Source organism: Oncorhynchus mykiss, chromosome 23 (genome assembly GCF_057628025.1).
Source record: "Oncorhynchus mykiss isolate SJ-2025 chromosome 23, ASM5762802v1, whole genome shotgun sequence".
Lineage (NCBI taxonomy): Eukaryota > Metazoa > Chordata > Actinopteri > Salmoniformes > Salmonidae > Oncorhynchus > Oncorhynchus mykiss.
In genome coordinates this window covers 13,265,731-13,337,819 of record NC_143044.1, presented here as the reverse complement: position 1 = coordinate 13,337,819, position 72,089 = coordinate 13,265,731, and the positions used below count along the sequence as shown (strand labels likewise).

Here is a 72,089-nt window from a genome sequence, read left to right as displayed (position 1 = left end):
TGGAACGGTTGGGAGTTTACATTGTCTTGGGTGTGTGTGTGCATGCGCATGTGTGACATTGGTGCAGGTAGAGGATGTATACTTGGTAAGATGGCAGAGGAGAAATAGGAGACTGTGTGTCTGGGGCTCAAGCTGCCCAAGCTGTTTAAAGCTGGCATCCATCTTTGTTTGCTACTGCCACCCTCCCAGACGTAGCACAGAGATGTCTGCTCTCTACCATGATAGATAGGGCATTACACACACTCTCACTCTCTCGCATCTCTCCCTCTCTGAATTCCTCTCTCTGTTTTAAATAGAAGACATAATCCTACAAATTATAAATGTATGTATTATACTTTTTCAGGCAGTGCCATGGTGTACATCTTACTGCCTGGCAAATGCTGCCATGTCCCTGACAGGCTGGGTGTGTTTGTGTGTGTGTTTTAGTTGGTGTGTGTGGGTGTATCTTCACAGCTTGGAACAGTGGAGTTATTTTAGGCCCTGTAAAGCGATCTGCTCAGAGTGGTGCATCTCCCCAGAGAGATGCAGTAAGCTGGGGAACTTTCAACACACACACACATTTCCTTCCATCCAGTCTCGTGTTTCATGACTCTCCACCTCTGTGTGTGTGTGTGCCACCTTCTCACATCTAACATCACCTACATGCCTCTCTAGTGTCCTCAGCTTAAGGGGGTTTAGTACTTTGTGTGTGTGTGTGTGTGTGTGTGTGTGTGTGTGTGTGTGTGTGTGTGTGTGTGTGTGTGTGTGTGTGTGTGTGTGTGTGTGTGTGTGTGTGTGTGTGTGTGTCAATATGAAAGTAGGGAGGTTGTAATATGTTAGAGTATGTGTGTATAGCGTGGTGCATTATGGTCTATATGTGTGTGTGTATGTCTGACGTAGTGTGTGGGGGAGCTCACTTTCTCTCTCTTTCTTCCTTTCTTGTTCTCTGATAGCTCATTGCTGGTTACATGGCTCTGACATTTCCCAGTGTTAAAAGCTGGCAGCATGTTACTGCCCTCTCATCTCGCTCTCTCACTCTCTCCTCTCTTTCTTTCCCTCATTCCTCTCTCGCCGTCTGCGATCGGAACACGATGCTGCCAAGCTCTGCAGTTGCGGCCAACTACTGTCATGAGTGACGTGGGCTCAAGCCCCAGCCACCGCTAAACCCCAGCCACCGCTCTGTCCTAGGACGACCTCTGTCTGTCCGTCTGTCTCTCTCCCTCACACATTATGTCTCGTTAGAGTTGATCTGAGAGATGGCTGAATTGGAAGCAGGCTTTGACGACTCTCACAAGCCTCTACATTTCCAAACATTTCAACTTTTCCCAAGGCTCTTGCACATCAATAAATGTCTATGTGAGGAGAAACAACTCTAAATGGAAATGCAAATCATGCGTAGGGGTTAGACCCTCTGCAGGTGGCAACAATTAGCAGACATTTCTGCCGATTGTAATTGTCCATAATTTACTAGCTAATGCTGGACTTCCTCAACTGTAGGTGGTACATATACGTGTGTGTGTGTGTGTGTGTGTGTGTGTGTGTGTGTGTGTGTGTGTGTGTGTGTGTGTGTGTGTGTGTGCGTGTGTGAATTCTCCCAGTGGGTTAGAGCCACACAGAACACAAAGGGGTTTGAGTGTCCGGGGGAGAGTCCACCACTGAGTGGAGAGATCCACAGACACACACCCCCCGTCTATGTCTTAACAGGATTATCCAACCCAACCGCCGACTCTCACGCATTTCACTCACTCACCCCCCTCACCACACAGCCCAGTAGCGACTGCTGGCCTCTCACACACGCAGAGCAGAGAAGCCTTGCTCTCGGCACATCTTTTTCCCTCGCACATTATATACCCAAGAGGTGAGACAAAGGTTGTGTAAGAAATATGTCACTCGGTGACACCCCACCCACACAGACACACAGACACAGACCACTCACACAGACACACAGACACAGACCACTCACACAGAAACACAGACACAGACCACTCACATGGCTCACTTTAACTGATGGCTGTTTTTGGCGACAGTGTTGACCTTTAGTTTTTTTTGGGATGCGCAGGGTAAACTGCAGTTGGGGAAAAGCTGTAAGGTAAACCATGAATCCCTTTTAGTGTTGTCGCTAATTCTCTGGTTGCATACTGCCAGTCATTAGCAGGAGTATGGAGGCTTCAGTGACTGACCCCTGTCTGTTTACCTTTTCATTTGATGTGATATACCCCACTTTATCACAAAATGGCTTTTTATCTGGAAATGTCTCCTCAGTCATTATCGCCAATGTGTCTAAGGCCTTTGACATTGTATTTACGCATCTATTTGTCTGGCAGGATTGCAGAGCTAACTATGTTGGCTCGTCATTCTGAGAATAAAGTCGATTTTTTTTGTTGTTGTTGCTCATTCACATTGCCAATGACTTTCCTATATATATTTCCCCTTTTTAGTGCAATGATATGACTTGTAAACAGTCGGTCTTATCATGCTCATCTGTTAGGACTTGATTCCCAGGCTCGTCTCGTCTCAGGCCTGGGTCTGGTAGAGCAAATAGTCTGAAGGGGAACCAACCTGTGGATGGCCCCTGAGTATATGGGCTGAATGACCCATTCACATGTGGACCAGGATACCACAATACTGCTCACTTTTTATTGCTGTGTTTTACCATGACTATCTGTCTGTATAGCTATACATTTCAGCATTCATCTGATTATTGTCTAAATATTTGTATATCTGTGTGTGTGTGTGTTTGTACACGTACGTGCGTGTGTGCGCGCGCGCATGTTCATGTGAGTGTGTGCACCTGTGGGAGAATCTGTGCATTTAGGCAGAGCATTTGAGCTGCAATCTTTATTAAATAATCAGTACTGTGTTTTGTGTGTGTATGTGTGTGTGTGTGTGTGTGTGTGTGTGTGTGTGTGTGTGTGTGTGTGTGTGTGTGTGTGTGTGTGTGTGTGAGTGTGTGTGTGTGTGTGTGTGTGCGTGTGTGCGTGCGTCCATGCGTGCGTGCACATGTACGTGTCTGTGTGTGTGACTGTGCATGAGTCTGCATCCATATAACTGGTTTCATATTGAAAGGCTTTTCAGCGGAGGCCCGTTTATGATCTAATCTTGTAAATGAGCTGATGGAGGAGCAGGCTGGGCTTAATGAGATGACACGCATTGTGAAGCGGACCACAGGTCATTGTCAGAGAGCCATTCATTGTTTTAAATGTTCCTTTGTTGTCACAAGCGGCAGAATACTTCACTGGGCCGCAATTGAGAGGGCGGTTCTAGTAATGCACAGCAAGAGGCTTTTCTTCTCTCTCTGTGTGTGTGTGTTTGTGTGTGTGTGTGTGTGTGTGTGTGTGTGTGTGTGTGTGTGTGTGTGTGTGTGCGTGCGTGTGTGTGTCTTTTTGTGGACTATGAGGCAGTACAGACTAAATTCGCTATGCCAGATTAGATAGCTTTACGAAGCGTGTGTGTGTGTGTGTGTGTGTGTGTGTGTGTGTGTGTGTGTGTGCGCGCGCTTGCTTATGTGTGTGTGTGTCACCATTCAGAGCAAATAATTATTACACTTTTATACTGTCTGTGTCGATATGCCTTCAGTCTAAAATAAAATAAAAAAGTAGAGGCATACATTTTTTGGGATGGTCCCTAAGTACTGTTGTATTATTTGCTCTGTGGTGTTGTGTTTCTCTGTTAGAGGTTCTTTCTGTACATCAATGGGAGTGTGTTCTCTGCAGGGACTGCTCACAGTCACCTGGGATAAAAGTGTCCCAAAGCAGGCTAGAGGAAGCTGTGATCCTCCGCAAACACACACGCACACACACACGCACGCACACACGCACGCACACACGCACACACGCACACACACACGCACAAGCACACTACGTGTCCAGAGTCCTTTAGCGAAAGCTGGTCATGTGGGGCATGACCTCGATAAGAGTTGCTGTGTTTTTTTCTTCCTCTCTTCAGTCTTGTCTTTGTTAAGATTATCAGGCAGATAATTAAGATAGATTTACCCTGACATCATATGATGCCTTTCTAAAAATATGATAATATGTTAAACCCATAAGACAGTGATTAAATGCATTCAAATGCAGCACAGCTGAATTGAGCTAAACTCTTTAACACATTTCCTTTGGGATCAATGATGTGTATTCATTAATAATTAATTGATTGTTGTTGTGAACATGAGTCTTACTCTTTGTCCCCTCTTCCTCTTTGTCCCCCTGCAGGTAAGGAAGAGCCGAGTACCTACACCTGCACCACCTGTAAACAGGCCTACGGCAGCGCTTGGTTCCTGCTCCAGCACGCCCAGATTACCCATGGCTTCCGCATCTACCTGGAGAGCGAGCACGGGCATGGCAGCCCCCTCACCCCCCGCATGGGCAGACCTTCCTCCCTGGGTGGTGGCGCAGATTGCCCCTCGCAGCCCCCTCTCCATGGTCTCCACCTGCCCGAGGCCAGCCCCTTCAGCCTTCTCCGCATCCCTGGATCAGGCTCGGGGGGCCGGGACGGAGGGGGTGGGCACCAGCGTTTTCCCCCGACGCCGCCGCTCTTCAGTCCCCCTCCACGCCACCACCTGGACCCCCACCACCGGAATCCAGAGGAGCTGGTCCTGGCAGCCCACCATCCGAGTGCCTTCGACAGGGTGCTGCGCCTCAACCCTCCCATGCCCCTGGACCCCCCATCGGCCATGGACTTCTCTCGCCGGCTGAGGGAGCTGGCGGGCAACACCTCAGGGTCCACTCCCCCCCACTCTCCCAACCAGCCCAGCCATATGCAACGGCTGCTCCAACCATTCCAGCCCGGTGGAGGAGGAGGTGGAGGGGGTGGCAGTGGGGGAAAGCCTCCCTACCTGTCCACCCCCCCTCCCCTGCCTCCCTCCATGCAGTCCCCCTCGGGTTCCCATACCACCCCTACCACCCCACTGCCAACCTCAGGCCCCCAGCCCTCCACTCCTCTGAAGACCAAGTCGTGCGAGTTCTGCGGCAAGAGCTTCAAGTTCCAGAGTAATCTCATTGTGCACCGACGCAGCCACACGGGCGAAAAGCCCTACAAATGTCATCTTTGTGACCACGCCTGCACCCAGGCCAGCAAGCTCAAGCGCCACATGAAGACGCACATGCACAAGTCGGGCTCGCCCAATGCCGAAAAGTCGGAAGATGGGCTCTCTGCAGCCTCCTCACCCGAGCCGGGCACCAGCGAGCGAATGGGCAGCGCCAGCAGCGCCCTCAAGTCAGTGGTGGCCAAGCTTAAGAGTGAGAACAACCGCCTGCGCCGGGAGAATGGGGAGGAGGAGGAGGAAGAAGAGGAAGAAGAAGAGGAAGAGGAGGAGGAAGAGGAGGGGGAAGAGGAGGAAGAGGAGGGGGAGGAGGAAGAAGAGGAGAAGGTGGATGGAGCTAGGAGGAACAACAACAGTTACCACTTCAGCTTGAGTCTGGAGGCAGCGCGGCACCATGAGAACAACGGCAGCATTGGGGTCGGGGGAGTTGGGGTTCGCCTGGTAGGAGGAGAGGAGGGTTCCATCCCTCGCTCACTGCCTGAGGTGATGCAGGGCATGGGGTTGGCGGCCAGCATGCAGCATTTCAGCGAAGCCTTTCACGCACACAAGCGCAGCGCGCTGAACCAAGAAAACCACATACACCACCACAACCGTGAGCACACACAACGCCAGCTGTGTGACGAGGACTCAGCGCTGGAGTCGGACCGTGGAGAGGGGGGCTGCATCTCGGCCGTGGCCATAAACGGGCGTGGCACATCCCCCAGCGAAGCAGCCTCGGTGGGCCTCTCCAAGAAGCTGCTACTGGGTAGCCCTAGCCCCCTCAGCCCCTTCTCCAAACGCATTAAGCTGGAGAAGGAGTTTGACCTGCCTACCCCCACCATCCCCAACACAGAGAACGTCTACTCCCAGTGGCTGGCTGGCTATGCCGCCTCCCGACAACTCAAGGACCCCTTTCTGAACTTCGGAGGGGACTCCAGACAATCGCCCTTCGCCTCTTCTCCATCGGAGCACTCGTCTGAGAACGGCAGCCTGCGCTTCTCCACCCCTCCTGGGGAGCTGGATGGGGGGGTGTCGGGCCGCAGCGGGACGGGGAGCGGGGGGAGCACTCCCCATCTGGGGGCTCCGCTGACTCGTCCTGGCTCCAAGGACGGCAGTAGGCGCACCGACACCTGTGAGTACTGTGGCAAGATTTTTAAGAACTGTAGCAACCTGACGGTGCACCGGCGCAGCCACACGGGCGAGAGGCCCTACAAGTGTGAGCTGTGCAACTACGCCTGCGCCCAGAGCAGCAAGCTCACACGCCACATGAAGACACACGGGCAGATCGGCAAGGACGTGTACAAGTGTGAGATATGCCAGATGCCCTTCAGCGTGTACAGTACCTTGGAGAAACACATGAAAAAATGGCACAGTGACCGCCCCTTGAGTGCCGAAATTAAGTCGGAGTAGTGGGAGTTTCCCCTGTCATCAGTCCCCCTCTCCCTCCCCAGTCCCCTGTAGATTCTCCCCTCTTCCTTTGCCAGTCCGATGGACAACGTGCTCTGCACCAGCACACCCCGTTTCCATTACTCGTTGAATGCATGATCTGTATCGGGGCAATACTATTGCATTGACGCAAAACTTCAAGCCTTTCTCTTGTGCAATAATTTACATGTTGTGTACTGTTTTTTTTTCTGCATTTTTATTTTATTTTTTATAATTAGACAGCATGCATGGTATGTTTTGGCTAATTAAAAAAAAAATAGAAAATGTCCCTGGTTGGTTAGTTGTTGAGTAAAATGTGTTGCTGTTTTCTTGTTCGGGTTTTTATTTTCAAAAAAAAAAGGAAAGAAAAGACAAGAAAGAAGTGACCATGCTGCATCCATTCTGTAACACATATCATGTACAGTTCTGTGTTGTAACATGGAGGATGAACAGTCTTCAGCTTAACCCTCTCTGGACGACCTGGGCACTTAACCTTCGTCTTTCTAAAAGACGTTCTGTCCCTATGGGGTTTAAAACATGATCTATGAATTGGCTTGATTACTTAACACAAGAAGCAGTGACAGCCTTTAGATTTCTTCAACAAAAAAAAAAAAAAAAAAGATGAGGATGTGTTAAGATTTGAATTTGTACTATCATTTGGTAAAACAGACAAACAAAAAAAGTGTGCCTTTAAATATCTCGAAACTGCATTGGTTAATAATCTTCCTATCTGCTATAAGCTTGGGGTCACGGCTGTATACTGGACACGGGTCGAATCCATCCCGAGTAAAGGTTCTTGCATCAAGTACCTGACTGCTAAAGTCGACTGTGACTTACAAGATTAACTGATAATACCAATACAGATACTTTGGAGAATTCTGGTTAATCATCATTTAGCTACCTATTACATGTATTATAGTGTCTTTACATTTTCATCAGGCACGGTACAGGCAGTATTGTGTATAACTGAATTGTTTGTATATTTTATTTCTGGTGCGGAGGTACTGAACACAAAGGTACTCTGTAATGTACAATCCTAAATTCGTGGGACTTTTAACATTTTGTGAAGACCCGAGCGTTGACATGTATCTACAGTAGCACAAACTTGTGATGCTGCTTGGATATTTCAGAGTGTAATCTCCCAGCACACCCTACAATATGAGGGCATTCGAGTGAATACAAGCTAGTCAAAAAAGTTACACAGAATTAGAAGCTAACAGAATGGAGTGTTTTGGGGAGGGGCGGGGGATTTCTTTTTTTACGATACATTTGAACCTTCTATCCATCAGTGATGATTAACTATGAATTGCCTAAACTTGAAAGGAAGAAAAATGTTATTTAAGAAAGGCCATTGTACTCATGCCAGGGCTCTTGAAAAGAAAGAGTGGAGATTAGACAAAATAATCATACATAGGTTTGTAATAGAAGGCAGAGGTACTTTTGTTTTCTTTCTGTTTTGTACTGTTTGCTGTTTGTGTTGACGTGAAAGGAGAGTTTTTTCCTTGTTGAGTTGCAGACATCCACCCCGGTTGATGGTGAAATAGCACTTGTCACGCTGCCTCAGACACTGTACAGATACTCTAACATTGTCTAACGTTGGTACAACGTCTGTATAGCGGTCAAGTCTAAAGTTAGACTGTCATTTATAGGACAAAAAAGAAGTGCACTGTTCAATTTTCCCAGTTTACAGGTATACGCTTAAGGGAAAACTTGCTAAAATGCTGACTGATGGCTAGGGGGTTCCATTGTTTTACATAGTGACGAATACAGAATCTGTTGCCAGCCACTCCATCCTTGACCCTCATCCTTCACCTTTGACCACCTCTGACCTTTGTTGTTTAACCCCAGGAAACGCCAGCAAAGCACTCAGTGCTGTGACTGGGTAAAAGCTCACTCAGCTAGATCACAAACTTGCTGCTCACACTGCAAGATTTTTTTTTTGTTGTACAAATCTTTTTTTTTGTATAAATATTCAAATGTTTTTTTATTTTTTTTTTAAATAACACTTCAGTATCTTTAGGGGAAACTGTATTTAAGTTTGTTGTTGTTTCTCTTTTCCTCTCTGTCTTGGTGGTTTTCAAGACTCGATCACAGTATATATAAAATGGAGAATAAAAACTGTGACTTTTTATTTTGCCTTGGCTCTTCGCGGCTCTTCAGGTTGAATAAAATTTGCATTGGGGAAAGGTTTAAGATGATATATGAATATATAATAGAGAACTTAAATATAGAAAGATGCACACTCATGTCAATTCCAATGCTTAAACACACTTATGGTCTTCTTTTTCTGTATTTCTAGAATGGTATTTGAATTCAATGTTCACTTAGAGTAGGCACTATAGTATTTATATTGAGGCTCGTATTTTCAACTGTTGCTTGTTCTCTCTACAGGTATTTACGTACCTTTTTTGGTAGTAAAAAAACAAAACAAGCTGCCACGGTTTATTTTTTTAATTTGGCAGGATAATATAGTGCAAATTATTTGTATGTTCAAAACATTTAATAAAACCCAATAAAAAAAAGAAGTATGCGACATTGAGCGCAGTGGGCCATAAAATGGCTGCCGCGCTACGCTGGCTCCTGCTCACAGGTTGTACATATCTTTTTTAGTTTGGTTTGGACCTCCTCCCCCTGCTGCCATTCTGTATGCAGTGATGCAAGCTGACGTCGGGCTGTCCTGTTCTTGTGCTTCTGTCTTTCCCACCTATCCCACCTGACTACATTCCAACATCTTAAGAAAAAAAAAATTACTTCATATGCAGTACATCAATTTTAAAAAAGCGTCAGAATAAATGAATAAAAAAAAAAATCTATGTTTTGCAGTTTTATTTTTCATTGCCAAATACTAAATGGTGCTTTATATTTAGATTGGGTATACTTTCATATGCAAAGCATATTTAAAAATGAAAATGAATTGGAGACGTGGAGAAGCCTGCTTGAGTTGAGCCTTTTTTGTAAATGGCAATGCGGAATATTTTGTTATCAGCCTTTTCTATTCTTGTTCTGAGAGCTGTTTGTTGTAACTTGAACTTGAACTTTATCTTTTACTATGGGAGTTGCTATTTATTATTACCTATATGCTCTGTTTAAAATAGAGACATGGAAGGGATCTTTTTAGGTTATAATATTATTTCTTTACTTTTTAAAGATTGGCCGAAGGTCATTGGACAAACTTTTTTTCATTTTATTTTGTATTTGTTTCTGATCTCTGTTCAGTTGTATTGGGGAAACCACTGTCTTTGTTTTCTGGCAGTTGTCTGCATTATCCTGTTCACACACCCATTTTGTCCCTTTATTGAAAAACAATTAATAAAAAAAAAAAAAACGAAAGTATAAATATGTTGTTTGTGTGTGTGCGTCCATGCGCGTGTGTGTTCATAGCTAGAGCAGCTTTAGTGGCGTGGCTGTTGACAGTTTGCATGCTAACTCTGAGCACATACATGTTACATACGTGTCACTCCTCAGTGGGGCGCAAGCGTCTCAGAGTGCTGACAGTGTCCCCTCCCTCCCTCCCTCCCTCCCTCTCATCCTTCCCTTTTTCTTAACTACTTGCCACCGCCACCCCCAACACCATTGCCACCACTCACGCTTTCCTAGTTTGAGCTCACCCAAGTTTACTTAAATATCATTACCTCTCTCTGTTTACTCAGATCTATTCAAAAGCATTAATCTATCCAAACCCATCTATCATAATAACCTCCACCAAATGTCACCCATTTGAACTCAAACATTAGATCCCCCTTGTAGGAGAGACACCTGGCAGCTGTGTTCATCCAATAACGCTCACTCAGTGTATTAGAAAATGCCATCTTCATAAGAATGACGAGTGTGTTTCGTTCTTCATAAGAATGACAAGTGTGTGTTTTGTTCTTCACAAACCACAGCCACTTGTTTTGAGGCCCTGTTTTGTGTGAGCCAGGCGGTGACACCTGAGCCACGGAGCATCACATCACCTTTCTCAGGGCACATTTTTTTATTCCCCACCTCTGGAGCCGTAGCAGCAGCAGGCGCCTATTTTCTCCTTGTTGAACAATGCGACTGGCCTCCGGCAGAGCCAGCCAGGCAAATAAAACAAATCAGCTGCATATTATTTTTTTTTTTCTCTCTCTCTCTCTCTCTCTCTCTCTCTCTCTCTCTCTCTCTCTCTCTCTCTCTCGCTTTCTCTCTCTCTCTATGATAAATTAATTGTGTTATAAACTCAGGAAGCATTTAGGCCTTTTCAGCTTTACTGGGGCTCCCGAAACTGGTTTATGTGAAAATCATAATGCATTTGTCACTGACTCACTGTTATAAAATCTATACAAGCATGACCCGCAGTCCCTATAAACGCCCATGGATTTTTCTCCCGCCAGTGTTTTACAGTTGAAGATTCTCCAAAGACTTGAGAAAGCGTGTTTTCACAGGTGGTTTTGTTATTTGGCCTGGGAGCGTTGCTGAATGGATCTTGGCCAAAGTGCACGTGTGTGTGCGCGTGCGTGCTCGTGTGCATGAGTGTGTGCATGCCTGTGGCTATATTGCACATTACCGTGCTTGGCGTCTGTAAATGTATCTACCCTGTACAGCAGCCTACACGAGTCTGACCACTGTGGTATAGTGGGGATGGACACAAAGTAAATGCTACTTAAAAGCCACTCACTGACAATTACTCTACACAAACACTGAATAATGGACACACGGCAGATACATCAAGCTTAGTACGAGGTGGACTCTAACTGCTGTTCTAAGGTCAATCATGGTCAATGTGTATGGGTTTTCCTTGCTATGGTGAAGGCTAGGATTGGGAAAGGGTAAGCAGATCCTAGATCAGTCCTTAATTGGATCATCCACAACATGGTCATTTTGGCATTCTTTCTTAATCAGACAGATTGATCCCAAGATAGCTATTGTGGATATTCATTTGCTACTGTGCTTCATCCTTACTGAACATTTAATAATGGCTATCTCATAAAAAGGCCATCAGGGGCGAGTCATAGCCTCCACTATCTCACACAGACCCAACTGAGAGGGAGGCGTAGAATTCATAGACAATGTGACGCACACACACACACACAAACACAGACACAGACACAGACACAGACACAGACACAGACACAGACACAGACACAGACACAGACACACACAGACACAGACACACACACACACACACACACACACACACACACACACACACACACACACACACACACACACACACACACACACACGTGAAGCATGCATGTTCAGCTTTTGTCAACACTTTTGGCTATGTTCTTTGCTGGGACCGTGATTTGTCAGGCCATGGAGTGAAAGTTCAAAGTTCACCTTTTTATCAGTGTCCCTGGCCTTGACTGGCCATCCTTATGTGACATCATAAATCCAACTCTTTAGCTCTCTCCCTATAGCTTCGCTCTCTCGTACCCTCTCTCCCCCTATCATCGGCTCTTTTGGCAATCCACCTCTCATTTCCTATACCTTTCTTTTACTCTCAACCTCTTTCTCTCTTTACCTCTTTCTTAACCTTTACCCCTCCCTCTCTTCCCCCTTCTCTCTCTCTGTGTATGGTGTGACTGGTGTAATTATTGGCCCTGTCCTGGCCAGGGTTGTTTGCTGAGCCCACGGTGGTTTAAAGTCTATAGATAGACAAGGAGCCCAGGAAAGCAAGGTGTAGACACCGCAGATAAAAGTTGAGACTAGGCAGAGAATGTTGGGGGGGGGGGTGATGTCTGATGTCTGCCCCCAGTTTATAGTTAAAAGGTCAGAGTGCAGACAGTGGGGTTAAGGGGGGGAAAACGGCTCCCTCCTCCATTCTTATTTCACCCCTCCCCCACTCCCTGCCTGTGTCTCAAGGAGTGAATGGGGACAGGAATGCAGACAGACAAGATACCTCTTGGACAGCCCTTGTGTCCAAGTCAAGAAGTAGACAAAACAGACACTATCTGTCCCCTATGTCAATATGCTCACTAATTCCGTAAAGTACACCCTTCTGTACTATGTCTCAATAGTTGGGTCTCACCAGCGCTTTTCTCTCTTCTGTGACCCCATAGAGAGACCTCACCTACTCTACACACACACACACACACACACACACACACACACACACACACACACACACACACACACACACACACACACACACACACACACACACACACACACACACACACGCACACACACACTACATTACACGTACGTACTGTACATTCTCTGTGCATACTCACATGTACACATGTACACACACACTCACACACGCACACACACACACACAGGGCCGTTTCTAGCATTTTCAGGGCCCTAAGCAATATTTAGTTGGACCCCCTCACCCACCTCGCAGGCAAAAAAGATTTGTGAACCCCCTCTTGGTGGAGGAGAGAAAAATGTGTACAGTAGCTTTAAAGTTCTACACATTTTGCCATGGTGCACAGAGAAAATGTTTCAGTTTTAAAGCCAATTTCATGCTGTTCCACTCATTTTGCCATGAGGGGAGAGAAAACTTGGCAGTTTTATCACAAATTTCCAGCAATTCCACACATTTTGGGGTTGAGAGACAAAATTGCAGTTTTAAAGTTTATTTCCTGCAGTGGTACACATTTCGCCGTGGATGGAGAGAAAATGTTGCAGTTTTACAGCTGATTGCCTGTAGTTATACAAATTTTTCCATGACTTATTCCATATTCATAATTTCTTGAGAGATATGAACAAAAACAATGAAAATTAAATCCTGAAATATCTCATTTACATAAGATTTCACACCCCCTAGTCAAGAATTTTTAGAAGAACCTTTGGCAGTGATTACAGCTGTGAGTCTTTCTGAGTAAGTCTCTAAGAGTGCTAGAGTGCTTTTGGTGTCACTACAGGCCCTAGTTCGATCTCGGGCTGTATCACAACCGGCTGTGATTAGGAGTCCCATAGGGCGGTGCACAATTGTCCCAGCGTCGTCCGGGTTCGGGGAGGGTTTGGCCCGGGCTAGGCTGTCATTGTAAATTAAGAATTTGTTCTAAACGGACTTGCCTCGTTAAAATAAATATGTTTGAAAATATGGAAAGTGGTACTCAGTAATGTTTTCATTTGGAAATGTTCACTCTGTCAATTAGGTTAATATGCTGGAGTAACTACAAAGTGGAAGTTACTAAAATCCTCAGTTTTCTCCTATCACAGCCATTGAACTGTGTAACTTGGCCTCATGGTGAAATCCCTGAGCTGTTTCCTTCCTTTCCGGTAACTAAGTTAGGAAGGACGCCTGTATCTTTGTAGTGACTGGTTGTATTGCTACACCATCCAAAGTGTAATTAATATCTTCACCATATTCAAATGGATATTCAATGTCTGCTTTTTTTTTTACCCATCTACCAATAGATGCCCTTATTTGCGAGGCATTGGAAAAGCTCCCTTGACTTTGTGGTTGAATCTGTGTTTGAAATGCACTGCTCGACAGTGTCTCCTTGCAGATGTGTGGGGTGCAGAGATGAGGTAGTCGTTTCAAAATCATGTTAAACACTATTATTGCACACAGAGTAATTCCATGTAACTTATTATGTGACTTGTTAAGCACATTTTTTACTCCTGAACTTATTTAGGCTTGCCATAACAAATGAGGTTGAATACTTATTGCCTCAAGACATTTCGGCTTTTCAGTTTGAATTACTTTTCAAAAACAAATCAACAAATATAATTGAATATTATGAGGTATTGTCTGTCGGCCAGTGAAAAAAAAAGGTAATTTAATACATTTTAAACTCAGGCTGTAACACAACTAAATGTGTAGAAAGTCATACTCCCTGAAGGCACTGTACATTTATATTTCTCTGAGTATTTTAGTATTTTCACATAATGTGGCCTGAATCAACTATTTAATTTTTTGTACATTTTTTTATTTGTGATATCCAATTGGTAGTTACAGTCTTGTCCCATCGCTTTTCAAATAATTTCCTATAAATAGTCAGTTATTGGAAAACATTTTAAAATACTTATTTCAAATACTATTTTCAAATACCTGGGTAAAATGCATGGGAATGTATTTGAGTCAGTGTATTTGAGTATTTTCATATACATACCAATACTACCCAAGTGTATTTCCAAATACATTCCAACTAGTCTTTTCACATACTTCGAAATGTATGTGAAAGTAATTTGAAGTAGTATTTGAACAAAGGCCTGGCGTGTGTGCATCTGTATTTGTGTGTTTGTGTTTGTGTGATAGCAGCCAGGTTGCTCAAGATCCACTGCGAAATTTGACGTTGGTCCAGGTAAACAGGATGTCGGGAGATGACATAAAAACCTTCTTGGAGCAACCGTGAGCACTACTACCATTAAGTAGGCTTGGGATTTGATAGGCCATTGTGAACTATAATGGTGTATGGGTGTAATCCGCGAGCTCTGGCTCCGAGGGTCAAGAGTTCAACTGCAGTGCTAGGCACACATTTATTTTAAAAACATGTTTTTTTCCATAACACCCCCCCCCACCCACACACACACATAACTCCCTCGATCCCTGGATCTCAGACCGTTTATGTGACACAATGTGTCTCGATCTCAAAAGGCTTGTCAAAACCCATTGTCGAAAGTGTCCAAAACTACACATATAAAATAGCTTTTTTGTAAAGCCAGCTCTTTCCGAAGACAGTCATTTTTTTCCGATCCTAGACTTTAAACAAAATATCGGACATAAGTGCATACATATAAAAGAGTTGATTATTCAACTTTACAGTAGTCTGTTTCTCGGTATGGTAAGGGAAAGGGGATGCCTAGTCAGTTGCGTAACTGAACGCATTCAAGCGAAATGTGTCTCCTGCATTTAACCCACTGCTGTTATTTCACAGGTGAAAATGAACTAAATCAGGTCACCAGGTTTCTGCTTTCTGAGTAATGGAAGAGAGGAAAGAAGAAAAGGGGAAGGATTGGTATGTTCCCTCCTGCCTTACACCCCTTGGGCACATTGTATTCCAAATGAACACTCACTCACACACCACATGAACACAAACATGCTTGTACACTTTTCTCAACGTTTCCCAGAAGACCATTTCTATGGAACACACCCTTTGCCCCTGAGCGCTGGCTGGTCACATGCTTGACCTGTTCTACTGGCCCAGCCACACCTTTGCAAATACACGCGGATGCACGCAAACACACACGCACACACACACACACACACACACACACACACACACACACACACACACACACACACACACACACACACACACACACACACACACACACACACACACACACACACACACGCTCATACACAATCATAGACACACATACACACCTGTTTTTGACCTCACCCGCAAGTGATATGAGTGCTGAGTGATGCTGGGAGGCTCTCTAGGTAAGTAAATACGACCGCATGAAAGACGTCTCTAACACACGCACGCACGCACGCACGCACACACACACACACACAAACATACACACAAACACACTTCCCATGTCTGTGTACATTCCATTGGGTTGCTGTAGTATTTCTTTGTTTCTGCTGTTTAAAGACATTGCTGATTGGAGAGTGTCTATCATTACAGCACATTGCTGCTACTAATTAACCTCCTAACAATTTACAATAGGCCATGCCGTTTACGTGGCTATGCTAACACGGTAACAATTACCGAAATACAGAATTATCACACAGAAACATCGTTCACTGAGGCAAACGCCACATAATTAAGGTAAGAGTTTGTGTGTGTTCATGGCATGAACCACACACACGCACACACACAGGCCAAATTCTGATATGGCCACAGCATAAACAGCCTGTTTTGGATTAAAAAGCAGTGAACTTTTGCCACGTAAATTATTCAAATTTTCCTCTCACTCCTCTTTTCTTTCACCCAATCTATTTCTCTTCTTCCTTTCGTTCTCTTTTCAAACGCTCATTAAACCAGAGCACTAATGATCGTGTAATGAGAGCACTTAATAACTCAAACCAAAGTTGATTCTATTTATTTTGTATTTACCGCTCTGCTCTATATTTCCAGTGGGATGTGTGCAAGTCTATTAAGACAGAAGCTGTTTTACAGTATGTCCTGGAAATAATCAACGTCTATTTTTGGTTGGAAACCTTCATTCACGAGCCTCCGTCTGTATGTTTTCCTTTTTAACAAGCTGAAAGGAACATTGTCACTCAACATGTGTGTATTGTCCCTGACACTTTACATACACCTGCTTCCACACATGCGAACGCACACATGTACACACTCCCTCTGCTGATGTGATATTCAAGTTACGAGGAAGTTTGTATGGCATGACATGTGACCCAGTCACAATTTCCTTGAGTAATTCCGAGAACAAGTCTGTACACTCAAATACTCCATAGAATGTTCTGAAACACCTGAGCCAGATCTGGTTGTTTTGGATTGATTGCCACTCTGAAAAAAATATAAATTGGAGCTCTGTTCAATTAGCCCCACCGACCCTTGATAGCCTGTGACTGATTCAGACCAGGGAAAACAGGTATGTGCCACTATCTGAGCAATCACAGCCTTCAATTGATCCGAACCAGAGGGAGAAGATAAAACCAGCAGACACTACTGGTGCGTGAGGACCAGTGTTACCAATGACTGTCTTATGTCAAATGATTCATCCTGTTTGTTGTCAGTGAATGACTGACATTAAGGGGATGTGGATGTGTGTGTGCAGTGAGTACATGGTGGCGGTAGTGGGGTTATGTGGGCGGCGTGCGTGTGTGTGTTTGGTCGTGGCGGTCTTGCAGTGTCCTGGGGGGCTTGGGGCTTGAATGTCAGTTTCTCTAATAACGGGAATCGGTGAAAAGGTCAGACTCAGTTGCCTGACCAGCGCCAGGGGTGTGTGTGTGTGTGTGTGTGTGTGTGTGTGTGTGTGTGTGTGTGTGTGTGTGTGTGTGTGTGTGTGTGTGTGTGTGTGCGTGTGTGTGTGTGAGGGTGGGGTAGGGGAGGGCTGGGGGGGGTCTGCCACACCAAGTGCGGGAATTGATTGTCTAGCGGAAGGAGAGGAAATGAGGAGCAAAAAGAAAAATGGAGATCTGGTGAGCGTGGAGAGCAGGACAAAGAGAGGGAGGAGGAGTGTGTCGGAGCCAAATTCAGATATGCATGGCTGCTTTTTAAATGATGGTCGATCCTTTATTACTCTCCTCTCTCTCGCTTTGTCCTTCTGCCTTCCAGCATACAGCATACACATACCTGTGTAAGAGCAAGGACACTGCCCACACACACACACACACACACACACACACACACACACACACACACACACACACACACACACACACACACACACACACACATACACACACACACACACACACACACACACACACACACACACATACACACACACACACACACACACACACACATATTCAGGAAATACAGCATATACAGTATATATTAAATTCAAGAATTTTAAGTATCATTTTCAAACCGCCTTCAGTTATTTTTATAATTGAGTAAATAATGTAATAGATCCAAAGCCAGGCCAGGTCAAATGTGTATGAAGGGTTTGTCAAAGTCCAAAACGTGTTCTCACCGCAGTATTCTAGAATATTGGACCGTTGGCTATCGTATTTTTGTATTTCAAGCGAAGCAATTTCCCCAAGTGGTCTCAGCGACGTGTAGCTGCGTTACAATGGGATGCTGGACTATCGCATCTTAGCGTCTGTGGTCTGATTTACGCTTTACTCATCAGCTAACTCTCTGTTATTGTTACTTAGGGGCTTGTACTGGTTGCTGGTCATCATCAAACACAATCTCTGTCCCTCTCCGCTCACTTCCATTCTCTCTTTCCTTCCTCACCCCATCCTCTCCCACTCCCTCTGTAAATACTCCCCTTCTGTCTATCTCTCCTTGTCCTGTAGCCCTGTGGGTCAGATTACAGCAGAGCTGGGAGGCTGGAGTTGGTCAAGTGGTCTGTACAAGGTCAATACCAATGGAACACCCTGAGCCAGGAAGGCGGAGGGGTAGATAGGGGGACAGAAGTGGTTGGGGGGGAGGGGGGGAGGGGGGGACCTAATCTAGCCTGCTCCTCACCTTCTACCGACCAGAGCCAACACAGGACCAGCAGGCCAATGATACACGATCTATCATCTACACCCGCACCTCTGCTCGTCTCCCCTGACAATACATAGGAGAGGGAAGAAAGAGGTAAAGAGGGAAATATGCAGTATATACACAAAGCGATGGAAAGGGGGCTAGAGAGCGGTGAATGTGACTAAATCAAGTGAAAAGAGAGCGGTACGGGGAGAAAAAGAAGAAGCTGTGAAATGTCGTCAGATATTACACCGTTCAATAATTCAGATGAAAGGAGTAGCTAGAAGAAAGAGCAGAGTTAACTGTGTGAGCCAGCCAGCCTGGTCATTAAGTCCTTTCCTTAGCTCCCATATCAATACATTAGCCAAGACAGGTCACATGTATTTTACATGTTCCTCTCTGCCTGAGATTGATATGGGCATAATGATGTCCTCTTCTCTCCTGTCCATTGGGAAGGGGCGGGATAGTATGTGTGTGTGTGTGTGTGTGTGTGTGTGTGTGTGTGTGTGTGTGTGTGTGTGTGTGTGTGTGTGTGTGTGTGTGTGTGTGTGTGTGTGTGTGTGTGTGTGAGAGAAGGGGTCAGGCAACACACGGTAAGGTTAAAGGCCTACTAGCGATACTCCGGTCACACCCCTTACCTGAACTTGCCTGTAAAGCTGTGAGGTCCTGAGTGTGTGGTGTGTGCATGAATGCGTGTGTGTTTATGTTTCGTGTTGGATACCCACGGTTCCCGATGGCTGACAAAAAAAAATCAGCTGACATGTGGAATGAAACTATAACTGACTCCGTAGTCTACGTTCAGAACAATTATATTGCGAGTCGGGAAACCCTTTTAAGATAGTATATTTTTTATAAACCCAGGAGCTTGTTGCGAATTCCATTAGGCACTATGAGCGTTGAGGAGGGCATAACCTAGGCCTAGGTTACCAGTGAGAGAGTGGAGCAGGGAACTAGCCATCAGTAGCCTATTTGTGTGGTGCTGAAACATGCCTAGCTTATTGTCCCTGACTCCTAGCTGAGGTGAAAATGGCGTAACAGGAGAAATGAAATGACACCTTTCATTCTTCCACCCTTAATGGAAGGGTTTCCTTTTATCCAAATTCTGAATAAACACGCGGATAAATCAATTCAAGCAGGGAATGGGAATAGACTTTTAGCCTACTACTCTTGAGCCATTAAAACAATGAAATAAACTATTTGTCGGGTCACGGATTGGCTCTCGGAACAATTATACAGTATGTGGGTGGGTCGGGTTGCAGAGAAAAATCTGTCCTTATGTCGGATATCGGATGGGGCTCGGAATTGATGTGGCCGGCACGGGGCGGGGGAGGCACCAAAAAATGTACCCATGCAGGACAGTGTTTATGTGTGTGTGAGTGACAAAGGGCAGCTGTCCCTTTTACTGTAGACCCCCTTCATTCCCTGACCTTGTTCCACCTCCATACTGACGACTCAAATCACTGGCCTGGCACCATCTCATCCACTAGGCCATGGCCATGTTTAGTATCTCTACACACTAAAAACCAAGATGGTTAATTAGTGGTGTTATACGACTGTTTTTCCGTATTCATGGCTGACCCAGTGTGTGTGTCCAGAGTTTGGTCACTGAGGGCCCGGTGATGATCTGTTCTCTAATCTGAGGGTTCACCGCCATGAGCCGGTTGAGTGGACAGCTTTTAGAAGCACCGCAAGGCCATGGCATTACCACACACATGCGCGCGCGCGCACACACACACAAACACACACACACACATTGCTATTACTGGTCACTCACTCTAAGCTGCTGAGGGCAGCCACATGACACCACGACTCTGATCTCTCTTTCGCTCTCTCTCTCTCTCTCTCTCTCTCTCTCTATTTCTCACTTTTGGCCTCTCCCTCGTTACCCCTCTCAAATCTTCTTCCTCCTTGCCCCCACTTTCTCCCTTATTTTCTCTCCATATCTTCCCTCTGTCCCACTCTATCTGTCCCTTCCCCTCCCTCCCCTCTCCCTCTCCCTCTCCCTGGCTGTCTGTAGCTGGTGTACCCTTGCTCAGGTCTGACAAGGTTATGGCAGTGTGTTCAGTGAGTATATATTGATTTCCTCCACCACAGATCCCTGCAGCCAGGGGGGGATTTGCTGTTTCAGATAACACTCTGTCTTTACTCTTTATAACTGCAGTCCCCCTCTGTTCTCCTCTGCACCCCACCTGCCCCCCTCCCCCTCATCCATGTCCCACCGCTTTCCCTCAGGGGTGAGAGGTGGGGGGGGGGGGGGGGGGGATTGTCACACTGTCCTCTTCTCTCTCCCTCTCTCATCTGTATGTCCAGGCCCCCTGCCCCTTGTTAATGACCCGGCAACTTTCTTGTCACCAGGGCTGCTGTCCTCTCTCTCTCTCCCTCCCTCTCTCTATCTCTGTCTTCTCTTCTCTTGTGCTTGTGGACCAAGTAACAGAAAAACTGAAAGAGTGAGAAGCAAACACCAAAATGATCAAAAGGTTGACAGTACACAACTAACAACATAGGAAAATAGTCAATAAGCAAAATGTGCTTTTTTCTCAACCCCAAAAGATGTATCTTTAACATAAAATCTGCTTCAGTTATGTGATTGTTTTGGTGAAGTTTCTGGCTGATTCGCTTTTGTTAGGGAAATCAGCTTTGATTGGGGGGTGGGGGCTTGAGTCTGTGAGGGTTGGAGCCCAGACAGACAGAGGCGTGAATGGCGCTCTGCCAAAGCCAATAAGAGGCTGCATTAGAAGCCAGAGGGAGGTAGATATTCATGCATTATTCATAATTTACCAAAATATCCCTGAGATGGTTGGGTGGGGGGGGGGGGTATATTGTCAGGATTATATGTAGTCAATTGTTAGAATATGTAATAATATTTAGTACTCAGTGTCTGGCATTCCATCTATTGAGATTGACAGTTCTGTTCTTAGGCAATTTGTATTTTATTTGTGCATCAGTGTCTGTAAGCTTTTGGGGACAGAGGGCACACTGCAGGCACTGTCATGCTGTGAAGGGAGTGAGCGAAAGAAAGGGAAAGAAAGAGGTACAATGAAGATGGTTATTGGTTTGGAGTTCATTGGACATAGATAAGGCCCAGATGTTCTCCTGACCCTGTGACATGACCAGGGAAAACTGCAAGCTCTAGCATTAGACCAATGTCCAATCTGCATCTGCATTTTGGATCATGATACAGTTTAACCTCTATGGGATTGGTGTGTCCCCTGCGGGATGGTTGAGCTACTTAGGCTAATGTTATTAGCATGAGGTTGGAAGTAACAAGAACATTTCCCAGGACATAGACATACAGTGCCTTGCGAAAGTATTCGGCCCCCTTGAACTTTGCGACCTTTTGCCACATTTCAGGCTTCAAACATAAAGATATAAAACTGTATTTTTTTGTGAAGAATCAACAACAAGTGGGACACAATCATGAAGTGGAACGACATTTATTGGATATTTCAAACTTTTTTAACAAATCAAAAACTGAAAAATTGGGCGTGCAAAATTATTCAGCCCCCTTAAGTTAATACTTTGTAGCGCCACCTTTTGCTGCGATTACAGCTGTAAGTCGCTTGGGGTATGTCTCTATCAGTTTTGCACATCGAGAGACTGACATTTTTTCCCATTCCTCCTTGCAAAACAGCTCGAGCTCAGTGAGGTTGGATGGAGAGCATTTGTGAACAGCAGTTTTCAGTTCTTTCCACAGATTCTCAATTGGATTCAGGTCTGGACTTTGACTTGGCCATTCTAACACCTGAATATGTTTATTTTTGAACCATTCCATTGTAGATTTTGCTTTATGTTTTGGATCATTGTCTTGTTGGAAGACAAATCTCCGTCCCAGTCTCAGGTCTTTTGCAGACTCCATCAGGTTTTCTTCCAGAATGGTCCTGTATTTGGCTCCATCCATCTTCCCATCAATTTTAACCATCTTCCCTGTCCCTGCTGAAGAAAAGCAGGCCCAAACCATGATGCTGCCACCACCATGTTTGACAGTGGGGATGGTGTGTTCAGCTGTGTTGCTTTTACGCCAAACATAACATTTTGCATTGTTGCCAAAAAGTTCAATTTTGGTTTCATCTGACCAGAGCACCTTCTTCCACATTTTTGGTGTGTCTCCCAGGTGGCTTGTGGCAAACTTTAAACAACACTTTTTATGGATATCTTTAAGAAATGGCTTTCTTCTTGCCACTCTTCCATAAAGGCCAGATTTGTGCAATATACGACTGATTGTTGTCCTATGGACAGAGTCTCCCACCTCAGCTGTAGATCTCTGCAGTTCATCCAGAGTGATCATGGGCCTCTCGGCTGCATCTCTGATCAGTCTTCTCCTTGTATGAGCTGAAAGTTTAGAGGGACGGCCAGGTCTTGGTAGATTTGCAGTGGTCTGATACTCCTTCCATTTCAATATTATCGCTTGCACAGTGCTCCTTGGGATGTTTAAAGCTTGGGAAATCTTTTTGTATCCAAATCCGGCTTTAAACTTCTTCACAACAGTATCTCGGACCTGCCTGGTGTGTTCCTTGTTCTTCATGATGCTCTCTGCGCTTTTAACGTACCTCTGAGACTATCACAGTGCAGGTGCATTTATACGAAGACTTGATTACACACAGGTGGATTGCATTTATCATCATTTGTCATTTAGGTCAACATTGGATCATTCAGAGATCCTCACTGAACTTCTGGAGAGAGTTTGCTGCACTGAAAGTAAAGGGGCTGAATAATTTTGCACGCCCAATTTTTCTGTTTTTGCTTTGTTAAAAAAGTTTGAAATATCCAATAAATGTCGTTCCACTTCATGATTGTGTCCCACTTGTTGTTGATTCTTCACAAAAAATACAGTTTTATATCTTTATGTTTGAAGCCTGAAATGTGGCAAAAGGTCGCAAAGTTCAAGGGGGCCGAATACTTTCGCAAGGCACTGTACTGTACTCTATATCATCTACTGCATCTTTATGTAATACATGTATCACTAGCCACTTTAAACTATGCCACTTTGTTTACATACCCTACATTTCTCATCTCATATGTATATACTGTACTCGATATCATCTACTGCATCTTGCCTATGCCGTTCTGTACCATCACTCATTCATATATTTTTATGTACATATTCTTTATCCCTTTACACTTGTGTGTATAAGGTAGTAGTTTTGGAATTGTTAGGTTAGATTAGTCGTTGGTTATTACTGCATTGTCAGAACTAGAAGCACACGCATTTCGCTACACTCTCATTAACATCTGCTAACCTTGTGTATGTGACAAATACATTTGATTTGATTTTGATTTGATTTTTGTTGCGCTGCTTTGCTTAACTTGGCCAGGTCACAGATATAAATGAGAACTTGTTCTCAACTGGCCTACCTGGCTAAATAAGTAAAGGTGGGAAAAATAATAATATATATATATACTATTACAGTGAAATAATACCATGCTATTCTTTGAGGAGAGTGCACAATTATGAACTTGAAAATGTATTAATAAACCAGATAGGCACATTTGGGCAGTCTTGATACAACATTTTGAACATATATACAATGGTTCATTGGATCAGTGTTAAAACTTTGCACATACACTGCTGCCATCTAGTGGCCAAAATCTAAATTGGGCCTGGGCTGGAATAATACATTATGGCCTTTATCTTGCATTTCAAAGCTGATGGTAAAAAATGTAAATACGCAGGTTTTTCTTTGTATCATCTTTTACCAGATCTAATGTGTTAAATTCTCCTCCATTAATTTCACATTTACACAAACTTCAAAGTGTTTCCTTTCAAATGGTATCAAGAATATGCATATCCTTGCTTCAGATCCTGAGCTACAGGCAGTTAGATTTGGGTATGCCATTCTTTTGCGAGAAATGAAGAAAAGCATCCGATCCTTAAGAGGTGGTGTGCCAGCATGCAGACAAAACAGGCCCTTCGCAATATGTAAAATACAATTGCAAGGAAAACAAGGTTTGGAAAGCAAATGGCTCCTGCCAGACTCGGTGGCAGGACAAAGTGACTAAGGGTGCAGTTGAAATCAAAACGAATGAGTGCGAAGAGAACCAAGTGTACTTCTTCAATGAACCAAAATTGGTTCCATATAGAACCCTGTATGGGAATTATGGCAAGGGCTACTGCCAATAAATCATCATATTTTCAGCTAAGAATATAATAGAATGAACAATTAAATAACGGACAAAAGAATATAAGCGTCATTTTGAGATTTTATTATCATTACATTCATACCCAAACACAAATAAATCAGTTAATGCAAACATACATAGTTTGGAAATATGCACTGATGGCCAGGCAGGCAACTCTTTCTTTGAATGATGGCCCACGTCAATCTTGATACCATCTCTGGCTGACTTCTCTATGGAACAGTACAGTATGGGTTGTTGCCTGGCTGCTTGCTGAGAAGAAGAAGAAAAGGCAAACAAAAAAAGGAGTTAATCTGCCAAAAGGAAGACAAAATGCAGACGTGTAATTATGATGATGTAGAAGAACAACTTGTTGTCATCAGCAGCAGCAGCAGCCCGAAAGAGCACATCCTCTACCTCGGATAGTTGGGTTCCTGCCAGACTCTGAGCAAAACACATAGGTAGTATTTTAAAAGTCATGTAATGATTAACTATTGAATCACCGAGACTTATAAATCATGTAGATGCAGTACATACCTCCTCTTAGTCCACTGCCCATCACGCGCATTCAACCGAGGTCAGCAACATTCAGTCCAGTCTGCCTCCATGAAACATAGTCCTCTCACGGGTTAATGTACATCATTTAGTGGAATTAAATTGTCCTGTGTGAATTTTCATAAGTCATCATGTATCTTAGGTATCCAACACAACTATCACACGTGCACAGCATACAGAGACGATTTTGAGATGGATTTCTCCTGCAGCTCCTCAGCGGGTTGCTGCTGGAGTATTTTATGTTTTATTTATTTAACCTTTATTTCACTAGACAAGTTAGTTAAGAACAAATTCTTACTTACAATGAGGAAAACATACGCTAAAGCAAACAGTAGGAATACCTTACTAATATTGAGTTGCACTCCCCCCCTCCCCTTTTGCCCTCAGAACAGCCTCAGTGTTTGGGTGAATGGGCTATACAAGTGGTCAAATGTTCCACAGGGATGCTGGCCCATGATGACTCCAGATTATTCCCACAATTGTGTCAAGTTCGATGGCCACCCCTCAGAGCCTGGTTCCTCTCTAGGTTTCTTCCTTGGATCCTACCATTCTAGGGAGTTTTTCAGAGCCACCGTGCTTCTACATCTGCATTGCTTGCTGTTTGGGGTTTTAGGCTGGGTTTCTGTATAGCACTTTGTGACATCGGCTGATGTAAAAATGGCTTTATAAATACATTTGATTGTGACTCCAAACTAAAATACTGAAATAAAAGTAACAATTAGCTTATTGCCAATGTCAGGTTGGGTATTTATCTCTATTTGGCTTGTAGGTTTATTTGTAAGACTTAGCTAGCTTGCCAAGATGCTTATTAAAAGTAACCTTAGCCTACCTAACCTTGCGCTTCCGAGTGGTGCAGCGGTCTAAGGCACTGCATCTTCATGCTAGAGGCGTCACTACAGACCCTGGTTAAATTCCAGGCTGTATCACAACCGGCCGTGATTGGGAGTCCCATAGGGCGGCGCACAATTGGTCCAGTGTTGTCCGGGTTTGGCTGTGATAGACCGTCATTGAAAATAAGAATTTGTTCTTAACTGACTTGCCTAGTTAAATAAAAAAAGCTTTTCCCTTTCTAGCAAGCTAACGTTAGCTAGGTAGCTTACAAACAGTGGTCAAACTTTGAAACAAACTCATAGCTATCTAGCCCAGTGGAACTCAACTCTTACCCTACGAGGTCCTGAGCTTGCTGGTTTTCTATTCTACCTGATAATTGCACACACCTAGTGTTCCAGGTCTAAATCAGTCCCTGACTTGAAGGGAACAATGAACAAATGCAGTGGAACTAGCTTTGGGGTCCAGAGTTGAGTTTGAGGGATCTAGCCAATAGTTTGTCACATGAATATGGCTTAATGTACTTGAATTACATAATGCTTACCTTAATAAATTGAAAAATAACGTGCTAATTGGTAGGGTATTTTAAACCATCGTCCTCTTGAGTTTTCATGTTGGAATGGCAGTTGGTGGGCCATTCATTTGATTTGACCAAAAGGTTCTATAGAGAACCCCAATTAACCAATTCTTAGAGTGCATCCTTTCATTAAACACATTATTGTCTCTTGCTTTTTTCCAGCATTTGGTTCACAACAGCACAGGTTTGTATGAACCTTGTTGTTTGCAACTCCAACCTCGACAACAATGTTGCAAAATACAAACGAGAGCGTGAACGTGTCGGAGGAGACAGCTAGACATTTTTCTGACCAGGAGAATTCATGCAGCATCATTAATACGGACATACATTGCAATGCCAAGCAGCTAAAACAAACATAAAAGCAGCTACTGTATCGTTAGCTGTTATTTCAGCGATTGACATGACTGTTCGTTTTTGTTCGCTGCTGTTGGCTAAACTCCACGTTCGCCTGCACTCTGCGGTAGGGATGGAATCCTCAAGGTTCTCTGCCTTCAATGGGTTTATATATAGAACCTTCTTTAATCTCGTCCAAAGAAACAAGAGGTTCTATATAGAACCCCAAATAACCCTTTTTTTTCAAAGTGTGTAGTCCACTCTATACAGTGACAGGGCTTCATCTTTCGGTTTTTACTGACATGCTGCAAGTTCATATGGCTGGTTATGACTTCTTTCTGTAATCAGTAGACCACATTAAGCTGGGTTTATCATAAAGCCTTCTTTAAGTGATGTGTAATCCAAGAATGTTCCAGTATCTAATCTTGGGAGTGGTACACCCGCGCTTGTGTGCACTAATGTACACAACAGGATTTAGTGATCCTTTCTGATCAGCGAGTTATAATTCTGCATTCAATGTTGTGTTTACGTTTATATCTTAGTCATATAGCAGACACTCGTATCCAGTGCGATTTACAGTAAGTGCATTCAAATACAGGCATAGTACTGCATTGTAGGCAAGGGTTGTAACGGAAATCATTCTGTTCCAAACAGAACCACATTTTTTTTTTTCATTCTAGTGTTCTGAGCAGAAAAATAAAGTTCTGAACCGGTTCAAACCAAAAAGAGAGACGGTGTATATAGGTTGTGTTCATCATTATTTTAACCTGTGAAATCGAAGTAGCTTTTACATTTAGCGCATGTGTTTACTACTCCAATTAGCAAGGATAGAGCAGCTTGCTATGGATAAGTTGATAGTTGTTTACAAGTTTGATTTGTCAGAAGAGTTCATTGTTGAGGGGAAAGAGCAAGAGAGCGAGAGAGAGCGTGTGACATGACGTGAATTGGAAGGTGTTTAGGCAATTGCTAGCGTCATAACTTCACTGAAATGAAGAATTACACTACATTACCAAAAGTAGGTAGTCAAACATATCATTCCAAAATCATGGATATTAATAATATGGAGTTGGTCCCTCCTTTGCTGCTATAACAGCCTCCACTCTTCTGGGAAGGCTTTCCAGCAGATGTTAGAACGTTGCTGTGGGGACTTCCTTTCATTCAGCCACGAGAGCGTTACTGAGGTTGTGCACTGATGTTGGGCGATTAGGCCTGGCTCTCAGTCGGCGCTCCAATTTATTGCAAAGATGTTCGATGGAGTTGAAGTCAGAGCTCGGTGCAGGTCAGTCAAGTTCTTCTGCACCGATCTCGACAAACCATTTGAACTCGTTTCGTGCACGGGGGCATTGTCATGCTGAAACAGGAAAGGACCTGCTCCAAACTGTTTCCACAAACTTGGAAGCACAGAAGAGTCTAGAATGTCATTGTATGCTGTAGCCTTAAGACTTTTGTTCACTGGAACTAAGGGGCCTAACCCAAACCATGAAAAAACAGATCATTGTTACTCCTCCAACAAACTTTACAGTTGACACTATGTATTCGGGCAGGTATTGTTCTCCTGGCATCCGCAAAACCCAGATTTGTCCGTCGGACTGCCAGATGGTGAAGCGTGATTCATCACTCCAGGGAATGTGTTTCCACTGCTCCAGAGTCTGATGGAGACAAGCTTTACACCACTCCAGCCGACGCTTGGCATTGCGCATGGTGATCTTAGGCTTGTGTACGGCTGTTCGGCAATGGAAAACCATTTCATGAAGCTCCCAACGAGCAGTTATTTAGCTGACTTTGCTTCCAGAGGCAGTTTGGAACTGTTGCAACCGAGGACAGATGATTTTCACACGCTACAAGCTTTAGCGGTCCTGTTCTGTGAGCTTGTGTGCCAATAACAGCACTTACAGTTGGCCGGGGCAGCTCTAGCAGGGCAGAAATTTGACGAACTGACTTGTTGGAAAGGTGTCATCCTATGACGGCACCACGTTGAAAATCACTGAGCTCTTCACTACGGCCATTCTATTTCCATTGTTTGTCTATGCAGATTGCATAGCTGTGTGCTCCATTTTCTACACCTGTCAGCAACGGGTGTGTCTGAGATGGCCAAATCCACTAATTTGAAGGGTTGTCCACATACTTTTGTATATATAGTGTATTTACTAGACATAGGGAATACACAGAGTGTACAAAACATTAGGAACACCCGCTCTTTCCATGACATAGACTGACTAGGTAAATCCAGGTGAAAGCTATCATCTCTTATTGATGACACACGTTAAATCCACTTCAATCAGTGGAAATGAAGGGGAGGATACATGTTAGAGAAGCATCTTTAAGCCTTGAGGCAATTGAGACATGGATTGGGTATGTGGGCCATTCAGAGGCGCACCGGTTTAAGTGTGTCAAGAACTTCACTCAACAATTTCCCATGTGTATCAAATATAATTAACCACCCAAAGGACATCCAGACAACTTGACACAAATGTGGGAAGCATTGGCATCACCATGGGCCAGCATCCCTGTGGAACGCTTTGGACAACTTGTAGTCCATGCCCCAAATAATTTAGAGTAACTAAGTGTTAGGAAATGTCTGTATATGTTGCTGGGAGATGTAGCAAAATGAAAGTGTAACTGCTGTCCTTGTGATCTTGGCCTGTAAAAAAATGCAATATTTATCAAGATAATTGAAGTCCACAAAGATTTCTAATCAGCATTCCCTGTTGAAAGTATATGACCTTCTCTCTCTCTCTCTCTTTTCCTGGGCACTCATAAAGGGTTCTTGATTTAGTTGATTACAGATGGCGGGGCAGTGGTAGTGTCAGTGATTATTATAATAACACACTTGACTAATGAGGTAGCATGTTTGTATCAGCCGTGGGATCTTGACTGAGTGGCGGGTGGGGAACGGGGTTGTCCAAAGTAACTCCGACCCCTGTTTTGCATGTGAAAGAAGTGCAGGCTTTTCTCTCTGTCTGAGTCTGAAGGGGTGGGACCCTCAACTGACCAACATACATCAATCTCAGTGAGGGGATGCGATGGGGGAACGTGAAGTGCAATGTGGTAGCTGCCAGGAAGCAATCCCCACTGCATACCAACCGTTGCATGCCAAAAATATAAGTCCCTCATGGCAAACCCTATAATCACAACCTCCCGCCAAGCCAGCACCAAACCCAGACAAAAAACTGTCCAAAACATGCAAATGACCTCCCTCTTATAAAGAAACAAACATCCTCTATGAAATAGATCTATCTTGTTCTGTCATCCAGAGACCTCCAGACCTTGGCACCTACAGTCAGAAAAATCAGAATGGTGACATTTGCGTGGTTTTCTATCGCTCATTTGCACATCACATCAATGATATCATGTCACCGTGTGGGACTGTGGGTCAATTAACATTGTCGGATTGGGCGCCCTGATTCTAGTTTGTGAGCTAGGCAGGCTACTGGGAAGGTGTCACACTCAGAAGTACGAGATGGGGAGGGGGGTGGTGGTAGGTTGACCTCAGGTCTCCCCACTGGTAGCGGGGGAACCTATCAAATAGCACACCTCTAACTTTGTACAGTACTAATGCAATTAGTCAAATCAATCACACTACGAAATACTACCAAATAAACCATCATTTAGACTTGACTCTTGGTTGACAGTGTTGGGGAATGGGGAATGTATTGCCATTGACAGGCTGAGAACTACATAATGGAAATTAGGTTTGTAATGTTAACACTGCTTTACTAAAATTACATTGGCCAATACAGTACTGTAAACAATACATGATTACAATACAGGTGGAAGGCCTTATGATCGCCATCCCCATGAGCGCGCCACCCCCCTCCTCACCATGGGTGAGGTATGCAATGTCATCAATTCAGACATATGTCAGGCTGGGATGCCAAAAGGTTTTTCATGAACAATGAGGGCATTTACTGAGATGTCGATGAGAACCTATGGCCAAATGCTCAAGACCGGCTTGATTAACAACTAGTGACTGATAAATGTTTCTTTCATTAATTTGATTTGTTTCATTTGACTACAGTACACCAATGTTGTAATTATATCTGAACAATACATTTATTTTCATATCAATGATCACCCCTTTGATCACAAATGGGATAGAAATGATGGAAATTAGATTTTCAGTCCATTTTAATGGGTAGTCCAAGTTTATTGCCTAATGTAAAAACAGTGAAATTCAATGCAATTGACACTTGGTACTGTAGAATTACATTGAAAAGGGCAATTTAAAATGTGTATCTTGCATTTTTTTGCTATTGGATTAAGATAGGTGCCAGCGGGACACCTGTCAACAGCTTCCTGTGAAATTGGGGTCGCGCAATTCAAATAAATAATCATAAAATTATGGATATTAAACATCTAGGTACATACAAGTGTCTTATATCGGCTAAAAGTGTATATTATTGTTAATCTAACTGCATTGTCCGCTGGATAATAGGCTTCACAGAGAAAGCATGCCATACGATTGTTTGAGGATGGCGCCCCACATCAAAAAAAATTCTACCAGCACAGGCTTCATAAATCACAAATAGCAATTAAATAGCAATTAAATATTCACAAACTTTTGTGAAATCTTCCTCTGATTTACAATCCAAAGGGTCCCATAAAATCCTTCTTTATATCCCAAAAAGTCGCCATCTATTTGAGTAATCCCCTCCTTCAACATGCAGAGAAAGGAATCCAAAAAGCTACCGTTAAACTTTGGTAAAACAAGTCAAAATACATTTCCTCAGGTACCCTAAAATGTAATTACACTATAATATTTCATATGGAAATAAGTATGTTGAATAGAAAATAAAAATAAGTGCGCATCATCTTCGTCGCACGCACAAAGACTGATTTCCAACTCTGACTCCCAGTATCAAAATGCTAAATTATTCCTTGTTTGGGAAGAAACAAGCCTGAAACCTTGAATAAAGACTTTTGACATCTAGTAGAAGCCATAGGAATTGCAATCTGGGAGCTGGAATTGCATATAACCCATAGCTTTCCGTTTTAAGAGCATGGGCTTTCAAAAAAAAGATTCTGGTTGGTTTTTCTTTAGATTTTCTCCTAGAATATCAATTGTGTTATAGTCTCTTACATTATTTTAACATTCTACAACCTTCAAAGTGTTTTCTATCCAACGGTACCAATTATATGCATGTCCTGGCTTCTGGGCCTGAGTAACAGGCAGTTTACTTTGGGCATGTCAGTCAGACAGGAAGTGGAGAAAAATAGACCCTAGCCTGATTAAAACACATATGGTATATTGAGAAGATGTTATGTTATGATTTGGTGATTATATCAATGTTCTCATGGTATTTGGATCTATGATTTTGTGATGAAAGATATCTCCAAATGACATTTATGCATAATCAATTATTTTGAATGTAAGACCAGTTTTGAGTTTTCCATTCGGTGTTAAGAAAATTCACCACATACTTGTGAAAATAGCACCAAAAGGATTGAAAAAAAACTGTAAGAAGGAAGGGTATCCGAGGCGGCCTTCCCAGACAAGCACTTACTTTTCAGCCAGATGGGGCACAGGGAGGGAGGGGCGGAGGGTGTTGTAGACCGTGGGAGGGGAGGGCTGGTATACTGTGGACTGTGAACTGGTAAGTTACCGTTGTACACTGAACAAAAATATAAATGCAACATGTAAAGTGTTGGTCCCATGTTTCATGAGCTGAAAAAAAACATCCTGAAATGTTCCATACATGCAAAAAGCTTATTACTCTCAAATGTGCATGAATTTGTTTGCGTCCCTGTTAGTGAGCATTTCTCTTTTGCAAAGATAATCCATCCACCTGACAGGTGTGGCATATCAAGAAGTTCATTAAACAGCATGGTCATTACAAAGGTGCACCTTGTGCTGGGGACCATAAGAAGCCTCCAATGTCGTTTTAGAGAAATTAGCAGTATGTTCAATCAGCCTCACAATCGCAGACCACTTGTAAACACGCCAGCCCAGGACCTCCACATCAGGCTTCTTTACCTGTGAGATCGTCTTAGGGGTGGTGGGGTGGTGCTGAGGAGTATTTATGTCTGTAATTAAGCCCTTTTGTGGGGAAAATTTAATTTTGATTGGCTGGGCCTGTCTCCCATGTGGGTCGGTCTGGTTACTAAGTGGGTGGGCCTATGCCCTCCAAGGTCCACCCATGGCTGCACCCCTGCCCAGTCACGTGAAATCCATAGATTGGGGCCTAATTAATGTATTTCTGTTGACTGATTTACTTATATGAACTGTAACTCAGTAAAATCTTTGACATATTTGCATGTTGAATTTATACTTTTGCTCAGTATATGCATTTATGTGAGTGTGTGCATTTGTGTGTGCATTTTTAGGTGTGTGTGTGTGCGTGTGTGTGTGTGTGTGTGTTTACTTGGCAGAGCCTTCTTCCCATATTGTGTAAGAAGAAGTGTTCCATATGCAAAGCGCTCTGAGCCTCAGCCCTGAACCTGCACTAATCGATTTGTCTGTGAAGCCAAGGTGGTCACACTGAGACCCACAATGCACCTCTTGCTTTGTGAAATCACAGGCCCTCTGCCGGTCACCTCTGTCAGTCAAGGCAACACTGAAGAAAATAACAGGATGGAACTTTAACCCCTTACACTCTGTCAAAGGAATTTTTGCACCAAGGCTATTACAGTTTTGTGTTTTTATATTAGTTATTATTTCTGTTTGTTTTACGATTTTTATTCAAATTCAGTTTCAGCTAGTTTTCCGATCTGATTTTCTAGTTTGTATTTAGTTTTTGTTTGAAAAATATTTATATTTCGTTTTTAAATGATTTTGTTTCAGTTTTAGTGTTATGGGGCGTTCACATCATGCAATTGACTTAGCAGAACTTCTGAGTTCCGACTGGGAAATGTCCCTTGAATGACCATCCAAGTCGTATTTATAAGTGGGAAACTCTGAGAAGATGTTGCCGAGTTGTGACGTTTCACCATTGGCCTTTGACCTTTTCAACCAAAAGATGACAACAAATCCGTTGTTGGCAATTACACACTTGTGGATAATGTAGCTAGTTTGACCATATTGTCAATGTTAAGAAAGCTAACTAGCTAACTTTACATTATGATCTTATTGGTTGAAGAAATGTTCCGACTTCAAAGCACACAATGTCGAACTACTTAGGGGTTAGCTCAGTTTTCATATTGCAGATACATTTGAGGTTCTATTAAATTATATGCTTCCATAATTTCTAATCCCCCTTTATTTATTTATTATTATTAGTTCTTTATTTATTATTACTACTACCTTACTACCCCTCCCCTGATTGGAGTAAACTAACTGACATCAACACTTCCACTCCATTCTGTTTTATTCTAATTCCATTGAGCTCCAACAATGAAGTTTAATTGTTTCAAACGAGATTGTCACTATCTTAAAAAATACTTTTAACAGCAACTGCTGGTGTTGTTTGCATTAAGTCATCATTACTAGAACAAATTATTATACTGAACAACGATGTATAAATATATTTAAATTGGAGCCAAAATAGTTTACATTTCCGTGTGATTATGAACAGTAAACAAACCATTTTTATAAAGAAACTGACAATATATAACACAGAATATGGCAGAAATAAGGCCCCAAATAATTATAATAATTTCAATTCAGCTTGCAGGAACAGGTACTGGAACTACAGTAGTTGTTGACATCTCCATGGCCAGGTGGAACAAAGTCGTCTGCTGAGAGATGAAATTAGTTTGACATACGTGAGTAATAAAAACTACACAAATACTCACAAAAAATACAAGACAATGACACAAAACAGCTAGCTTACGTAGAGGCAAGTAAAATACTACAGTATTAGTGTGCAATGGAGAAAATAAATTCACTGTGTTCCGGGTAGACTTTGACCTGGTGTCGTTAGAGGCCCAGATGGCAGTGAGCAGGAAGGATCTCATTCATATTGATGTTAGTGATTTTGACTGGGTCACTCTCTCGCTGACCAACAAACACAAAGAGATCTTTTAACAGACACAAATACAAACTACTTAGATCATCATTCATAACAAAGTTTACTGACGACTCCATAATTGATTGTGGTCATTGGGGACTCTATTCAATCAGAGGTTTACTGCGTTGAAACTGTCAAATTCACAAGCCCTCCTGGCATTATACCTAAAGCGGACATTGGATTTGGCTGCACGGAGTTGTATTAAGAGAAATCCCATGCAGCCTTGTTTACAACACTGTTTGAACACTGGAATGTGAGATGTAACCCAGCTAATAATTCTAGGGAGAAAGAATGTTTTGTATTGTTACACCTGATGTTCCCCTAATGTTTGAATGTCCAGTTTTCCATTGTATCTATGTTAGCAACATTTTCTGAGAACCTTTTTATCATGTTTTGGTGTAAAGTTAGGAGAGCATTCCCTTAATGCCAAGCATAACTTAATTACTGTCCTCAGAATATACCATTTTAATGTTCTAGATGTGTTTTATGGGATGTTGTAAGAAAATTCATGTGTCCAGTTTTCTGAGCGTTAAGAGAATATTCTGTCAATGTTCCACCCAACATACACAAAACGTGGTTGCCATGTTTTCAGAATATACAATTGTAATGTTCTAGACATGTTTCATGGGACTTTGCAAGAACATTAATGCCCCAAGTTTTCTGAGGGTTAGTATGGTGCCAGGATAACAACCTCTCCCTCAAAATGATGAAGACAAAGGAGATGATTGTGGACTACAGGAAAAATAGGACCGAGCACGCTCCCATTCTCATCAATGGTGCTGCAGTGGAGCAGGTTGAGAGCTTCAAGTTCCTTGGTGTCCACATCACCAACAAACTAACATGGTCCAAGCACACCAAGACAGTCATGAAGCAGGCATGACAAAACCTATTCCCTAACAGGTGTCCGAAAAAATTTGGTATGGGTCCTCAAATCCTCAAAAGGTTCTACAGCTAAACCATCGAGAGCATCCTGACTGGTATGGCAACTGCTAGGCCTCCGACCGTAAGGTACTACAGAGGGTAGTGCGAACGGCCCAGTACATCACTGGGGCCAAGCTTCCTGCCATCCAGGACCTCTATACCAGGCGGTGTCAGAGGAAGGTCCTAAACATTGTCAAAGACTCCAGCCACCCTGTTCATAGACTGCAAGCGGTACCGGAGCTCCAAGTCTAGGTGCAAGAGGCTTCTAAACAGCTTCTACCCCTAAGCCATAAGACTCCCGAACATCTAGTCAAATGGCTACCCAGACTATTTGCATTGCCTCCCCCCCCTCTCCACACCACTGCCACTCTCTATTGTCATCTATGTATGGTCAATTTGATAACTCTACCTACATGTACAAACTACCTCAACTGTCCGGTGCCCCCGCACATTGACTCTGTACCAGCACCCCCCTGCATATATTGTTATTTTTTGCTGCTGCTCTTTAATTACTTGTTACTTTTATCTCTTATTCTTATCCATACTTCTTTGAAACTGCACGGTTGTTAGGGGCTCGTAAGTAAGCATTTCACTGTAAGGTCTTCACCTGTTGTATTTGGCGCATGTGACTAATAAAATGTGATTTGATTTGATTTATTCTGGACAGGGCATAACTATACTGAGCTGATGAGCAAATGCCCTAGATATATCCCTTAGCGGTTAGGGTGTTCATCAAAGGTGCTGGTGGTCTGGGTTTGAGATGTGCTAGGGGAGCCACCCTATTCTCACATTCAAGGGAATGGTCTCTTGGAAACATTCCTGGCACATCACGGGAACATACCTATGAGAACATTAGTTAATTACCCAATTAGACTCTTAAGGGAACGTTCTCTAAAGTTGTGGGCAAGTTTGTTAGCTGGGAATCTACACCTCGATTAGGCTGATAGAAATCCTCATTATTTAGTTAAATGATTTTCAATTTGAGCATCATTATTTATATATAGCCTATACTTTCTCGTTCTGAACTTCTAACGTGAGTGGGACGGGTGTGGAATCGTGACAATGATCAAGAGCGGCTGCTCACCGATTTGACAGCTCCAACGCAGTTACACCTCTGACACCATCAACACATCAGCAATGCAGCTGTCGGCTATAGCCTGTTAACACTTGATCTGATTGAATCTAGGCCTTAATGTCCTCTGTCTTTCTCTCTGTGTTTGTGTGTCAGAGGGAGAGACTGTCGGTAACACATATGTGACTTGTTTCAGGAAACTACGGTGAAACTTCGGTGAAACTGGAAGGTGTGCAATTCAAATAAATAATCATAAAAATTATGGATATTAAACATTTAGGTACATAGAAGTGTCTTATATCTGTTAAAATCTTAAATTCGTGTTCATCTAACTGCACTGTCAGATTTACAGTAGGCTTTACAGCGAAAGCATGCCATGCGATTGTTTGAGGATGGGGCCCCACATCAAAATATTTTTCCACCGGCACAGGTTTCATAAATTCACAAATAGCGATTAAATATTCACTTAGGTTTTTGAAAATCTACCTCTGATTTGTCATCCCAAGAGTCCCAGCTACAACATGTAGTGTCGTTTTGTTATATAAAATGCTTCTTTATATCCCAAAAAGTAAGTTTAGTTGGCGCCATCGATTTGAGTAATCCACTCGTCTCCTCTTCATCTCAAGCGCATACACAAATTTCCAAGTCTGTGTCCTTGTACTAAAGTTAATTATTCTTCCTCATTTTGGAAGAAAGAAGCCTGAAACCTTGAACAAAGACTACTGACCCCGAGTGGAAGCCATAGGAATTGCATAGTGGGAGCTAGATTTTATTATTTTCCCATACCTTCCATTGGAAGAGCATTGGCTCTCAAAAAAAAAGAAAATTCTGGTTGGGTTTTCTTTAGATTTTCTCCTACCATATCTATTTTGATATAGCCTCCTACATTATTTTAACATTTCTACAAACTTCAGCGTGTTTTATTTCCAATGGTACCAATTATATGCATATCCTGACTTCAGGGCCTGAGCAACAGGAAGTTTACTTTGGGCACGTCAGCCAGGCGGAAATTGAGAAAAATAGACCCTAGCATGAAGAAGTCACAGGAGAGGTGTTTGAACATTTTTGGGGGGCCAAAATTCCTTCTTGAATATTTTAACTTCCACATGCCTTAATAACAAACGTGTATGCCATCTGTAAATACGAATAAGGTTGATAAATTATGAGCCCAGTTGGTTTAGGCACAGAAAAAGACAGGAACCTTCCCGCTAGCCATGATTGGCTGAGATAATGAATGGGCTGGACATGCCGAAAGATGAGTTGTCGTTTAGTCCACAGTGTAGCATCTTCTGACTATAAAATATTTTCTACTGCAGTTTTTTTTAAAGATAACGTTAGCCATGGAGAACTACAAATATGTTGCTACAAATGTGTTGCTACTGCTACTGCGCTCTACTGATACATACCCTTCTTTGTGAGACATTGGAAAACCTCCCTGATCTTTGTGGCTGAATCGACTGTGGGACCTTACAGATAATTGTATGTGTTGGGTACAGAGGTGAGTTAGTCATTACAAATTCATGTTAAACCCTATTACTGCACACAGATTGAGTCCTTGAAACGTATTATGTGACTTCTTAAGCACATTTCTACTCCTGAATTTATTTAGGCTTGCCATAACAAAGGGGTTGAATACTTATTGACTCAAGACATTTCAGCTGTAATTTTTTATTAATTTGTAAATATTCTAAAAACATGATTCCACTTGACATTATGGGGTATTGTGTGTAGGCCAGTGACACAAAATCTCAAATTAATACATTTTTGCAAACGTATGAAATAGAAATAACTGAAATACCTGTGTTCAGGCCCTTTCAGGCCCTTTGCTATGAGACTCGAAATTGAGCTCAGGTGCATCCTGTTTCCATTGATCGTCCTTGAGATGTTTCTGCAACTTGATTGGAGTCTGCCTGTGGTAAATTCAATTGATTGGTCATGATTTGGAATGGCACAAACCAGTATATAAATGATATGGTCCCTAGAAAGAGCTACGAGACAGGATTGTGTCATGGCACAGATCTGCGGAAGGGTACCAAAAAATGTTTGCAGCATTGAAAGTTCCCAAAAACACAGAGGCCTCCATTATTCTTAAATTAAAGAAGTTTGGAACCACCGATACTCTTCCTAGAGCTGGCTGCTCGACCAAACTGAGCCATCGGGGCAGAAGGGGCTTCATCAAGGAGGTGACCAAGAACCCGATGGTCACTCTGACAGATCTCCAGAGTTCCTCTGTGGAGATGGGAGAACCTTCCAGAAGGTCAACCATCTCTGCAGCACTCCACCAATCAGGCGTTTATGGTGGAGTGGCCAGACAGAAGCCACTCCTCTGTAAAAGGCACATGTTTATATTTGTTTATATATATATATTTTTTTAATTTATTTTTTAATATATATATATATATATATATTTTTTTTTAGGGTGGATCAAAATGGTTAAGCATGGTAGTGGTAGCATCATGCTGTGGGGATGTTTTTCAGCGGCAGGGATTGGGAGACTAGTCAGGATTGAGGGATAGGTGAACTGAGCAAAGTATAGAGAGAAAATCTGCTCCAGAGCTCAGACTGGGGTGAAGGTTCACGTTCCAACAGGACAACAACCTTATACAGTTATTTAAGAAAGACGTACATAAAAAAGCTTGCAATTAACAAATAATATGCATAATAATGTAGGCAGTTCATGCAAAGGATTGTTACCCACAACCAGGATTGTTACCCATAACCAGGATTGTTACCCATAACCAGGATTGTTAGCTATAACCAGGATTGTTACCCATAACCAGGATTGTTAGCTATAACCAGGATTGTTACCCATAACCAGGATTGTTAGCTATAACCAGGATTGTTACCTATAACCAGGATTGTTACCCATAACCAGGATTGTTAGCTATAACCAGGATTGTTACCCATAACCAGGATTGCCATTACAAAAATAACATTTTTGGCAAGCAATTATTGTGATTTATCCTATATTGTCCCTAACATCATTACCTCATAACAGATGTAGGACACACACACACACACACACACACACACACACACACACACACACACACACACACACACACACACACACACACACACACAATTCACGTGCAAAGTTGTCATCAAGGCAAAGGGTGGCTATTTGTAGAATCTCAAATATGAAATATATTTTGATTTGTTTAAAACTTTCTTGGTTACTACATGATTACATTGGTGATATTTCATAGCTTTGATGTCTTCACTATTATTGTACAATGTTGAAAATGTTAAAAACAGAGAAAAACTCTTGAATGCGTAGGTGTGTCTAAACCTTTTGACTGGTAGTGTATATATATTTTGTATATAGCATAGCTCAGTATTTGTATTATTTATTTGATAGTCCTTTTTGCTCATCTTTATCAATGCTGCCCAGAAGTATGGACCTGACTGTAGAAGGTGAGAGTAGAGGTAGATAACATTGTGTCGTTAAAACATAAAGAACAGACCTGTGTTGCTGGTGGAAAATGGTCTTGCATGTGTTTCAGTGTTATCTGTGTGGCCTGCTGTGTTACCCTTATAGGTCAATGAGTAATTAAAATGCCCTGTATGTCCTCTTTAATAACACCTTGTTGAATTACATTTGGTACCATTATCTGTCACTATCACCCTGGGTAGCACCTTGCTGTCTCTGACCTCCTGTGTATAGCTTGCCCTGGCATCTGTGTGCTTCTGCTTATAACCACCTGCTGTGTGTTCATGTACACAAACAGACACACATGCATATGCACACTCACACTCACGCACAATCTCCGGTCAGACACAACGAGGTCACTCTTAAGGCTACACACAGCTTGGCCACAGTGTGAAGTCCGTTCTAGACATCAACAGAGACACACATGCAGGTGCAAGCTGTTGCAAGGGCACACACACACACACCAACAAATCTATGTGTCTAAGCCAATGCTTTTATCCCACAAAGCCAATGTGTTTCTCATTTTTCATTCATCAAGCTGTTTAGCAGTGGCAAATTGAAACGTGTGTAACTGCTCATACAATTGATCAAAGGCCACCTATAAGTAGGTGTGTCAGCCACGTTGGAAAATGAGTCTCTTCACAGAAAATGGAAGCACTTCAGCTGCCAGCTATTCCTGGGCTGACTTCTAAGGGTTTTAGCATGCACAGTGTGGCTCGGGCTGTCACAGTGTGGATGTGAAGGCAATGAGAAAATGTTTCAGCCCTGTGTATTGGTGGAGGGAGGAGAGGAGCGGAGGGGAACTCATTTAATTGCTTGAGGGAGCATGACAATTGAGTGGAGAGAAAAGGGAGAAAATCTTGCGGAGTATTGATCACCTCAACTCTTCCATTCCAACTCGGACCCCCTCCCGTGCCTCTCGTCTTCCCCTAATTTAGATTTCTGTGTGTGTGTGTGTGTGTGTGTGTGTGTGTGTGTGTGTGTGTATCTGTGTGTGTTTGCATGTATCTTACTGTGTGTGTCTTTGTGAGCCTTTTTGTGTGACTGTATGTGACTGTGTATGTCTGTCTGTTTTGTGTTATAATGCGTGTGTATTGTGTATTAATGAATACTTTTGTGTTAGGCTATGTGTTTGTTATGCAGTATATGTGTCTGAGTGTGCATGTAATTCAAAATCAAAATCAAATGTATCAAAATGTATTGGTCACATGCTCTGAAAACAACCTGCATATACTGTATGTGGGAGATATCCCTGATTGATTCCTTTCCCACAGTGTGACCCTGTCTGGCTGATCTCTTCCTGTTCCTCGTCCTGAGAGAGATACACACACACACTTTCTTTCCGTGAAATTTCAGGACTTTTTGGAGTGTAAAATGTTTGACCATTAAAAATCCAATTTTCCCTAACCCTAAACCTAGCCCTAATACTAAGACTAACTTTAAGCCTTAACTTAAACCTAACCCTAAACCTAACCTTAACCCTAGCCCTAGCCCTAGCCCTAGCCCTAGCCCTAGCCCTAACCCCAAAACCCAAATCTAACCCTTAAGCGTAAAATAGCATTTCAACAAATTCAGTACCTACAAAAAGTCCTAAACCTCTATGGGGTCCTGAAAATGTAGGAAAACACACACACACACACACACACACACACACACACACACACACACACACACACACACACACACACACACACACACACACACACACACACACACACACACACACACACACTCTCTCAGATTAAACGGTGTGCAGATATTAGTAGAAAGAAGAGGAAGGGAAGTTCTACTGAGGTACACAATAGTACATTTTGGTAGACAGAAGTTGCTCTTTGGTAAAAGGGGTGAATTGGTCATCAAAAATAAAGGAGGACCAAGGAACTCCTCATATAATTAATTAAAATTCCTTTATTTGTATGGCATGTTCAATAGAAACAAAGTTTTAAATATCCGACGCGTTTCAGCTGCATGGCCTTCGTCAGGGACGAAGGGCGTCGGATTTTTAAAACTTTGTTTCTATTGAACATGCCATACAAATAAAGGCATTTTAATTAATGATTTGAAGAGTGCCTTGGTCCTCCTTTCTTTTTGGTGTGCAGATATTCTCTATCTTTTGGTATGATAACAACCATCACACAGCACTCTTGGACTCTGCACATATTGGGTGTAATATGGAGGAAAATGACAACCAAAGGCCTCAGATTTCTCTCTGCTATATCCAGACACCCCTGAGCTAAGCCTGAAAGGGACATCTTTTCCTCTCCATTCTTTGCATACATTTCTTCGGGCCTGGTCTGACTCGGTGATGTACCTCCTAAGCCTGTAGATTATCTTTATCCTTCTCTCGCTTTCCTTTGCTTGCTTCCCTCTCTTTTACCAGAGCGCTCCACGAATACATTTCTAATCAGGTGTCGGGGAGAAAAAAGAGAAGGAGAGAAAAAAAGGAATGAATGGAAGAGAATGCCTAATTGAAGCAAGGGATTTCTCCTGATCTGCGCTGAGCCCTGTCTGTGTGTAAGTATTGTAAGTACCTCTCTCTTTCTCCCTTATCTGTCCTGCCGACGAGAGAGCGAGCGACGGAGAGCAAGAGCATGTATGTATGTGTGTGTTAGAGCGAGAGTGAAAGAGAGAGAGAGAGAGAGAGAGAGTGAGACAGAGAGAGAGAGAGAGAGAGAGAGAGAGAGAGAGAGAGAGAGAGAGAGAGAGAGAGAGAGAGAGCGAGAGAGAAAGAGAGAGAGAGAGAGAGAGAGAGAGAGATAAAAGTGGTGCTGAGGTAACTACACTCTTCGTTTTCCCTTTCATTATATTTCCCATAAACTGTCTCCGTTTATGGGAAATTCTCTGAAACACACAGCACCTGCATCGTCACGCCCACTAATCACCTAAAATAAACCCTGTGACACATATTATTTGTATAGTAAGGTCACCATGACAGTGGCGGTTTTCTAAAGGCTAAGGAACTGAGTGGAGAGGCACATAGAATGATATATATTACCTGAAATGGTGTATTCCATATTGAGCTGACTTCAGCAGCCTCTTAAAAGCCTTTCCCCTGTTAAACCATGCATTACCTGCTCATGGAGCGACTGTTTATTTGTCTTACTGGTGCGTTTGTGTGTGTAAGAGAGAGAGTGTGTGACTTTCTCTGTTGGGTTAGTGTAGGCATTGGGCCCTGTTTCCTTCCTTCCTGCTCAGGGAGACATGGCCTGCTCCCCTCTTCACCAACCCCTCACCTCTCTGGGGGCACAGGTTTCGCTCAAGCTGGTCCCCCTTTCAATATGGTACTTGTGTATGTTTTTGTGTGTGTGGGTGTGAGTATGTTTGTGTGTGTAAGTGTGGGTGTGTGTGTATGTGTGAGTGTGTGTATGTGTGTGTGCCACTTGGCTGATCAGGGTGGTCCAGGAGGACTGGTCTACTTCCTGATTATCTGAAAAACACAGCACTTGCATCATCACGCCAACCAACCAACCACCCAAAATAAACCATGTGACACACACTGACCCACATGCATCTTACACTTTTTGTAAAAGACTTGATCTTTTCCTTTAAATGTGCCACCAAGGTGGCCCATATGACTCTGGTTGAGAAACACTCTATTGTCCTGTACGAGAGTTTGAGGCCTCAATGAATTCTAAGGTTAAAGCTGTAAACATGAAGGTGAATAGAGTGAAGGCAGCAGTAGAGAATTCAAATATTTCATCATTGAAATGCAGAGCGGCTTATTCCAGGTCAGAGCGGTATCATGTTGCCAATCAGCTAGCCAGGCGAGAACCTTCATCAGTTTTTGATTGCATTTAGAATGCCTAATTAAATAAAATATGACATTATGTAAATGTTTGTGTCTTTGCCATATGGCCCCGGGCACGAGCAGCTGAGCGTTTTGGAGCTATGGGAGCGTATTGGTGTGTGAGAGAGAGAAAGTGTGTGTCAGAGGGTGAGAGAGAGAATGGGGGCTTGGAAGGTGGGGGTTGACATGAACACAAACGGAATACACTGAATGACTTGCGTTGACGGTGACCAAACACACTTGGACACACACTCACACACAGACTCACATACACAACCCCCTTCCACACTGCCTCTTCATCGTACACACTTTCTGTCTGGAAGAGTCAGGCCTCCTGCCTGAGACAACACACACACACACACACACACACACACACACACACACACACACAGGGGCTGGTTGAGCAGCGTGTTGTGGTGGCTCAGTGATAAGCCCCAGTGGAGCGTCCCAGTGTTCAGAGGTATGGTATGAGGAACAGATAACAGCTGATAAGATTCAGGGGAAAAAGTGCTTACGGCCAACGCAGGACCATGCTACATAGCAACCACACGGCCACACACAGGGTGTGTGCGTGTGTGTGTGTGTGTGTGTGTGTGTGTGTGTGTGTGTGTGTGTGTGTGTGTGTGTGCGTGTGTGTGTGTGTGTGTGTGATTAGCTGATGCGATATACTGTAGCACACAGCAAGAGGGACAGACCAGCATAACTCAGTCATCTTAACTCAGTTTTCACCCCTTTCACCCCTCCCTCTCTCAGGGTCAGCTCGATGAGGTGAAACAGGAGAACGGCAAGATGATAGCAATCTGTAAGTCATTGAGAGAGGACATCAGTTCTATGTGTGAATCCATGATAACAATGATAGACAAATCAGAGCGCGCCCACAGGACTGGAATATCCACCACCGGCCCAGGTGACAGGCCCAGGACGAAAGTGGTCAAGTTCCTAAGGTACAAGGACAAGGTAGCTGTTCTGGAAAGAGCCAAGAACTTGAGATGAACGTGTATCTTCCTCAAAGAGGACTATCCTGAAGCTGTGAGCCAGAACAGGAAAGAACTGATCCCAGTCATGAAAGCTGCCAGAGTGCGTGGGGACATAGCTTACATTTGCTATGACAGGCTCATTGCCCACCCTCCCTCCCAGAAGCCTGGAAGGGATGAGAGAGCCAAGCACACACACACACACACCAATTGATTAATGGAGTGCTGAATGTATATTTGTTTTATCTTGCTTTGTTTGCTCTTTTCAATATTATGTCTATCCCTGATAAGCTTTGGTGTAATGTACTTAAGAAAAAATACTTTAAAGTAATTTTTTGGGATAGCTGTACTTTACTTTAATATTTATGTATATATATCTTTTTTTATATTTTATTATTATCATTATATATTTTTTTACCCCTTTGTCTCCCCAATTTCGTGGTATCCAATTGGTAGTTACAGTCTTGTCCCATCGCTGCAACTCCAGTACGGATTCGGGAGAGATGAAGGTCGAGAGCCGCCCGTCCTCCGGAACACAACCCCCCCAAGCCGCACTGCTTCTTGACACAATGTTTGCTTAACCCAGAAACTGTGTCAGCGTGCATGTGCCTGGCCCGCCACAGGAGTCGCTAGAGCACTGTTGGGACAAGGACTTCCCGGCTGGCTAAACCCTCCCCTAACCCGGTGGACGCTGGGCCATTTGTGCGCTGCCTCATGGGTCTCCCAGTCGCGACCTGCTGCAACACAGCCTGGAATTGAACCAGGATCTGTAGTGACACAGCTAGCACTGTGATGCAGTGCCTTAGACTGCTGCTCCACTCGGGAGGCAATATTTTAACTTTTTATTTTACTTCACTACATTATTAAGTAAATCATGTACTTTTTACTCAATACATTTTAGTTACATTTTGAATGCTTAGCAGGTCAGGAAAATGGTCTAATTCACACACTTATCAAGACAACATCCCTACTGTCTCTGATGTGGTAGACTCACTAAACACATGCTTTGTTTGAAAATGATGTCTGAGTGTTGGTGTGCCCCTGGCTATTCCTAAATAAAAATAAAAAAGAACATGGTGCCGTCTGGTTTGCTTAATATAAAGAATGTGAAATGATTTATAGTATTACTTTTACTTTTGATAATTAAGTATATTTAAAAACCAAATAGTTTTAGACTTTTACTCAAGTAGGATTTTACTGGGTGACTTTCACTTTTACTTGAGTCATTTTCTATTAAGGTATCTTTACTTTTACTCAAGTATGACAATTGAATAATTGTTCCACCGCTGCTGATAAGCTACCCAGGAGAGGACTAAAAATATCCAATATTAATATATGTAGCCTTGGAAATAAGGTTAAACTCTCTAGGGTAGGGGGCAGCATTCTGAATTTTGGATGAAAAGCATGCCCAAATTCAACGGCCTGCTACTCGGGCCCAGAAGTTATGATATGCATATAACTGGTATATTTGGATAGAAAACACTCTAAAGTTTTCAAAACTGTTAAAATAGTGTCTGTGAGTATAACAGAACTGATTTAGCAGGTGAAAACCTGAGAAAAATCAATTTAGGAAGTATTTTTTTGGGGGGGTTTTGTAGTTTTCTATTCAATGTCATTACAGTATCCATTGATTTAGGACTCCATTTGCAGGTCCTATGCCTTCCACTAGATGTCAACAGTCTTTAGAAATCGTTTTAGGCTTGTATTTTATAAATGAGGGAGTAAGACCAGTCTGAACGAGTGGACCCTAACATGACGCAGAGTTTTTTCAGGCGCATGTGCATTTCTTGTTTACCTTTTATATTGACAACGTTATTGTTCGGTTGAAATATTATGGATCTGTAGGCTAAAAAACAACCTGAGGATTGAATATAAACATCATTTGACATGTTTCTATGAACTTTACGGATACAATTTGGATTTTTTTGTCTGATTGTTTTGACTGAGTTTTAGCCTGTGGATTACTGAAGAAAAGGCGCTAACAAAAATGGAGGTTTTTGGATATAAAGAGACTTCATCGAACAAAAGGAACATTTATTGAGTAAATTAATGTCTTCTGATTGCCACCATATGAAGATCATCAAAGCTAAGGGATTCATTTGATTTATATTTCTGAGTTTTGTAGCGCTTCTGCTTGGTTGGTTGGTCACTGCTTGTAATAATTTGTCAACTATGTTCTGGGCTAGGTATGTTCTGGGCTAGGTATGCTTTCGCCGAAAAGCACTTTATAAATATGACACTGTGGTTGGTTTAACAAGAAGTTAATCTTTAAACCTATGTCAAATATGTTTTGTTTTCTGCATTTTTACAATGAGCATTTCTGTAATTGAATTTGACGCTCTGCGTCCCACATACCCTAGAGAGGTTAATGAAATCAATAACTTGCTAACATCACATAACATTCATATATTAGCCATTTCTGAGACTCACTTGGATAATTAATTTGATGATACAGCAGTAGCAATACAAGAATATAACATGTGTAGAAGAGACAGAAACGCTTATGGGGGAGGTGTTGCTGTATATATTCAGAGCCATATCCCAGTAATACTTAGTGAAGATCTTTTGTCAAGTGTTATGGAAGTGTTGTAGTTGCAATTTCACTTGGCACATCTAAAACTTTTTCTTTTGGAGTTTTGCTATAGGTCCACAAAGTGCTAACGGTCAGTATCTAAATAGTATGTGTGCAATGCTTGATAGTGTATGTGATATAAACAGAGGGGTCTACTTTCTTGGGGACCTGAATATTGACTGGTTTCCATCATGCTGTCCGCTCAAGAGGAGGCTGTAACCAGTGCCTGTAATCTGGTTCAGGTTATTAATCAACCTACCAGGGTGTTTACAAACACTACAGGAACAAGATCATTTTATTTATTTAACCAGGCAAGTCAGTTAAGAACAAATTCTTATTTACAATGAAGGCCTACCCTGGCCGAACCCAGACGATGCTAGGCCAATTGTACACTGCCCTATGGGACTCCCAATCACAGCCGGTTGTGATGCAGCTTGGAGTTGAACCAGGGTCTGTAGTGATGCCTCTAGCACTGAGAATCAGTGCCTTACACAGTTGCGCCACTCGGGAGCACCCCACATGTATTGATTACAATTTTACTAATATTGGAGAAAATTGTTCCTGAGCTGTATCTGTACCCATTAGATGCAGTGATGATAATATTGTGGCTATATCCAGGAAGGCTAAAGTTCCAAAAGCTGGGCCTCAAATAAAATATTTCAAACAAAATATTTTGTTTTGTTGAGCATCCAGACACTGCACTTGGTGAATTTATGAAATTGCTTCTTCCAATTATTGATAAACATGCACTTGTTATTAAGAAACTGACTGTTAGAACTGTTAACAAACTATAGTTTTTTGCAAGTCGGTTAGGACATCTACTTTGTGCATGACACAAGTCATTTTTTCAACAATCGTTTACAGACAGATTATTTCACTTATAATTCACTGTATCTCAATTCCAGTGGGTCAGAATTTTACATACACTAAGTTGACTGTGCCTTTAAACAGCTTGGGACATTCTAGAAAATTATGTCATGGCTTTAGAAGCTTCTGATAGGCTAATTGACATCATTTGAGTCTGAGTGTATTCTGGCCCAGGAGTGTGAAGGTGAACGGAAAGGCTCTGGAGCAATGGACCACCCTTGCTGTCTCTGCCTGGCTGGTTCCCCTCTCTCCACTGGGATTCTCTTCCTCTAACCCTATTACAGGTACTGAGTCACTGGCGTACTGGTGCTCTTCCATGCCGTCCCTAGGAGGGGTGTGTCACTTGAGTGGGTTGAGTCAGTGACTTGATTTTCCTGTCTGGGTTGGCGCACCCCCTTCGGTTGTGCAGTGGCGGAGATCTTTGTGGACTATAATCGGCCTTGTCTCAGGATGGTAAGTTGGTGGCTGAAGATATCCCTCTAGTGGTGTGGGGGCTGTGCTTTGGCAAAGTGGGTGGGGTTATATCCTGCCTGTTTGGCTCTGTCTGGGGGTATCATCAGATGGGGCCAAAGTGTCTTCTGACCCCTCCTGTCTCAGCCTCCAGTATTTATGCTGCAGTAGTTTATGTGTCAGGTGGCTAGGGTCATTCTGTTATATCTGGAGTACTTCTCCTGTCTTATCCGGTGTCCTGTGTGAATTTAACTTCTTGGTGACAGGGGGCAGTATTTTCACCTACGGATGAACTGCATGCCCAAATTCAACTGCCTGCTATTCATCCCCAGAAGATAAGATAAACACTCTGAAGTTTCTAAAACTGTTTGAATCATGTCTGTGTGTATAACAGAACTTATTTAGCATGTGAAACCCAGAGGACAAACCATTCAGATTTATTTTTGGGAGGGGTCACTCTCTTTTCAATAAGAATTCATTGGGAATCCAGATTTCTAAGGGACCTTCTTGCAGTTCCTATTGCTTCCACTGGATGTCAACAGTCTTTAGAAATTGGTTGAGGTTATTCCTTTGTGTAATGAAGAAGTACGGCCATCTTGAGCGAGGGTCACTTGAAGTGTACTGTTAGATAGAGGCGCATGACCAGAAAGCTAGCTATAGTTTGTTTTCCTCCAGTATTGAACACAGATCGTCCCGTCTTCAATTTTATCGATTATTTACGTAAAAAAATACCTAAAGTTGTATTAAAAAAGTGAGATATTTTGTAGTCACGTTGTTTTTCTGGTGTTTTTCTGGATGAAACGCGCCAAATAAATGGACATTTTGAATATATATTGACGGAATTAATCGAACAAAAGGACCATCTGTGATGTTTATGGGACATATTGGAGTGCCAACAAAAGAAGCTGGTCAAAGGTAAGGCATTAATTATATTTTTATTTCTGCGTTTTGTGTCGCGCCTGCAGGGTTGAAATATGGTTTCTCTCTTAGTTTACGGAGGTGCTATCCTCAGATAAAAGCATTGTTTGCTTTCGCCGAAAAGCCTTTCTGAAATCTGACATGTTGGCTGGATTCACAACAAGTGTAGCTTTAATTTGCTATCTTGCTTTTGTGATTTAATGAAAGTTAGATTTTTATAGTAATTTATTTGAATTTGGCTTTCTGCATTTTCCCTGGCTTCTGGCAGGGTGGGACGCTAGCGTCCCACAGATCCCAGAGAGTTTAAGTATGTTCTCTCTTTCTTTCTCTCTTTCTGTCTCTCTCTTGGAGGACCTGAGCCCTAGGACCATGACTCAGGACTACCTGGCATGACGAGTCCTTGCTGTCCCCAGTCCACCTGGCTGTGCTGTTGCTCCAGTTTCAACTCTTCTGCCTGCGGCTATTGAACCCTGACCTATTCACCGGACGTGCTACCAGACCTGCTGTTTTCAACTCTCTAGAGACAGCAGGAGCGGTAGAGATACTCTTAATGATCGGCTTGCTGCACCCTCGAAAACTACTGTGATTATTATTATTTGACCATGCTGGTCATTTATGAACATTTGAACATATTGGCTATGTTCTGTTATAATCTCCACCAGGCACAGCCAGAAGAGGACTGGCCACCCCTCATAGCCTGGTTCCTCTCTAGGTTTCTTCCTAGGTTTTGGCCTTTTTAGGGAGTTTTTCCTAGCCACCGTGCTTCTACACCTGCATTGCTTGCTTTTTGGGGTTTTAGGCAGGGTTTCTGTACAGCAATTTGAGATATTAGCTGATGTAAGAAGGGCTATATAAGTACATTTGATTTGATTTGAGTCAATTGGAGGTGTGCCTGTGGATGTATTTCAAGGCCTACCTTCAAACTCAGTGCCTCTTTGCTTGACATCATGGGAAAATCAAAAGAAATCAGCCAATAACTCAGAAAGAAAATTGTAGACCTCCACAAATCTGGTTCATCCCCAATTTCCAAATGCCTAAAGGTACTACGTTCATCTGTACAAACAATAGTACACAAGTTTAAAACACCATGGGACCCTGCATCTGTCATACCACTCAGCAAGGAAGAAGCCACTGCTCCAAAACCACCATAAAAAGTCCAGACTACGAAATAAAAGCTGAAATAAATTATTCTCTCTGCGATTATTCTGACATTTCACATTCTTAAAATTAAGTGGTAATCCCAACCAGGTAAGGTTGCTAGAGCCTTCCCCCTCTCCAGACAGGGAATTTTTACTAGGATTAAATGTCAGCAATTGTTAAAAACTAAATTGAAATATATTTGGCTAAGGTGTATGTAAACTTCCTTATTCAACTGTACATGCGGTGTGCTTCAGCAGAAACAACATAACACAATGTACAGGAACTATAATGATAACCTAATAAGGCATATACTTTGATAGGAACTTGCTCATGCCCAAAGTTATTATCAGTAAGGAAAACAACAAGGAAGGCAATGCGGGTTCCAGCCTGAAAATGTGCCAGGTGTCACACCCTGACCATAGTTTGCTTTGTATGTTTCTATGTTTTGTTTGGTCAGGGTGTGATCTGAGTGGGCATTCTATGTTGGATGTCTAGTTTGTCTGTTTCTGTGTTGGCCTGATATGGTTCTCAATCAGAGGCAGGTTTTAGTCATTGTCTCTGATTGGGAGCCATATTTAGGTAGCCTTTTTTGTCATTGTGGGTTGTGGGTGATTGTCTATGTTAGTTGCTTGTGTCAGCACAGTTCTTATTATAGCTTCACGGTCGTTATTCGTTTATTGTTTTGTATAGTTTGTATTCAGTGTTCAGTGCTTTCTTTTATAAAAAAATCATCATGAACACATACCACGCTGCATTTTGGTCCGTTTAATACGACGATCGTGACAGAATCACCCACCATAACAGGACCAAGCGGCGTGGTGACAGGCAGCGGCAGCAGGAGCAGCGCAAGGAGGAATGGACATGGGAGGACGAGTTGGACGGTAAAGGACCCTGGGCACAGCAAGGAGAATATCGCCGCCCCAAAGAAAAGCTGGAGGCGACGAAAGCGGAGAGACACTGGTATGAGGAGGCAGCACGGCGGCGTGGATGGAAGCCCGAGAGTCAGCCCCAAAAATGTATTGGGGGGGCACACAGGAAGTGTGGCGAAGCCAGGTAGGAGACCTGCGTCAACTTCCTATGCTTACCGGGGGGCGAGAGAGACCGGGCAGGCACTGTGTTATGCTGTGGAGCGCACGGTGTCCCCAGTGCGGGTGCATAGCCCGGTGCGGTACATACTAGCTCTGCGTATCGGCCGGGCTAGAGTGGGCATCGAGCCAGGTACCATGAAGCCGGCTCTACGCATCTGGTCTCCAGTGCGTCTCCTTGGGCCGGCATACATGGCACCAGCCTTACGCATGTTGTCCCCGGTTCGTCTGCATAGCCCAGTGCGGGCTATTCCACCTCGCCGTACTGGCAGGGCGACCGGGAGCATTCAACCAGGTAAGGTTGGGCAGGCTCGGTGCTTAAGAGCTCCAGTGTGCCTGCACGGTCCGGTCTATCCAGTACCACCTCCACGCACCAGCCCTCCGGTGGCAGCTCCCCGCACCAGGCTTCCTGTGTGTGTCTTAGGCCCAGTACCACCAGCGCCGGCACCGCGAACCAGACCTACAGTGCGCCTCGCCTGTCCAGCTCTGCTAGAGCCTTCCTCCTCTCCAGCGCCTACAGGTGTTCCCGTCTGTCCAGAGCTGCTAGAATCTCCCATCTGTCGTGAGCCGCCAGAGTCTCCCGTCTGTCGTGAGCCGCCAGAGTTTCCCGTCTGTCGTGAGCCGCCAGAGTCTCCCGTCTGTCGTGAGCCGCCAGAGTCTCCCGTCTGTCGTGAGCCGCCAGAGTCTCCCGTCTGTCGTGAGCCGCCAGAGTCTCCCGTCTGTCGTGAGCCGCCAGAGTCTCCCGTCTGTCGTGAGCCGCCAGAGTCTCCCGTCTGTCGTTAGCCGCCAGAGTCTCCCGTCTGTCGTGATCCTCCAGAGTCGCCAGTCAGCCAGGATCCGCCAGAGTCGTCAGTCAGTCCCGAGCTGCCCCTCTGTCCCCAGCATCCCCTCTGTCCCCAGCATCCCCTCTGTCCCGAGCTGCCCCTCAGTCCCGAGCTGCCCCTCAGTCCAGTGGGGTCCTTTAGTAGGGTTGCCAGTCCTAGGTTGGCGGTGAGGGTCGCCGCTCAAAGGACGCTACTAAAGTGGACTAAGACTGTGGTGAAGTGGGGGCCACGTCCAGCGCCAGAACCGCCACTGCGGACAGATGCCCACCCAGACCCTCCCCAATAGGTTCAGGTTTTTCGGCCGGAGTCCGCACATTGGGGGGGAGGGGTACTGTCACACCCTGACCATAGTTTGCTTTGTATGTTTCTATGTTTTGTTTGGTCAGGGTGTGATCTGAGTGGGCATTCTATGTTTGGATGTCTAGTTTGTCTGTTTCTGTGTTTGGCCTGATATGGTTCTCAATCAGAGGCAGGTGTTAGTCATTTTCTCTGATTGGGAGCCATATTTAGGTAGCCTGTCATTGTGGGTTGTGGGTGATTGTCTATGTTAGTTGCTTGTGTCAGCACAGTTCTTATTATTGCTTCACGGTCGTTATTCGTTTATTGTTTTGTATAGTTTGTATTCAGTGTTCAGTGCTTTCTTTTATTAATAAATCATCATGAACACATACCACACTGCATTTTGGTCCGCTTCATACGACGATCGTGACACCAGGGGGAAAAAGTTTATGTTCTGTTCTGACTGGCGATGCACAAATGTGTACTGCGTACTTGATCTGTGGAAACACTGAGGAAATGCTTGGGCTCTCATCAAAGTGGAGAAGTTTGTCCGTCTCATTCCTCAAATGTACATTTTCTGCCACAGTGAAATGGGCTACTTCTATATCAATTAATGTGAGGCGGAACACAGGTCAATTAAAATTGATGTTTAGAAAATAAAACTACTTAAAATGTTTAAAAAAATTAATTGACAAGTTGAAACAGCCTATAGATAATTAGGACGCAGCGTGCCGTGGTTTGACGGCATCATGGGTTAACTATCCTGTTGCATAACAATAACATTTGGGAACAGTGTCTGCATTCTTAGATCACACGCGTAAAAGCAACTCATGCTGGGGAGGAGCATTAGAGATATTTGAAACTCACTTGTGAAAAGTTGAACCACTTAGAATGCCTTAATAAAATGTTTTAACCCTATACAAAACTTTTATCCTTAACTTTTAAATTTGTCGTCTGGACAAACAGAACGATTCTGAGCAGGAGTCAACCCAGGGTGTAAAAACGCATCAAATTATGACATTTTGAGCAACTTAAAAACGTGATGTTTGGAGAAACATGTATAAACATCAGAATCTAAAGTAAATTTGGTAAAACCGAGAGATCTTGTTGCTCTTTCTGGCATTCATTCTCTTTTGCAGCCCCTCTTGAAAGGATACACACAGACCCATTAACATACACACACACACACACACACACACACACACACACACACACACACACACACACACACACACACACACACACAAACATGCTGCTGTGGTTGGCACACACATGCTCAGTGGGGCCCAGTGCTGTAAGCTCAGTAGCCCCACATCTGGAGCCTCCCGCTGGGCTAGCTGCCTCTCTCTGGCCCCCCTCTTCCACCACTGCTCGCTACAACAAGTTCTCACAGTCTCACGTCAGAATTAGACGTTCATCCATGTTCCTCAAACATCAAATTTGAAAGTTGTTCCAAACATCACATTTCAAACAGTTTTTTACTTATTTGTTTGAATTATTTAACCTTTATTTAACCAGGCAAATAAGTCAAGAACATATTTACATTTACAGTGATGGCCTACCAAAAGGCAAAAGGCCTCCTGTGGGGACGGGGGCTGGGAATAAAATCGCTACAAGCCAGACATCACAACATAAAGAGAGACCTGAGACAACAACATAGCATGGCAACAACACATGACAACACAGCATGGTAGCAACACAACATGACAACAACACAATAATGACACAAGGTTAAGTTTAAGTATTTACTCAACATTTTTAATATTAGGGTTACATTTAGGCATTAACTGTCACGACTTCTGCCGAGGTCGTTGCCTCTCCTTGTTTGGGCGGTGCTCGGCGGTCGACGTCACCGGTCTTCTAGCCATCATTGATCCATTTTTCATTTTCCATTGGTTTTGTCTTGTCTTCCCACACACCTCGTACCCATGTTTTGTTTATATTCTATTCTTATTAGTGTTATGGAGCATGTTACGTGGACATTCATTAGAAGACTCCATTTTACACTCCGTTTGACTCTCCTGCGCCTGACTTCCCTGCCACCTATACACACGACTCTGACATTAACTCCAAAATCTCAAGGTTTGTCATTAACTCCTAGTGGTTAAAGTAAGGGTCAAGGTTTGGGAGAAGCTTAAAACAAAATGTTTAAAAAACTTTATTATCACTGGATTTGATCTTGCAACCTATGGAATGAGAGGCAGATGCTTCCACCCATCTATCATCCCAATCCATCAGACCCTAGCAAAACTGAAACCTCCTTCAAGGTAACACTGCTCACAGATGTCATCTCTTACTAACATCCTCAGACATGGAGGACGTCTAATACTGACTTGTATCATGGGTGACCTGGCTGGCTCCCTGGAGTGCCCAGCTCATACACACCACACGCCTGTTACGTATTAACACACACACACACACACACACACAGAAACACACACACACACACACACACACACACACACACACACACACACACACACACACACACACACACACACACACACACACACACACACACACAGAAACATGCTGCTGTGGTGGAAGGCTGTGGTTGGCACACACATGCCCAGTGGGGCCCGGTGCTGTCAGCTCAGTAGCCCCACATCTGGAGCCTCCCGCTGGGCTAGCTGCCTCTCTCTGTCCCCCCTCTTCCACCACTGCTCGCTACAACAAGCTCTCACAGTCTCACGTCAGAATTAGACGTTCATCCATGTTCCTCAAACATCAAAGTTGTTTAAAACATCACATTTTAAACAGTTTTTGATTTATTTATTTGAATTATTTAACCTTTATTTAGTCAGGCAAGTCAGTTAAGAACATATTTATATTTACATTGACGGCCTACCAAAAGGCAAAAGGCCTCCTGCGGGGAAGGGGGCAGCGATTAAAAATAAAAAGGTAGGACAAAACACACATCGCTACAAGACAGACACCACAACACAGCACTACATAAAGAGAGACCTAAGACAACAATACAGCATGGCAACAATACATGATAACACAGCATAGTAGCAACACAACATGACAACAACACAATAATGACACAAGGTTAAGTTTAAGCTTTAAGTCAACATTTTTAATGTTAGGGTAACATTTAGGCATTAACTCCTAGTGGTTAAAGTAAGGGTCAAGGTTTGGGAGAAGCTTAAAACAAAATTTCAAAAATACATTATATTGCTAGATTTTAACTTGCAACCTATGGAATGAGAGACAGATGCTTCTATCCATCTACCATCCCAATTCACAAAACCCTAATGAAACTGAAACCTCCTTCAAGGTAACACTGCTCACAGACGTCGTCTCCAACATCCTCAGACATGGAGGACGTCTAATACTGACTTGTATCATAGGTGATCTGGCTGGCTCCCTGGAGCGCCCTGCTCATACACACCACACGCCTGTTACGTATTCACGCGTATGCACACACACACACACACACACACACACACACACACACACACACACACACACACACACACACACACACACACACACACACACACACACACACACACACACACACACACACACACACACAAGTATAGAGCTGGGCATTATAATAATCTCCAGCCCTGAGCATAGGCTGACAGTGTGGCCGGCCTTCTTGCCAAAGTCGCTTTCATTTCAATAAGATTACGCCCAAGTATGGAGAGAGATAACTCAATGGGGCTGGAGAGATACTGGAGACAACAGTAGCTCTAGGAAGGACTACGATGGACATACACACATGCAGTGTACATTGATAGTACTGATTGCATTTATATGGTTTTCTTCACCATATGTCAAAGCTTTTAACATTGTATGGTGGTGAATAGCCTCATCAAGACTGCCAGCAATATGTAACACTAAACTTCAGTCATTGTCAAAATGTGGCCTAGCCTACGACTCAATATTGATAATAACGTCTTCAGAGTAATACAAAAAGAAATGCTCTACTATTGTAGGAAAACATTTCATGATACGGGGAAAGCTAAGACACGTCGCTGAGACAGAGAGGCAGGATAATGTACCCAAACGCAAATTCATCACTCCTTCCCCTCTGGACGGCTTGTTGTGAATATTCTGCATTTAAAATACCCTTAAAAGCCAAACAAAACAGAGGCAGCCCATTGCTAATGAGGAGGGGGGTCAGGGGTGATTGCACATTGTTTGTGTGTGTGTGAGTATTGGGCTGAGTGGCTGATTTTCTGTGACAAGGGTCATGAGTGTGAGGTGGAGAGAGTGGGCATGGTGTCCAGTGGGAGAAGCCTGCTCTCCCCTAAAGGAGTCCAATTTGCATTGACCATGTCTGTCCTGTGTGTGTGTGTGTGATTCTGATATGGTGATGCAGGGGAGGTCTGTGCGGAGGCCCGGCAGCCCTGGTCATCTCTTTGCTCGTTACCATTTTTTATATTTTTGGTGTGGCCAGCGAAGGGTTGACCCCACTCTCAGCACAAAACCACTCATCAAATGTAATAGAGCAGGTCAGTGATTGAATGTCCCTGACTGAACCCAGATAGAAAACAGTGTCTAGTCAGTTATGTCATAAACCTAGCTAGAGAAGCCAAAATGCAATCAGAAAAGGCCTAAACCTTTGCATGCTGATAATCATTTACAGCCTAAAGCTAGATAGAAAAGAGAAAAAGCTGACCGTGTGCATTGATGAAAAGCTGACAGTGTCTTCGTTTTACTCGCTCTTAATTCACCAACGCATCCCATTTCCATTCCTAATTTCGGTGCATCTGGGGAGTTGTGGGAGCTATACAGATGTCAGCTTTTCATATGATCACTCTTTTGTCGCGGACAAACGTCCTGCGCGTTAGGAAATTCAAATTAGCCTCGTGATTTCGATATGTTTACTGAAAACCCGCAGTTCTCTTTCTCTCCATGCGGGGGCAGCAGAGTCATTCGGACCAGTGCCAGCTATCAAAATCATCCTCCCTCTCCCACTCGCTCAAACGCTAAAGCACCAGACAGAATACTAATAAATGTCCTACGGCTACTATGAGCCTATAGGTATTTTTACTGCAACATTAAAATGTACAAAAGATGTATCTGAAATGCATCGGTACACATCAACAACCATTATTTTATTCAGATTAATAACACAAGATACAGTGCCTTGCGAAAGTATTCGGCCCCCTTGAACTTTGCGACCTTTTGCCACATTTCAGGCTTCCAACATAAAGATATAAAACTGTATTTTTTTGTGAAGAATCAACAACAAGTGGGACACAATCATGAAGTGGAACGACATTTATTGGATATTTCAAACTTTTTTAACAAATCAAAAACTGAAAAATTGGGCGTGCAAAATTATTCAGCCTCCTTAAGTTAATACTTTGTAGCGCCACCTTTTGCTGCGATTACAGCTGTAAGTCGCTTGGGGTATGTCTCTATCAGTTTTGCACAGCAAGAGACTGAATTTTTTTCCTATTCCTCCTTGCAAAACAGCTCGAGCTCAGTGAGGTTGGATGGAGAGCATTTGTGAACAGCAGTTTTCAGTTCTTTCCACAGATTCTCGATTGGATTCAGGTCTGGACTTTGACTTGGCCATACTAACACCTGGATATGTTTATTTTTGAACCATTCCATTGTAGATTTTGCTTTATGTTTTGGATCATTGTCTTGTTGGAATACAAATCTCCGTCCCAGTCTCAGGTCTTTTGCAGACTCCATCAGGTTTTCTTCCAGATTGGCCCTGTATTTGGCTCCATCCATCTTCCCATCAATTTTAACCATCTTCCCGGTCCCTGCTGAAGAAAAGCAGGCCCAAACCATGATGCTGCCACCACCATGTTTGACAGTGGGGATGGTGTCTTCAGGGTGATGAGCTGTGTTGCTTTTACGCCAAACATAACGTTTTGCATTGTTGCCAAAAAGTTCAATTTTGGTTTCATCTGACCAGAGCACCTTCTTCCACATGTTTGGTGTGTCTCCCAGGTGGCTTGTGGCAAACTTTAAACAACACTTTTTATGGATATCTTTAAGAAATGGCTTTCTTCTTGTCACTCTTCCATAAAGGCCAGATTTGTGCAATATACGACTGATTGTTGTCCTATGGACAGAGTCTCCCACCTCAGCTGTAGATCTCTGCAGTTCATCCAGAGTGATCATGGGCCTCTTGGCTGCATCTCTGATCAGTCTTCTCCTTGTATGAGCTGAAAGTTTAGAGGGACGGCCAGGTCTTGGTAGATTTGCAGTGGTCTGATACTCCTTCCATTTCAATATTATCGCTTGCACAGTGCTCTTTGGGATGTTAAAAGCTTGGGAAATATTTTTGTATCCAAATTCGGCTTTAAACCTCTTCACAACAGTATCTCGGACCTGCCTGGTGTGTTCCTTGTTCTTCATGATGCTCTCTGCGCTTTTAACGGACCTCTGAGTCTATCACAGTGCAGGTGCATTTATACGGTTACTTGATTACACACAGGTGGATTGTATTTATCATCATTAGTCATTTAGGTCAACATTGGATCATTCAGAGATCCTCACTGAACTTTTGGAGAGAGTTTGCTGCACTGAAAGTAAAGGGGCTGAATAATTTTGCACGCCCAATTTTTCAGTTTTTGATTTGTTAAAAAAGTTTGAAATATCCAATAAATGTCGTTCCACTTCATGATTGTGTCCCACTTGTTGTTGATTCTTCACAAAAAAATACAGTTTTATATCTTTATGCTTGAAGCCTGAAATGTGGCAAAAGGTCGCAAAGTTCAAGGGGGCCGAATACTTTCGCAAGGCACTGTAGATATTGGTCTCCACTACGGCATACAAGTGTCAAGTGTATCTGTAATTTGGGTGGCAGGGTAGCCTAGTGGTTAGAGCGTTGGACTAGCAACCGGAAGGTTGCAACCCCGAGCTGACATGGTACAAATCTGTCGTTCTGCCCCTGAACTAGCAGTTAACCCACCGTTCCTAGGCCTTCATTGAAAATAAGAATTTGTTCTAAACTGACTTGCCTAGTTAAATAAAGGTAAAAGAAAAAAATAAAAATAAAAATGCAGTCGTACAGTAGGCTGCACTGAAACTATAGCCTACTGTATTGCACACATAGGCCTATATTGACAAATGTAAAGACAAGATGTCATTGAGAATAGTAAGGTAGCCTACGGAATGGAGTGCAATGGCGCATGCCAGAGAATGACTCTGATCTTAAAAGCAATTATTTTTTTATTTTTTTTACGCAGCCCATGATTTGTTTTGACCTACATAGGCTTTATACGGTATTATAGAAAACGAGGACATGTGAAGGTTTCCAGCGAACCAGTGGTTACGAATCAACTGTCAAAATTGAGTTCAACCGTGGCCTGGAGTGCTCTTCAGCACACACGTATAGGCCTACCTTGTCCGCGTGGGTGTTCGATTCTGCCCCTACTGTTATGAATAACTAAATCCCCTCAGATTGATTTGATTTAATTACACATTTCAAATATGGATAGTCCGTTGGTATTTTACCCCCGATCTTGAGAACCAATGACCATACCAGACACTTTTATATGAAATGGATAACGTAAATAGGAAAATAATAAAACCTTAACAGTAAGCTACACCAACATTAGTTTCCATTCATACAAAGTGTAGTTTAAATTGCCACAGTAGCTTTACTGTGGTGAACAAGGAAATACTTTATTTCGATTGTACGGATTGCTTGTAAAATAGATACATTGCCCTTAGTCTGATCAAAAAGGACTATGTTTGTTCTGATGATAACACCAACCAGAGGGTGAACACATCTTGAAAGACTTTGGTTGCAAGCAGGACAAAGGTAACACCAACATAATCTTCTAGGGAGCGGTAATGAGATGACCAATAATGGTTGCAATTGAGGAAGGTGTGAAAACCAATAATTGGCTACTGTTTTTGCTTCCCTGGCTGAGTTGATGAGCTGATTTGGGCCATGAGTTGATTTTCAGATGTAGGTTGACTGTAGAACAATAAACTTTCCTCCAGTGTGGATGCTCACCCACGTTTTATAGTTAGCCCATGTTGCATTTTTCAGTATAGTTATGGTCTTGGTGTGGATGGCCTTTACATTAGGTGAGATTTCCATTGCTAAGCTTTTATGCGCCTACTACTGTAGCATTGGCCTACTGTACTTTCGGTTTGATGCCGGTATTTGAAGTCATCCTTGTTGTGAATTGAAAACCTGTATTGTGTGGCTTTCATATTTATTTCCGCAAAACTGTCTTGTTTATGTATTTGAGCCAGAGACAATTTGATGGAGTTGAGACACTTTCCTTTGATGGGTAAATTATCAGACTATTCGTTTTACTTCTTGAAAACATTGAAATAAATGCAGTCAACTTGTGGACCCCAATGTAGGCTTTGTCAATAAAAAAAAAAAGATTAACACCTCCACTTATTCAGTTCATGAATCAAAAGTGAAAGGGCAAACCTGCAATGTATTCAAGGCATTACATTCCTTTGAGGTTTTACATTTCTACCTCAAAATCTCTGACCTGAATCTCCGCATTTAGAGTTTATTTTCAATTTTTTTGTTTGCTTTCTCTTTCGATGGTGGAATCAGTTAGAATAGCATTTGTTGTCGCTTGCTAGATCTGTGCATGATTTATGAATCAGTTTAGCATACCTTCTATTTTTTTTAATCATGTTTTTTGTTGGACGCGCACTCACAATCTAATTATTTGTCCAACGATTTATTCTTTCTTAAAGGTATTTGTTAAGGAGTGGTTCAGTCCCGCTCCTTTCGTATTCTGGGTGGTTTTCATTGAAGATATGTTGGAAAGACAGGGAAGCTGATGTCAAAGGGCAGTGGGACGGATTTGAACCCATGCCGATTCTGGCATATGTCATGTGTGAGGCCACCAACAATGTATTATGTGTATTGCTTGCCTTGAACATTCAGTATAATAAAACAACAGATTTTCCTTACTAAAAAATACTGTACATCTAACCCCTACAAACATGTCAATTTGTTACAATCCACATAAGAATTCACACGAGACACGCCTGCACACATGTAACCTGCACATAACCTACCTAGGCTACTTGAACTGGCGCCCAGTGGACCTGCAGTCTAAGGTAAAATGTAGGTAAGGCACTGCATTGTAGACAAACACCACTTCCAGCTGCCCCCTGGCGGCGATTCTAAACATTTATTCAGACATCCAAATCCTTCTTCTATTGGATTTCTTTCCTCCTGCAACAAAACAGGTCAAATTAAGATCCAACATCGGTATTAGTACCTCTGCTAACCATATTCATAGAGACAGAGGAGAGTTGGAGAAGGAATTGTTTGCGCCTGTAATTGCTCAAAACAAAAGTCACGAACATCTCCAAACAAACTCTGACTGTATTTGCATAATCATACCGAGCCCAACTTGTTTTTCTCAGAGGGCAGTGAGGTGTGAGGTTGTTTATCCCCAATGACAGGAAACATCTTTCATACATACGCCTGACGCTTGCTCGCCATTGTTCTAGTTCATTCTATTACACACACCTTGAAAAGACACAATGGCACAGAGACACACTCACACACACGGACACACGGACACACCAATTTGCATGTTTGAATACTTTATTTCAAGGTCATGCAGGTTCATAAGTTCCCTTATAAGTCATGGATTTAATGCACACACACGCACAAATGCACGCACACACACCTCTACCACACAAATAAACACACACGTTGCCCACTTGACTCAAGAGAGTGCCCGTCAGTGTTGAAGTGTGTTTCAGACCTGTTCAGTGCAGGGTGGTCAGACCACTGCAGCCAGCTGTCTGGGCTGCTAAAGTCAATACTGATGTAGAGTACTGCAATCAGACCTGTCAGCCGACCAACACACACAGCACCCACCCACCACAGTCTCTTACACTCGCTCCTTCTCTCTTTTCTTCTCTACACACTCCCTTTCACTCTTCCTTCCTTTCATCCTCCACCTTCTAATTTCACCTCTCAATCTTTATTTTTTTCTCTCCTTTTCAGTCATTCCTTCTCCCTCTGCTTTCCCCATTTTCTCTCTTTCTTCCTCAACCCAGCCCCTCCTCTCTTACCCTTCCCTCTCCGGCTACCGCTCCCTCTCTCCCTGGGTGGTATGTGGATCAGCTCTGATAAGTCCTCTGTCACGGCGGTCACCTGGTCAACAACACACAAACAGCACCATGGGGGTCCTTCCTTCCTGTGCAGCCACAGACAGGGGCAACCCAAATACAGACACAAGAACATACACACCACACAGACACACACACATACAGTGTACATCTACATCAAACACATGAAGGCACATACACATATTGTATGGACATGGAAAGCTGTGCTGATGCAACCACTTTGCAGGCACCGGATCCAGCACAGGAAGCTTATGGCTTTGTGTGCGAGCATGAGTGTGTGTAAGTATGTGCGCGCGTGTGTGTGTGTGTGCATTTGCGTGAGCTGTAATCAAGCTCCAGGCCCTCAGTGCTCCAAGCACAGACAGGCAGTTAGAGTCACCCAGAGTCCTCTATCAACAAGTCTTTACCATGTCGTCAGTGCTGTAGTCGGCTGTACGTTATGTGAACGTTATGTGGAACACACCAGGTCGCAGTAACCTGGCAGACTGTTTCTACAAAAGACAGGCAAAGTAAAACAACAAGGCAACAAACGGTGGCAGTGTTATCAATGGGGCCTTACCGCCGTGTTGATATTTGACACGTGTGCTAGTTATGCTAACAAACACACTCTCTTTAGTACAGCAGTCCAAACAATGCGCTCAGGGACCCAAAGACGAGAAACCAAATGATGCTTAAGAAGGAACAATGCAGGGAAGGAAGATACACATGAAAAACAAATGTACCAGTGGGAAAGGATGTCTTGGGTGAAGGAGGGAAGAGTAATAGAGGGGTGAGAGTGAAACGTTGGAGAGAAGACAAAGAGTTAAGACAGCGGACACAGCAGAGATCACTTGGCATCTTTTAGAGAGGACTTGGGCTCCTACTGTTGTACAAGACAGGCAGTGCAGGTGTGTGAATGGTACGATGCAAGCAGCATGGGAATGTGTGTGCGCCTGTGTGTTTGTGTTTGAGACAGAATCTTCGTAGAAGCAGGACGGTTTAATGCTTATCACTGTTTATTCTTAGAGGGCCAAACAGTGAGACTCAAAGCCCTGCTGTGTATATGTGGAATGGGGAGCATGGGGGAGGAATGGGGGAGGAATGGGGAGGCATGGGGAGGCATGGGGGAGGAATGGGGAGGCATGGGGGAGGAATGGGGAGGCATGGGGGGGAATGTTGAGGCATGGGGGGGAATGTTGAGGCATGGGGGGAATGGTGAGGCATGGGGGAGGAATGGGGAGGCATGGGGCAGGAATGGTGAGGCATGGGGGAGGAATGGGGAGGCATGGGGGAGGCATGGGGGGGATGGTGAGGCATGGGGGAGGAATGGGGAGGCATGGGGGAGGAATGAGGAGGCATGGGGGAGGAATGGGGAGGCATGGAGGGGGAATGGTGAGGCATGGGGGGGATGGGGAGGAATGGGGAGGCATGGGGGAGGAATGGGGAGGCATGGGGGAGGAATGGGGAGGCATGGGGAGGAATGGGGAGGCATGGGGAGGAATGGGGGGGAAGGGGGAGGAATGGGGAGGCATGGCGGGGAAGGTTGAGGCATGGGGGAGGAATGGGGAGGCATGGGGGAGGAATTGGGAGGCATGGGGATGAATGGGGAGGCATAGTGGGGCATGGGGAGGAATGGGGAGGAATGGGGAGGAATGGGGAGGCATGGGGAGGAATGGGGAGGAATGGAGAGGCATGCGGAGGCATGGGGAGGCATGGGGAGGAATGGGGGGGGGAGGGGGAGGAATGGGGAGGCATGGGGGGAAGGTTGAGGCATGGGGGAGGAATGGGGAGGCATGGGGGAGGAATTGGGAGGCATGGGGATGAATGGGGAGGCATAGTGGGGCATGGGGAGGAATGGGGAGGAATGGGGAGGCATGGGGAGGAATGTGGAGGAATGGAGAGGCATGGGGAGGCATGGGGAGGCATGGGGAGGAATGGGGTGGCATGGGGAGGCATGGGGAGGAATGGGGAGACATGGGGAGGAATGGGGAGGCATGGGGAGGCATGGGGAGGAATGGGGAGGAATGGGGAGGCATGGGGAGGAATGGGGAGGCATGGGGAGGCATGGGGAGGCATGGGGAGGAATGGGGAGGAATGGGGAGGCATGGGGGAGGAATGGGGAGGCATGGGGAGGAATGGGGAGGCATGGGGAGGAATGGGGAGACATGGGGAGGAATGGGGAGGAATGGGGAGGCATGGGGAGGAATTGGGGAGGCATGGGGAGGAATGGGGAGGCATGGGGATGCATGGGGAGGATTGGGGAGGCATGGGGAGGAATGGGGAGGAATGGGGAGCAAAGGGGGAGGAATGGGGAGGAATGAGGGGGTGAAGCATGGGGGGGAATGGTGAGGCATGGGGGGGAATGTTGAGGCTTGGGGGAGGAATGGGGAGGCATGGGGAGGAATGGGGAGGAATGGGGAGGCATGGGGAGACATGGGGAGGAATGGGGAGGCATGGGGGAGGAATGGTGAGGCATGGGGGAGGAATGGGGAGGCATGGGGAGGAATGGGGATGCATGGGGGAGGAATGGGGAGGCATGGGGGAGGCATGGGGAGGAATGGGGAGGCATGGGAGAGGAATGGGGAGGAATGGGGTGGAATGGGGAGGCATGGGGAGGAATGGGAAGGCATGGGGAGGAATGGGGAGAAATGGGGGGGCATGGGGGAGGAATGGGGAGGAATGGGGGAGGAATTGGGAGGCATGGGGAGACATGGGGAGGAATGGGGAGGCATGGGGGAGGAATGGGGAGGCATGGGGGAGGAATGGGGAGGCATGGGGGAGGAATGGGAAGGCATGGGGGAGGAATGTCGAAGAATGGGGAGGCATGGGGGAGGAATGGGGAGGCATGGGGAGGCATGGGGGAGGAATGGGGAGGCATGGGGGAGGAATGGGGAGGAATGGGGAGGCATTAGGGAGGAATGGGGAGGCATGGGGAGGCATGGGGAGGCATGGGGGAGGAATGGGGAGGAATGGGGAGGCATGGGGAGGCATGGGGAGGCATGGGGGATGAATGGGGAGGAATGGGGAGGCATGGAGAGATATTATGCGCAGCAAGACGAGACGTAGGCCAATGTCATAGAGGCCCATTGTCAACCAATCATATTTCTCAAATCCTTTCAGGCCTAAATACCAGCCAAACTTGGAGCGGACAGTTAGGCCTAACTACTTACTATAACCGTGCTTCTGATGAAGAGCTACAAAAGTAAGTAAATATCCATATTAGACTGAAAGATACAAGGTGATTTCGTTAAACCTGTGAAGCTCTCCATGCTCATCAGTTCACATTCCCTGAGACCAACCAGAAATGTTTCCCTGGCCAAATATTCCCAGATTTTCATCAACAGCCATACGTGGTCTCTCGTTTCTGCATCACCAAGTTACAGCATGAGGCAAAAGAGTAGGCTACGCTGACATTTTTTTAAAATGCATGTATGCTACACTGTCCTGCGAATGTCCCGCAAAATCATCCTATTGTCCCAAATTTGGTTATTTTAAATGTTTTCACCCTACCTACAATCTCAGTTTGCAGAACCAGCACAGACTGTAATAGCAGCCCTTGTCCTGACATATACCACATAGAACCTAGTGAGACACAGTGGAGAGGCTATGATCTATTGGCTAACAACAGTAAGTATTACAAAAATGCTGTAAATGTGTAAGTGAAGTGAAATGAATGCAGTTGGCTTGTCATCCATTCACTAAGTCGTTTGTGATGTTTAGAGATTGTAGCTGAATTCCCTGGATGTTTCACAGGTACATCCTGTGCCTCCAAAGGTCTGATTGCTCTGTGTTGTCCTTACAGCAGTGTAGCCTACCACACACGCAAACACATGCACACACACGTGCACACACACACACACACACACACGCACACAAACACACTAGAGGGTCAGAATGGCTGGTGACCCTGTGACCGGAGCAATGTACAGTAAGTGGTTGTTCTGGTGCTCAGGCCTTCTTCCTCCCTTCAAAGCTTCCCTAATGTTCTCTCCCAGGACCTCTGCAGTACCAGTCAATGGTACAGAGTGTCCAACCCCCCCCCCCCCCCCTGTTCTCTGTTTCTCTCTCCTATTTCCCTCTGTACTTTTTGCATGGTTCTCAGTGGGAGAGCCGGGGGGGGAAGAGAAATGATTCAAACTCGTTGCATATTGCAGGCGCTCTGGTCAGCAGCGCTGCTTTGCCGCTGTGACACATTAGTTTATCTGGAGTGACCCAGCAAACAGCCCACGCCATAACAAACAGCCCACAACACAAATACACTGAGAAACACACACGCGCACACACACACACACACTCCGCCAGCGTCCGTGTGTCGGGGAAGCCTGCAAAGCACACAGCTTTAAAGAGAATCTCTCCACAGAAAGAAAATAAAAAAAGAAGGAAGGAAATATATATATATTTTTTTTTTACTGTAGCATCCCTTTAGGTAACAGAGTGATTTTTGACATAGTTTAATATTTAATCCGTTTGCCTCCCCAACATTCTGAATCTTTTTCTGTTGTTGCATATTCTATATATAAATATATAATTAATATCTGAGAGGCAGATAAAAGAACACACAATTCTCACTAGAGCGGCAAATAATCATTTGTTGTTCTAGAGAACAAATTAATGCCAGTGATAAAAGGACTTGCTGAGGCCATGTTTTCTCTGCTTTCATCTAACATGTTTCTTTGTATCAAAGGAGAGGTTTGTTGGTCATTTTAGTGTGTTTTAGAGTAAATACAATTTTATTTGAAATTGTCTCCTGAAGGCACCCTGGATACTTGCTTACATCCTGGTACCGTAGGGAGTGAGCCTGGCCCTGTGTGGTGCTACAGTGCAGTAGGTTGACTGCGCTGGGTTGCGTTCTCTCCTTGTAATATACAGTATATACACACATGCAAGCCCAGCTGTCCTGAATATCCTGGAGTTACCCCCACCCTTTCTGGAGTATCTTGTATTGTAGTAGGGAACCCACATTCTTGAACCCAAATCAACCCCTAGCCCCTATCACCTGTGCATTTGTGGAGAACTGAGAAGATTCAATTTCAATTTTAACACCTCTATCACACCCTCTTTTTCTTCACTATGCTAACATCCATCAAATCCTCTCAGATCTCCACCAGGGTGTACAGGACAGGGTATAGGGGTGATTTTAGGATCGGGCGACAGAGGGAGCAGGGTGTGAGTGCTTTTCAGGGGTAATAGCACCCCTTCCATCCATTGGTGCACTATCTGCTGCTGTGTCCACCTGGGCTTTGCCCAAAAGACCAGCCAATCGTTTATTTAGCTTTTTCATCCTGCTTTTTCTTTGTACTGTGGTGCAGTGAGGCTCAGAGCGGTAGAAGGGAATTTGTCCGGCTTTGACAGGGCAGAGCCGTTTTTCCACCCTGTGCTTTGAAGGGCTGCTTATCGATGCGCGGGCTAAGCGCTAGGCCTTCGAGCTCAGGCGATGCACCGTTGGGAGCCGACCAAGGCTAGCCCCATACAAACGGGTCACAAACTCGCACACGCACGCACGCGCACGCACGCACACGCACGCACACACACACACACACACACACACACACACACACACACACACACACACACACACACACACACACATAGACATTTGCAAGAGAGATACTGTAGGTACTGACATTTCAGCATGCGGGGAAGGAGATAATGGAGATGAAAGAGACATGAACGTCCATGTACCCACACATGATGCACATGTACGCAAACATAAACGCACACACACACACACACACACACACACACACACACACACACACACACACACACACACACAACCTTTGGAGTAAAAGACAAGAGAGTTTATTCTGTACAATAAAAGCAGAGGAAGCAGTAATCCCCTTCAGAGGTAGATAAAGAGAACGGACCTCTTGGTGAGAGCTGACTAGAACGCTATTGTTCAGCTTGTTGCTTCCTGTTAGAAAATTGACCAAGTATTCTCCCACCCTAGCTTTAGAAGGGTGGACAAAACTTAAGCCCTTGCTCTACCACAGGGAGAGAAGGTTGGACCATACTTAATCCCTTCCCTACCATAGGCAGAGAAGGGTGGACCATACTTAACCTCTCTTGGGTAGGGGGCAGTATTTTCACGTCCAGATGAAAAGCGTGCCCCTGTTACTCAGGCCCAGAAGCTAGGATGTACATATAATTGGTTGATTTTTTTATAGAACACACTCTAAAGTTTCTAAAACTGTTAAAACTATGTCTGTGAGTATAACAGAACTGATATGGCAGGCAAAACCCTGAGGACAAACCATCCCAAACATATTTTCTTTCAGCCAACCACAATTTTCAATGGCTGTCACTTTTATTATAAGGCGAAATCCTCCCAGATTGCAATTCCTAGGACTACAACTAGCTGTCAAAAGTCTTTAGAAAGAGTTTCATGTTGGTTTTTGGAAAAATAAGCCAGAAATTGTAGTTTTTCTAGGTGGCTCCCATTTTGTCTGTAGTGTTTCCAAGTGCTTGGAAGAGAACGCGTTCTTTGGTATATTTCTCCGGTAAAGACAATAACGATTATCCGTCTTAAATTGGATTGTTTATTTACGTATTAGGGTACCTAAGGTTTGATTATAAACGTTGTTTGACTTGTTTGGAAAAGTTTATTAGTAACGTTTGAGATTCATTTTGTATGCATTTTGATGCAGGGAAACTGGGTGGATTAATGACTGAAACGCGCCAGCTAAACTGAATTTTTATGGATGTAAAGAAGGACATTATCGAACAAAGGACCATTTGTGATGTATCTGGGACCTTTTGGAGTGCCAACAGAAAAAGATCATCAAAGGTAAGGCATTTATTATATTGTTATTTCTGACTTTCGTGGTGCACCTGCCTTGTTGAAATATGTTTTTCATGCTTTTGTATGCGGGGCGCTGTCCTCAGATAATCGCATGGTGTGCTGTCGCCATAAAGCCTTTTTGAAATCTGACACAGTGGCTGGATTAACAAGAAGTTAAGCTTTATTCTGATATATTACACTTGTAATTTTATGAAAGTTAAATATTTATAATTCTGTAGTTTGAATTTCGCGGACTGCAATTTCACCGGATGTTGGCCAGGTGGGACCCTACCGTCCCACCTGCCCATAAGAAGTTAAGCCCTGCGTTACCATAGGCAGAGAAGGGAGGACCATACTTCAGCCCTGCCCTACCATAGGCAGAGAAGGATGGGCTCCACTCGAGTCTGACTCTTCTTCAGGTTTCTTCCTAAAAGCAAAACTTGTGGGAATTTTTCCTTGATCCACCCTTTCAAAATAGAATGAATCACCTTATCACTGGCCTATATTCACTCTAGGCAACTCTGAGTAGATCTCCAAGTTGTGAGAGTTTATCTTATCCAAGTGGCCTTAAGTGCGGTCTGTATTAGAAGAAGCTTGCCTTGGCTGTAAAAATGCTAAAAATGGAATGGATTAGAGTGGCCTGTAGAAGAAGATTAGAGTCAAGGCTAAAGTCAGAGAAAGAGCTACAATGTCAGATTAAAAGAAAGAAAGAGCCAGTTAGATTGGAAAAGGTAAAGAGGGATATCTCGTGATTTGAACAAATCGCAAAAAATGTACGGGGTGATAAACGTCTGGAGAAAAAGACAAGAATAGCTTTTCACCATGTCGAAGAATACCAGAGGGAATTTTATTTTCAGTGATGCTATTCTTCCTAGAAATGCCATTTCCCAAATATTTTTAAAAGATACCTGACACCTTGAAATTCCTGCTGAGTTCAATGCTACATCCAATGCTAAGCATACAGGACTTTAAGGAGGACTTTAGGGTGGAGTTCACAGTAATGATTAGAGAGAGAGAAAGAGAGAGAGAGAGAAAGAGAGAGTGAGAGAGAGAGAGATCGTTGCCGATACTAATAGTGGAAGAGGAGGAATGGGACGATCAGCACAGACTGCAAAGCGAAAGCTCTTCTCCTCTTCTCCTTCTTGTCGCCAGTCCACTGCTGACCCTTCTCATTAAAAGCTTTTTAAAACTGTTCAGCGAGTGCTGTTTGCCCTCAGAAGACGATAACCTCTACAACACTGCCACATAAAAGAATAATAGCCAACTACAAAAGCAAGGGGACAAAGAAACCCACACGCCAATTGGAACATTTTAGAAAATTAATGAAATTTTAGATCAAATGAATAATAAATTAAAACGAAAAATTAATAATAAATGGGAAAAAAGTGCTCTAGCTATCAAACTGTACTAAAGGAGCATGTAATCCTCCACCCGCTTGAAGAAAGAGGGTCAGGTTCACGCCATGCGGATTGCGAGAAAACAAAGGTTCCTGCTCCACTCGGCTTTGATGATAATTGTTGCGACTGTACTTGAAAGGATAGCAGCCCCATTGCATACTGAGCAGGGACACTTTTACTCAATGTTGTTGTTGCCTTCTCTTTCTTTTTTGTTTTGGCGAAACAACAATGGGATTTATTTGTGTGGGAATGATTTTTTTCACCAGAAATCAGATCAAATGCTGCTCTCACAACCAGTTTATCTTCTGTAATTAATGAAGTCCCGCTTAAAGTGTTATTAAAAATAAAACAGCAGAGGAAATATGCAAAGTGTCTCATGCTATGGAAAGAAAGTGAGTTAGAGAGATGAGGCTTGTTAGAAATGAAGTGTGAGGACGGGTTGTCGGCCTGCTGTGGTTGCTCATCACGACATCCAAACATTACTTTGTCAGAGGCAATATTTGATTCTAAATGAGACAAATCCACACAACTACTAAAGCAGGAAGGGAATCCAAGTGAATCGATTGGCATTGACATTATTCAGATACATTTGAAAGTGTTTTTGTTATGGGAAATGTTCGTAAATATAAATAAACGGATAAATGCAGGAAGAGGTTGCCAGACACAGAGTGCCATTTCCTCTCCCAAAGAAACACTCATGGAAGTAATGTTAGTGATGCAATCGATACACCAAGACCACAAATGTCTCTTTCTCTTACACACACAGACACACTACCATTAAATGGCCTTCAAGAGGGTACTAAATTAA

General features: G+C 43.7%; 1 protein-coding gene and 1 long non-coding RNA gene across 4 annotated transcripts in view; one reads left to right on the top strand and one right to left on the bottom strand.

Annotated features, from left to right (window-relative positions):
• Window positions 1–9,751, top strand: part of LOC110502455 (BCL11 transcription factor A) — a 52,068-nt gene extending 42,317 nt beyond the window's left edge. For both annotated transcript variants that reach the window (XM_036959945.2, XM_090216927.1), the window contains exon 3: window positions 4,188–9,751. In XM_036959945.2, the coding sequence (XP_036815840.2) occupies window positions 4,188–6,406 (2,219 nt within the window). In that variant the 3' untranslated portion in view covers window positions 6,407–9,751. The remainder of the gene's footprint in view (window positions 1–4,187) is intronic.
• Window positions 9,752–34,089: 24,338 nt separating this feature from the next.
• On the bottom strand, window positions 34,090–43,453 carry LOC110503057 (uncharacterized). 2 transcript variants are annotated; one of them, XR_002470428.3, is made up of 3 exons: window positions 43,171–43,453; window positions 38,541–38,652; window positions 34,090–34,477 (listed from the first exon to the last, which is right to left on the bottom strand). It is a non-coding gene; the product is annotated as an uncharacterized LOC110503057 (long non-coding RNA). The 2 variants fall into 2 exon arrangements; XR_016491196.1 differs by having other exon boundaries at window positions 34,090–34,474; window positions 43,171–43,322.
• Between the last annotated feature and the right edge of the window lie 28,636 nt (window positions 43,454–72,089).